The sequence below is a fragment of the Mustelus asterias genome, chromosome 16, assembly GCF_964213995.1.
Source record: "Mustelus asterias chromosome 16, sMusAst1.hap1.1, whole genome shotgun sequence".
NCBI classification, from domain to species: Eukaryota; Metazoa; Chordata; class Chondrichthyes; order Carcharhiniformes; family Triakidae; genus Mustelus; species Mustelus asterias.
Window position 1 is genome coordinate 16630177 of NC_135816.1, and position 72089 is coordinate 16702265.

Below are 72089 nucleotides of genomic sequence, written 5' to 3' on the forward strand. Positions count from 1 at the left end.
CTAGGCCTACCTATAACCCTCCATCCTATTAAGTCCCATGTACTCATCCAGGAGTCTCTTAAAAGGCTCTATTGAGTTTGCCTCCACCACCACTGACAGCAGCCGATTCCACTCGCCCACCACCCTCTGTGTGAAAAACTTCCCCCTAACATCTCCCCTGTACCTACCCCCCAGCACCTTAAACCTGTGTCCTCTCGTAGCAGCCATTTCCACCCTGGGAAAAAGCCTCTGAGAGTTCACCCGATCTATGCCTCTCAACATCTTATATACCTCTATTAGGTCTCCTCTCATCCTGCATTTCTCCAAGGAGAAAAGACCGAGCTCCCTCACCCTATCCTCATAAGGCATGCCACTCAATCCAGGCAACATCCTTGTAAATCTCCTCTGCACCCTTTCAATCTTTTCTACATCCTTCCTGTAATGAGGCGACCAGAACTGAGCACAGTGCTCCAAGTGGGGTCTGACGAGGGTCTTATATAGCTGCATCATTATCCCCAGACTCCTAAACTCAATCCCTCGATTGATAAAGGCCAGCACACCATACGCCTTCTTAACCACCACCTCCACCTGCGGGGCCGATTTTAGAGTCCTATGGACCCGGACCCCAAGGTCCTTCTGATCCTCTACAGTACTAAAAGTCTTTCCCTTTTATATTGTACTCCTTCATCCCATTTGACCTGCCAAAATGGACCACTACGCATTTATCTGGATTGAAGTCCATCTGCCACTTCTCCGCCCAGTCTTGCATCCTATCTATGTCCCTCTGTAACTTCTGACATCCCTCCAGACTATCCACAACCCCACCAACCTTCGTGTCGTCGGCAAACTTACCAACCCATCCACTTCCTCATCCAGGTCATTTATGAAAATGACAAACAGCAAGGGTCCCAGAACAGATCCCTGGGGCACACCACTGGTGACCGACCTCCAATTAGAAAAAGACCCATCTATTTGCTCTCATTTGGTATTCCAAATGAGAGCAAATTATGGAGAGGCGAGTTCAAACGCAGATATATTTTCAACCAAAATTGACTTGTTCACATGTCTAGGTGTTTTTTTTTAAAAAGGCCTTGGACTCTGTCTTGGTTGCTTCAGTCAGTGTGGTGTATTCAACCAGAGTTCACCTGTTAATCACCAAGTACCTAATACTTAGTGCAAGATATATATTGTAAATTGTTTTATTTATGAAAGAGTAGTTTTTGTTTCAGTTCAAAACCTGTGGAATTATTTCAAAAGTAGATATCTAGAATCTCAACCTTTATCTACTTTAATCAAAACATTATTGATCCCTGACTGTGTTACATAGCAGTAAGAAGTTTCACAACACCAGGTTAAAGTCCAACGGGTTTATTTGGAATCACAAGCTTTCAGAGCACTGCTCCTTCATCAGCTGTGTTACGTAGCAGCATTGCAGGTGTCATTTGATTTGTCACATGTATTAACATACAGTGAAAAGTATTGTTTCTTGCGCACTATACAGAGCATACATTTCATAGAGAAAGAAACGAGGGACTGCAGAATGTAGTGTTACAGTCATAGCTAGGGTGTAGAGAAAGAGCAACTTAATGTAAGGCAGGTCCATTCAAAAGTCTACAGCAGCAGGGAAGAAGCTGTTCTTGAGTCGGTTGGTACGTGACCTCAGACTTTTGTATCCTTTTCTCGACAGAAGGTGGAAGAGAGAATGTCCAGGGTGTGTGGGGTCCTTAATTATGCTAATTAATGCTGAATGATTATGTTTAATTATGCTAATTAATCATGAAGATAATTCAGACGATGTAGAGGGGTTTGCAGCCTAGGCTACCTTGGAACAGCCTACCCAGCTGCTCCAGTCTTTACACACTTATTACATGGCTTCCAGATGTATTCTGCCCAAGAGAAGACTCCACCCTCTGGAATGATCATTCACTCTCAGTCCCCATTGGTTTCTCAAACCAGGTGACCTTCTTCTGCTGTGCTGTCCTAAAGAGACAAACATGACAATCACTACAAACTGGATCTCTCTGCTTTTCCAGTGTTGCCAAGGATCATAACACCAGCATAAGAACAGATCATCTGCTTTTTAATCATATTACTGTTTGTGGGAGTTTGCGGTGTGCAAATTGCTGCCATGTTTTCTACATTACAAGTACGTTATTGGCTGCAAAGCACTTTGGAATGTCCTGGAATCATGTAAGGTGCTGTATAAATGCATGTTTGTCTTTCCAATCTAATGGCAACTAATTTCATCAATAAACATAGGATATTCAATTAAAATGGCAAAGCACGAGTTTACTGAAGCTACCAATGATAAAACATAAATGTATAGAGATTTCTTTATTTATGGACATTAACATGCTGCATATATACATATACATGGTCTCATATGTACATCACGATGCATAATTTATACATAACAGATTACAAAGAATAATAAAAACACATTTGTATGGTGTTTATTTCAACTGCTCTGAACATAGCATATAGCAAGAGAATTCAGGTCAAGTGAAACATAAAAGCAGCACAACCTGGGACCTCTGATCATACTATCCAACCCAGCATTAAAATAGGTTTTCAAATATTGTGCAGTTTTCTATTAATGATATTAAACATTTTACAATAGGCTTAACAGACACTGACACATCTGATGTATACTACATTAAAACACAATAATGAACCCCTTGGATTGTGTATATGTTGTTGCAACATCAATACATTCAAGACTCACTATTAAATTTAAATATGTAGAGGGCAAGAAGTGTTCTTTGTCCAGCAGTCCAGGGTAATTGTTGTTTATTCAGGAGAGGCTAAAAATATAGTTGACACCATCTTGCAAACCAAAGAATGAAGGTTAGTTAATTTCCTGTGTTTGATAAGTAAACAATTTTCAGCATATAATTTTCCCGGAAATAATATTCTGAGAAAATACTGCGTGTGTGTATTCAAGCTCACAAGAACAACAAAATAGAGACATTTATAAACTATTCAGAGAAAATACCGGAGGGCCAAATTTGATTTACAACATTGTTCAGTTAAACCTCTGTATTTCACACTTACGCAGACAATCAAATTAGCAGTGCTCACCATAGATGCATCTTATTAGGGTCTGAGTTCCACCAAGTATGCAGTTTCTATTGGAACCTGTGCAAAAATTTCCTGTAACAAAATATTTATACTAACAGCTTAACTGCAGTATCATATAGCTACAAATGAGGATAATGCGAACAAAGCTCCTGTACTACTAAGCACATACTAGCCCATATTACCCAACAGCCTTTTAGTTGTCCCTGAGTTATTACAATATAAACAATCTATCATGTTACAAAGGAAGTAACTAAAGTATTGGTTATGTTTCCGAATGCTGAGCTGCTGTGTCATCTTTTTACTATCAAACATTCACGAACTGCAAGATCCATAGCAAAAAGTAATAAAAATGATCAGGTATGGTTGCAAATCATGCAGAAATTATGATCAATGATAATATGGTCAATTAGTACTCTAGTAATAAATGTAAGCAGTCCTTAAAAACATCAATCATGAAACAGCTTAAGCTGTAAGTGGCATTACAATATATTGGGTTGAAGTTAGCAGCTTTCATAGTTAGCGTTTCTACAACGTGTGAATTTTCACTTATGCATTTGTATTAGTAATTTAGTTCCATTTGCATTAGTGATTTAGTTGACTTTGCACTTATCACTGAAAAATAAATGCATTTTGATTTTATTTTAACTTTGGAACCAGTAGTCTTCAAACATTTTGAAATTTATGATTCCATAAACTTCAATTTTCCAACTGAGTCTGAAAAAAACCAGCCTCCCACCCACTGACTCGATTTACACTTCCCACTGCCTTGGAAAAGCAGCCAGTATAATTAAGGACCCCACGCACTCCAGATATATTTTCTTCCATCAGGAAAAAGATACAAAAATCCAAGGTCATGTACCAGCCAACTCAAGAACAGCTTCTTCCCTGCTGCCATCAGACTTTTGAATGGACCTACCTCGCATTAAGTCGATCTTTTTCTACACCCTAGCTATGACTAACACTACATTCTGCATTCGCTCCTTTCCTTCTCGATGAACAGTATGCTTTGTCTATATAGTGCACAAGAAATAATACTTTTCACTGTATACCAATGCATGTGACAATAATAAATCAAATCTTACAATCAAATCTACATTTGTAGTCATAAATATGTGTTGAAGAACCAACAATGGTTCATAGGTGCTATCAATGAGCTGGTTACATATTTCCATGTCTGAGTGAAACCAAATTTTAAAAAAAATCCTTACTCTGGATCAGCTTTGTGTAACTACCTGTACACAGCCAACCTTTTGTCTTTCACAATTATAGCAGCAAGTACCACCTTAGTTCTCAGAGTGGGTGGTGAACACTGAGCTGAAGTTTGCATATATTTTTAACTATATAATGTTTAAAAAGCAGAGCACTCTCATAACTTAAGAGTATAGTTATAGTGTCAGTAATAACAGAAGCTCAAAGCTTGCAATTCCCATCAATTTCTTTTTGTTTGGAGAGTTTACTGTTTTTCCTGGTCATCTTCCATCCTGCAGTTTGAACAGATCCCTTCTATTTTGCTGCAGAATGAAAGTTCCAACCAGAAACTGTCACACGTTTCCAAACCAAAGAAGTTTTCCTTTTAACAAACATAACTAAGGAATGTTCAAGTGAAATCCCTGATTAACTCTGCCTGTTTGAAAAGTAAGAGTTACAAGCGCTTGTTTTTTTTAAAAAAAGCTATTAAGAACTAGTTATGGAGTCCTGAGCTTTTAGTGGAGACATGCTGAGAGCAGGTTGGAGAACTGAAATACAATATTATAAGTCTAACTACAACATGTGCGCAAATCAAATGTAGATTCCCTGTTGCACGCAGTGTCTGCTTAGCAGTTTGATTTTGTTTCCTCAATTTATGTTGCCAACAGTTGCCTGGACAAAGGGTGCGTCTAAATACTTCCTCAGACATGACAATGCATGGCACCTGCCAATTGACCATATTTATGTGATTCAATCAGTAAAGATTAGCACCGAAGAGGCCATTCACTCCATGAAACAGTTGTTGACTTAATTCTAACTCCACACCCTTTCTCCATATCCTTTTATATTTCTTAATTATTTACTTGCATCCTAGGTGTTTATAGATTCAGTTCCTATCACTTTGCTATGGTATTCCAAATCTTCAATACCTCCTGCATGAAAAAAAATCCCAATTACTTTGTTCTTTTAGTGAATTGCCTAACTTTGGTACGAAACCACCGGTGAACTATTTTTTCTGAATTTACAAAACCCTCTCCATATTGTTTTCCTTCTAATGTGAAGATGTGCCTTGTGGTTAAATATCCATTCTGAGATGACCAATGCAACATAATAATGTACTATCTTAATCAAAACTAGGGAACCACTTTCTCTAACAGAAAACTCAAAATTATCTTACTTTACAGCAGTCAATGAACACATTTTAAGAAATGCAAACCCTAACTAAGATCTGTACAAAGTGCACAAAAGCCTCTGGATAACAGGAGACAAGATAAACAAAGAACTCCTGATGAGGTGAAGCCAAGTTTGTGTTTTCAAAGGAGAAGAAAGGCAAGTTAGAGATTCAAGTTTCAGCTCCGTTAAATTGCTTAGGAGCTAGATATTTAAAACAATTTTAAAAGTCAGAGTTCTTTGAGCTTGAAGGAATGTTTGAAAATGTTAATTTAGAGTTAGCATTTCTTTCACAGACAGAAAATTCCTTTGAATAGTTTAGCTGCCAGTATTATATTCTCTACTCACCACAGAAACCAACTAAAATATAAACCAAGAACAATGTCAAGAAGAACAAAATGACAACTAAATACTGGAATCCCAAAATATTTAGTTGTAAACATTCACCACCAGCATTCTGGCAGCAACTGGAACATTGACTAAAACTTAAAAACTCACTGGCATTTAATTTTGTTATTAAATTTAAGCTTGTTTCTTATTCCATTCTTCTTACAGATTGTGTAAGGTTCAAGAAAGTCTCAGTGCGACAACTCATCGTTCTTTGCACAATAATTACTTTTGTTGTCCTGGAAACATTTTTCCATCTAAAATCTGGTCCATCCACCTTGGTCAATCTCATCTATTGATCACTGAAGGAGGGATTCAATTCCAGCTTCAGATTTTGTAGATCGTTTCCTGATAATGTAAAAAAAGGGATTACAATGGTCTTTGGTGACTTATTTAGTTTAACCTTTTCCTAAATCAGTGCTAAAATACTAACAGAACACATTTCCATTACTCATCCAGCCTGGCACTTGAAATAGATATAGGGCTGTATATTTCTACTCTGCTCTGCATAATCTTGCAAGGCAATGTCCTATCCTTGAGTATTCTTAGTTTCATTAAGAATCCTTATTCTTAGCTTGACATACAGCAGGATTTAACTCCAACAGTACCGCTACACACATTTAAGAATTTGCTTCGTCTTTCCTTTTACCAACCTCGACCCGATTTTGGGATGTCTCTCTCGGGGGATATCCTATAAATGCTTTGAAGACTCAGATATAGTGGTGGATTTGTTTATAGCATGTAAATAACCCTAAAGGTTGACAGCTTTCCTCCCTTGAAAGGAAAATGTTTCTGAAAAATGTGGGAATTCCTGCAGCTATAGCAACATTGAACCATTACTGTGCTTTGATCCATTTGATATTGAAAAACTTCCAACTTTTCAGAACATGTATTCCAAATTTAATTATGCATTACCATCTGAATCATCTATATTCTGAATATTCTTGAATCAAAAATAAGCATGCAATAAATTTCAAGATGTTCAAGCGTCACATTAACTTTGATGAAACAAATTTTTGTTGGTATGGTATATGATATGGTATACATATTTAAAACAAGAAAGCTTGCATTTATAGAATGCCTTTCACAATTTTAGGGTGTCCCAAAGTGCTTTACAAACATTAATGTACTCCCGAAATGAAAAACTGTTGTAAGGAAAATATCACAAAGAAAGGATTAAAACATCCGAAAAGATGATAAAGAACAAATACAGCACAGAACAGGCCCTTCGGCCCTCCAAGCCTGCACCGATCAGGTGTTCCTAACTAGACCATCCGTTTGTATCCCTCTATTCCTAGTCTGTTCATGTGGCTATCTAGATAAGTCTTAAATGATCCTAGCGTGTCTGCCTCAACCACCTTGCTTGGTAGTGCATTCCAGGCCCCCACCACCCTCTGTAAAATACGTACCCCGCATATCTGTATTGAACCTCGCCCCCCTTACCTTGAACTTGTAACCCCTTGTGTTTGTCATTTCCGATCTGGGAAAAAGCTTCCAACTGTTCACCCTATCTATGCCCTTCATAATTTTATAAACCTCTATTAGGTCGCCCCTCAACCTCCGTCTTTCCAGGGAGAACAACCCTAGTTTACTCAATCTCACCTCATAGCTAATACCCTCCATACCAGGCAACATCCTGGTAAACCTTTTCTGCACTCTCTCCAAAGCCTCCACATCCTTCTGGTAGTGTGGTGACCAGAACTGGACGCAGTATTCCAAATGTGGCCCAACCAACATTCTATATCACTGCAACATCATATGCCAACTTTTATATTCTATGCCCCGTCCAATAAAGGCAAGCATGCCATATGCCTTCTTCACCACGTTTTCCACCTGTGTTGCCACCTTTAAGGATCTGTGGACTTGCACACGCAGATCCCGCTGAGAGTCTATACTCCTGATGGTTTTGCCATTTATTGTATAGCTCCCCCCGCATTAGATCTACCAAAATGCATCGCTTCGCATTTATCTGGATTAAATTCCATCTGCCATTTCTCCGCCCAATTTTCCAGCCTATATCCTGCTGTATTCTCTGACAATGCTCATCACTATCCACAACTCCAGCAATCTTTGTGTCGTCCGCAAACTTACTAATCAGACCAGCTACATCTTCTTCCAAATCATTTATATATATCACAAACAGCAGAGGTCCCAGTACGGAGCCCTGCGGAAACCACTAGTCACAGACCTCCAATCAGAAAAAGACCCCTCCACTGCTACCCTCTGTCTTCTATGGCCAAAGTAGAACTTTACTCCTGTTCGTCTTTTTGGACGCCAAGAAATTCCCATGACAATTTATTTGCTGATAATCTATAACTGATAGCAGAAAATCAGTTGTTCAGCAAGAGCACAAATTTCCTTAGTTTCATCCAGACTATGCTTATTTATTGATCCTATGGTTTCAATGGAAGTGCCACAATTATCTGCAACATCCTTTAGATAGGAAGTAAAGCACATTTCCGAGCATTACCCAGTCAGTTACAGAAAAGAACGTGATATATTTCAGAGTCAGTATAGTGTGTGACTTGGAAGGGCACTGGCAGGTGGGGTGCAGATGGTGGTGTTCCCACTCATCTGCTGACATGCTTCTAGGTGGTGGTGGAGGTAGAGGGTTTCGACAATTCTGTTGAAGGAGCCTTGGTGAGTTGATGCAGTGCATCTTGGAGATGGTGATGGAGGTAGTGAATGTTGGAGTGGTCAATGGGGTGACAATTAAGCAGGCTGTTTTATCCTAGATAGAGTCAAGCTTCTTGAGTGTTGTTGATGCAGACCTCATCCGCGTAATGATTATCCGATCACAGGAGCATTCCTGACTTGTGTCTTGTAGATTGGTAGACAGGCTTTGGGGAGTAAGGAGGTCAAGTTATTCTGCAGAATTCACAGCTTTTGCAGCTCTTGTAGCCACAGTATTTATGTGGCTGACCCACCCAGTTCAGTTTCTTCTCAATGGTAACCCCAAAAGATTATGCTAATGGGGGATTCAGCAGGATTAATGCCACTGAATGTCAAAGGAACATGATTAGATTTCCTCTTGTTGCAATTGGTCACTGCCTAGAATTTGAGAGACATGAAATGTTACTTGCTACTGATCAGCTCGAGCCTAAATATTTTCCAGATTTGCTGCATATGGACATGGACTATTTCTTGAATGATGCTGAACATTGGTCAATCATCAGCGAACATTACCACTTCTGACCTCGAGATAGAGGGAAGATCATTGTGAGACAACTGAAGATGGTTGACCCCGAGGCACCATCCTCTGGAACTCCTGCACCAAAGTCTTAGGATGATTGACCCAAAACAACCATAACCAAGTTTCTCTGTGTTAGGGTAGGACTCCAAACCAGTGGAGAGTACTCCTGGTTTATTCCCATCGTCTCCAGTCTTGCTAGGGCTCCTTAATGCCACACAGAGTAAAATGCTGCCTTGATGTCAATGGCAGTCATTCTCACCTCACCGAGTTAAGCTCTTCTGTCCATGTTTTGGCCAAGGCTGTAATGAGGTGAGGGAGAGGCGATAGCCTAGTGGTATTATCGCTGAACTATTAATCCAGAAATCCACACAGTGTTCTGGGGACCTGGATTCAAATCCCGCCACGGCAGATGGTGGAATTTGACTTCAATGAAAAATATCTGGAGTCTACTGATGACCATGAAACCATTGTCAATTGTTGTAAAAACCATCTGGTTTACTAATGTCCCTTAGGGAAGGAAATCTGCCATCCTTACCTGGTCTGGCCTACATGTGACTCCAGAGTCACAGCAAAGTGGTTGACTCTCAACTGCCCTCTGAAATGGCCTAGCAAGCCACTCAGTTGCAACAATCGCTACAAAGTCTCAAAGAAATTAAACCAGATGGGCCACCTAGCATCGACCTAGGCATTAGAAAAGACAACGGCAAAACAAACAGCCCTGTCGACCCTGCAAAGTCCTCCTTACTAACATCTGGGGGGTTAGTACCAAAATTGGGACAGCTGTCTCATAGACTAGTCAAGCAACAGCCTGACATAGTCACTCTCATGGAATCATACCTTACAGATAACACTCCAGATACCACCATTACCATCCTGGATATGTCCTGTCCTACCGGCAGGGCAGATCCAGCAGAGATGGTGGCACAGTGGTATACAGTCAGGAGGGAGTTGCCCTGGGAGTCCTTAACATCGACTCCGGACCCCATAAAGTCTCTTGACTTTCAGGTTAAACATGGGCAAGGAGACCTCTTACTTGTTACCATGTACTGTCCTCCTTCGGCTGATGAATCAGTATTCCTCTATGTTGAGCAACACTTGGAGGAAGCATCGAGGGTGCAAGGATGCAAAATGTACTCTGGATGGGGATTTCAATGTTCACCACCAAGAGTGGCTTGGCAGCAGCACTCCCGATTGAGCTGGTCGGGTCCTAAAGGATATAACTGCTAGACTGGGTCTGCAGCAGGTGGTGAAGGAATCAACAAGAGGAAACAACATACTTGACCTCATCCTTACTAATTTTTTTTTTGTACTTTTCCAATTCAATCAAATCAAATCCAATTCAAAGTCTCAACAAGTTGAGACATTCCTGATCCAAGCTGACAAGACAGAGTCTGCATCCCCTGTGGCCAGACCAGGTTCTGCAGCGTCCGTCTCGGGCTTGATCTACATGAGACAAGCTGATTGGAGCAGGCGCAAGCCCACCTCCTCCAAGGCTGATCTCATTTGCATCTCAGCCAAAAAAGGCCGAGATGCCGGTTTTTAAAAATTGCTTCATTTTTAAATGAAGCTTATAATACAACCTAATGACCCCAACCAAGCACAGCACAGACGGGCAATCCATACTACACTTGATCTTAGCCAAAAGGCCGAGAACCTCATCCTTACTAATCTGCCAGCTGCAGATGCATCTGTCCATGACAGTGTCAGTAAAAGTGACCACCGCACAGTCCTTGTGGATTCAAAGTCCCGCCTTCACATTGAGAATAACCTCAATCGTGTTGTGTGGCACTATCACCATGCTAAATGGGACAGACTTCGAACAGATCTAGCAACTCAAGACTGGGCATCCATGAGGTACTGTGGGCCATCAGCAGCAGCGGAATTGTACTCCTGCACAACCTGCAACCTCATGGCCTGGCATATCCCCACTCAACCATTACCATCAAGCCAGGGGATCAACCCTGGTTCAATGGAGAGAAAGAGTTTTAACACCACCTGGTTAAAGTCCAACAGGTTTATTTGGTAGTAAATGCCATTAGCTTTGGGAGCGCTGCCCCTTTGTCAGATAGAGTGGAGAGCAGATACCCACTCCAACTGACAAAGGGGCAGCGCTCCCAAAGCTAATGGCATTTGCTACCAAATAAACCTGTTGGACTTTAACCTGGTGTTGTTAAAACTCTTACTGTGTTTACCCCAGTCCAACGCCGGCATCTCTACATCAAAGGAGAGTGCAGGAGGGCATGCCAGGAGCAGCACCAGGCATACCTAAAAATGAGGTGTCAACCTGGTGAAGTTACCAAACAGGACTACTTGCATGCCAAATGGCAAAAATAGCAAGAGAGAGAGAGAGAGAGAGAGCTAAGCAATCCCACAACCAATGGATCAGATTTAAGCTCTGCAGTCCTTCCACATCCAGCTGAGAATGGTGGTGGACAATTAAACAACTCACTAGAGGAAGCGGCTCCACAAATATCCCCATCCTTAATGATGGAGGAGCCCAGCTTATCAGTGCAAAAGATAAGGCTGAAGTATTCGCAGCAGTCTTCAGCCAGAAGTGTCGAGTGGATGATCCATCTCGGCCTCCTCCAGTGGTCACCAGCCAATTCGATTCACTCCATGTGACATCAAGAAACGATTGGAGGCGCTGGATACTGCAAAGGCAATGAGCCCTGATAACATTCTGACAATAGTACTGGAGACATGTGCTCCAGAACTTGCCACTCCTCCAGCCAAGCTCTTCCAGTACAGTTACAACATCTGCCCAACAATGTGGAAAATTGCCCAGGTATGTCCTGTATACAAAAAGCAGGACAAATCCAACCCGGCAAATTACCACCCAGTCCAAAGATGTGCGGGTTAGGTTGATTGGCCAGGTTAAAAATTGCCCCTTAGAATCCTAAGATGCGTAGGTTAGAGGGATTAGTGGGTAAATATGTGGGGGTGGGGCCTGGGTGGGATTGTGGTCGGTGCAGACTCAATGGGCCGGATGGCCTCCTTCTGCACTGTAGGGTTTCTATGATTTCTATGATACTCTCGATCATCAGTAAAGTGATGGAAGGGGTCATCAACAGTGCTATCAAGCAGCACCTGCTCAATGACACCCGGTTTGGGTTTCACCAGGGTCACTCAGCTCCTGACCTCATTACAGCCTTGGTTCAAACATGGACAAAAGAGCTGAATTTCAGAGATGAGGTGAGAGTGACAGCCCTTGACATCAAGGCCGCATTCGACCGAGTGTGGCATCAAGAAGCCCTAGTGAAACTGGAATCAATGGGTATCGGGGCAAACTCTCCATTGGCTGGAGTCATACCTGGTACATAGGAAGATGGTTGTGGTTGTAGAGGGTCAGTCATCTCAACTCCAGGGCATCTTTGCAGGAGTCCCTCAGGATAATGTCCTAGGCCCCAAAATCTTCAGCTGCTTCATCAATGACCTTCCCTCCATCATAAGGTCAGAAGAGGGGATGTTCACCGATGATTGCACAATGTTCAGCACCATTCGCGATTCCTCAGATACTGAAGCAGTCCATATTCAAATGCAACAAGATCTGGACAATATCCAAGCCTGGACAAGTGGCAAGTAACTTTCACGCCACACAAATGCCACGCAATGACTATCTCCAATAAGAGACACTCTAACCACTGCCCGTTGACATTCAATGATGTAACCGTCACTGAATTCCCCCACTGTCAACACCCTTGGAGTTACCATTGACCAGAAACTCAACTGGACTCACCAGATAAACACAGTGGCTACAAGAACAGGTCAGAGACTAGGAATACTGCAGCGAGTCACCTCCCGACTCCCCAAAGTCTATCCACCATCTACAAGGCACAAGTCAAGTGTGTGATAGAATACTCCCCACTTGCCTGGATGGGTGCAGCTCCAACAACACCCAAGAAGCTTGACACCATCCAGGACAAAGCAGCCCACTTGATTGGCACTACATCTACAAACATTTAATCCCTCCACCATCGACGCGCAGTAGCAACAATGTGTACTATCTACAAGATGCACTGCAGCAATTCACCAAAGATCCTCAGACAGCACCTTCAAATCCACAACCACTTCCAAGTAAAAAGACAAGGGCAGCAGATAAATGGGAACACCATCACCGGCAAGTTCCCCTCCAAGCCACTCACCATCCTGACTTGGAAATTTATTGACGTTCCTTTGCAGTCGCTGGGTCAAATTCCCTCCCTAACAGCATTGAGGGTCAACCCACAGAACATGGACTGCAGCGATTCAAGGCGGCAGCTCACCACTGCCTTCTCAAGGGCAACTAGGGATGGGCAATAAATGCTGGCCAGCCAGTGATACCCATAATGAATAAAAAAGGAACTGTGACCCTGAACATGCTCCTTTTCATTCTCAACTCAACGAAATGGATTCCAATCTCATCACCTCAATAATAGCCTCTATTTCCAACGCCCTGCAGGAATATATCTCAAAGATCACAATTTTTAGGTGGAGAAAAAATAAATTTAGATAGAGAAAATAAACATAAATTAAGGAATGTATTGCATATTTTTTAATGGAATTTAAATATTCCCATCATTGCCTTACTTTCTGCCGGTTTTGGGTCTGGATTTCCCTCCCTTTGAGGTTCTTGGCCTCTCCAGCTTCATTAATGACTGCCTCAGACTTTCTTCTGTGTATGCCAAGTAAACATGTGACAAATCCACTTCAAATGGCTAAAATAATAAAGAAAGCATTCACAGATTAGTTTAACATTAGGAATCAGACGGAAGAACTAAAGAGGTTCTGTGCAGTTATCAGAATTTCTGAAAGTGCAGTTTATACGATTGGATTGAATCTCTTGCACCCTGTACATTCAATCTTACGTTAACTTCACATTGGACAAGACTTGCTACACTTTGTTTTTATTGGATCTTGCAGGAATGATTTAACCTGCATTCCAGAAAATGCACCTGTGTACTTGGTAAAATTGAATTATAATTGCAGAAATCATAAGCCATGATATAATAAATAACATTGTGTACTGTATGATAGATGCTAGTAGGAAAATTGGACAACATTTATACTTCTGAATAGAACTTGAAGCTGTACTTGAAGTCTTCCACAGTACGGAAAAAAGAACTTGCAATTTAGTGTGTTTTTCACTCTTCAGAAAGTGTTTTAGTGTAGCCATTTGTTTTGGCAACAAATGCAGCTGTTAACATGAGGTCCCACAAACTGCAGTACAATAAATGACTGCAGGCAATGGTGCATAGAATCTGAAACGACACACTGTATAGGAATATAATTGGAGATGTACTTTGGATTTCTGCAAAGTTGCACACCCGTAAGATTTTCAATTTCATTTCACACCTCTGCCACTTCAAGGCATGATAGCTACTCATGAATTATAAAACCAAAAGGGATCAATCACCAAAATTATGTTATTTCAATCAATATCAGAGCAACGTTCTTCAGAACGCACAAACCAACTCTATCAACAAGTTCACTGTAGAAATTAGTCATTTTTAATTGAAAAAATCTAATTATTCTACTAGATTCACTAAAGCGAGCGAGGCTCAACACCAGCTCAAGGAACTGTACCAATTTTTTAAATTAGGCAAGTTACAGACTTCTGGACATAACATTGGCTGGGGTTCTCTGACCTCGTCTGTGGTTGGGATTCTATGACATCAGAGAATTCCGGCCATTGCGTTTGACAATTTCAGATCATAACCTCTGTCCCACTTTTCCCGATGACACCTGTTGACAATGATTCCATTATTTCTATTTTCACCCGTGCTAGATTCATCTCATACTTCTTTAATGGCTCCACTTTCATTTCCTTTTGCCTTGCACCATTATCTCTCTCAGCACTCAATCTCTCCTCCCTTCCATCCTGTCACACACCTTTTCTTTTGCTCTTTCCGTACCTCTGCGCTTGCTTAAAAGCCTCTAGTTCTGACAAAAATTATCAGCCTGAAAAAGGTTAACTGATTCTCTCATCTCAGATGCTACCTAAACAGCTGAGTAGTTCCAAGATGTTGTATTTGGGGGGGGGGGGGGGGGTACTTACATCTTTTTCTTTTTTGTCAGGTATTGGAGTTTGTTTCCTCATGTTGTTTCCTGTGTATGCCACACATTTCTACAATTAAAAGAAAAATAATCTTGTCAGTTTAAAAGTTATCATTCTTAAAAGGTCCTATTAACCAATCCTTCAGAATGCACTAAAACAAAAAAATAGAATCAAGTGTGGAAAAATTGCAGATCATTTCCTGCAGATTAGCCCTGGAATCGGACCTCAGCTAGTTATAATGAGGTGCGCTGGTGAGAGTTAGTGTAAAAACTAAAAGCAGGAAGTGTAAATGCTAAAAGCAGGAACTGTAAAATTGATCTTAAAAAGCAAAATGGTGCTAATCCTTTTATATAGATTTAACACTTGTAAGAAATATAGACAATTTGTTGTTGGAGTCAAAAACAATTTTGACTTTAGAATGAAATACCATTTCTAAATTTGTGGTTGATAGCAAATTGGCTGGGGTGATTTTGGGGGAGGGGGGGTACGGAGTGCAAGGGAGGAAGCAGCAAAAGGAAATAAATCAATACTGAAAAGAATGAGTTATAAGCCAAGGTGTATAAGTTTACCGAAGAGGCATATAATTGGCAAAATTTTCGGCCAAAATTTAAGAAAAATAAGAAAGTCAATATTACTTGGAAAATATGAATCTAAATGAAGCGGGAAAACAAAGGGATCTGAAAGCATGTTTAATGATTTGTGCATTTGTAATGATACAGGTCAATAATGCCATAAAAAACAAGCACTGAAGTTTATTTCTAGAAGGACAGAATTGACAAGTTATGCTAAATTTGTATTGAATCTTTATTAGATTACACTTGGGAGTATTGTGTGCAGTTCAGGCTACCATATTATCAAAAGACTATTGAATCACTGGAGAGGGTAGAAAAAAGATGTACAAAGACGATACCAGAAACGCAAAGTTATATCAGTAACTCCATTTAACGTGTGTTCCCAATAGCAGGTTCTCATTTTAGAATGGTTTGTGACACAGGAAAGAATCCCAAATAACACTACTTCCATTTTTGTTTTAGCATGGTTACTGCACACGCACTAAGAACTAAGTTGTAACAGCACATGTTCAGTCTTTTTCTTTTAAAAACATAGCGCCCTTCGCTTTCTCAGATTGTTCTCTCCCCATCCCCCCCGGCCCTTCTGTTCAATACTGCCTTCCCCCGACCCTCCCGCTCATCACTGTCCTCCCCCAACCCTCCACTTCCCCAATCCTCCTGCTCGCTGCTTCACTTCCCTGACTCTTCTGCTTGCTGTTTCCATCCCCAAGCTCTTGCTGCTTTTTGTTTACTACCCCTCTCCAGATTCCTTGCTGTGAGAAGGCACTCAAGGAAAGGATGGTGATAGCAAGGGAGGAAGCTCATGAAGACAGGCAGAAGCGGGGGAAGGGTTTAGTGACCAGGTGGTGGGAGGGAAGCATTAAGTAGGGAGTTCGGGGAGGGCGTCAGCGAGTGGGAGGAAGGGAGAGAGAGGGAGGGGAACAAGGAGCAGGATGAAATGAAGGAGAGAAGTGTCAGGGAGGAAAGCAGTAAGTAAGGGTGGAGCAGGAGAGGGATGGTGAGTGGGAGGTAAGAAGTAAGTTAGTACAAGTTAAGATGTTCGAAGATTTTTAGGCCAATAGATTTTTAATGTCAAAATTACAGGTCAGAGAAGTGATTTCGTTGAGCACACTTTTTCTTGACTTTTTTTTTAGGGTAAACTCTAGACGTTTCAAACGAGCAATAGTTACACCCACCAGGAAAGATGGCTGAGGGGAAAAATTAATAGAGGTTTTTAAAATGATGACATGTTTTGTCATGTTGCCATTTGTGAGGAAGAAAAAAAACAAGAGGCCACTGTAGGCCAGTCAAAGACCCCAAAAGGGAATTGAAGAGAAGTTTATTTAACTAGTAGAGAGGATGCAAAACTCATTGCCACATGGAATTGTTGAGCCATGGAAGTTAAGGGGAGGCTAGATATGCATTTGAGAAAGGATGGAATACAGAGTAATATTTAGATGAGAAAGTATGCATGTGGAGCATTAAAGTTTTTATGGACTGGTTGGGCCAAATGGCCTGCTGCTGTGCTGAATATTCTAGCTAATTCCACATAAAACAAAACTTTAGCTAATGCTTAAAAACACTGCAACCACATAATTGTTATGATTAACAGACAAATGTCTTTATTTCCATATTTATAGTCATAGAATCCCCACAGTGCGGAGGGAGGTCATTTGGCCCATGAAGAGTACACGGACTCTCCCTGAACCACCCCTTGCCCTATCCCCATAACCACACACATTTATCTCACTAAACCCCCCTAACCTTCACATTTTGGACAATAAGGGACAATTTAGCATGGGCAATCTGGCTAATCTGCACATCTTTGGACTGTGGGAGGAAACTGGAGCACCCGGAGGAAACCCACATAAGAAGAAAGTGCAAACTGAACACTGACTACCCAGGACAGTTGCCCTGGAATCGAACCCAGATCCCTGGCATCGAGGCAACAGTGCTAACCACTGTGCCACCATGCTTTAAAACACAAATAATGCACTATGGATTGTAAAGGATTTTATTAGTACACTTATCAACAAATAACACCTTATGGAAGCTACTATATATTTGATATGTTTCTTGATTTAACAGTACATTAAATCTGAGCTATATTAATGATATTTAGAGTTAAGTGTATAGTAAAAAAAATAGAAATACTGCAACTCTTGTTGACAGTTCTAAAAATGTGCATCATTCTTTGGCCAACGTAAATCTTGCATCAGTAGAGTACAAAATTTGATGTTTTAATTTACTGACTGCACAGACCTACCAGCTGCCACTCTCCAATGTCTTCATTCCAGTGCACATAGTTCTCAATCATCTCCTAGATGGAATAAACATTTATTTAAACAAACCTGCCATAATAAATACAAGATGAATAGTAATCCAGTTTAGTAATTGGTTTCTTCTGATAAATCATGATGGCAAAAAGTCATCAGGTTCCAAAGAACCTTATTATCTGCAATTCAGTTACCATTTTTCCAAATTATGCAACTCCTTACTAAACTAACCAATGTCAAAGCTTTGACAAAGGGTCTTCTGGACTCTAAACGTCAGCTCTTTTCTCTCCTTACAGATGCTGCCAGACCTGTTGAGGTCCAGCATTTTCTCTTTTAGTTTCAGATTCCAGCATCTGCAGTAATTTGCTTTTAACTAATGTCAATTTCTTCTTAACTGATATAATCACTGACTTCCCTAAAATATTAAATACAATTAACAACAATTAACATTGTTTTTATTGATAAATACCTGGAAGATTTCACAATGAGCTAAATACATAAGGATACATCAGAATAAACACCCAGAATTTAGATCAAAAAGATTGGTTTTAAAGAACAAGAGAGGTAGTTAAAGAGGTTGAGAAGCATAGGGAGGGAATTTCAGAGCTTAGGGTCAAGCCAGCTGAAAGTTCAGCCATCAGCAGTGGAGTGCAGTGATTACAATCAGAGAAGCGGAAGAGGCCAGAACAAGAAGAGCATAGAGACCTCAAAGATTTGTAGGGCTGCAGGAGGCTACAGACATAGGGAGAATTTAGATAATGTTATTTGTTCTAATGTAATGCCCGAAGTATTTTTATGTGGTATCTGAAACAGCAAAATTTCAAAATATCCAAATAAAAGTTATTTTAATTATGGATATATATTCAAGTTCCATGCACTAAATCTGCCTAATTGATACCTCACATGGTATACAAAGTTGAAATAGCATGAGTTGAATGAGTGGCATAAAAAAATTGTTTTAAACAACATTGCTCCTAATTAGGTTTCAAAGAAAATGCACAAAAAAAAGGATGGCCTTCAAAAATAAGAAAATCTTTATAATTTCAAACATCAACATCCACAGAACAAAAATGTCAATTTCCTTTTTGTCCCTGTGCTATATTTCAATTTAGACTATTTTCTATTAAAAATTCAAAGACCCACACATGGGCCAGTGTTGTCCATTGTTACGGAAAACATATTCTTTATTCATGGAAGCTGAAACAAACATTGTCCCAAGGCATGAGTGTCAAGTATTCCATTTTCCATCACCAAAAGCCCCAACATAAACAATTCATTAAGAATCTCTGTCTAACCTGGTACTCTTGTGGAATAAAGTTGTCAATAATGAGCATCTGGAGACGGAGTTCTCGGCTCAGTTGTCTTATATTCTCTAACAGTCCTTCAATTTCACGTTGATGTTCTTGCTGCAGGTCTGCCATCTTTGAATAAAAAGAACAGACTAGTGTAACAGAACTATCATTATGCCATGAAAAAAAACCTGAACAATTTAATGCAGAGAAACTGGGTAAAGGTATCATCTCCAGTAAGACTCAACCTCGACTAGTTATGAAACAAGGTCAAGTGAAGGAGCTTTACTTTCACGTGGAAGAGTTGATTCAATACAACGGAGAAGGAAAGTATTTTGGATCGTTTCATAATACAGTTTATTCACTTGTGGTGCTTCTTTCATTCTCATATGAAGCTCGAGTAATGTTTTGGTACAATAAACAATACTATAACATGGAAAATAACCCAAAAATCACAGCAGCTCCTCCATAACTGTGTCTTCTCACCTCAGATTTTGCTGCCATCAGCATCGTCCAAACTTTCTTCAGTTTCTTTGTCTTGCCCTGGGCCTCCTCCTGCAAACTGGTGTACTTCTCCTCAATGTCCAAACGTTCTTGCTATTTATTGACAAAAAAAACCAATAAACCACAAAGGGACAATAATTTATTATTTAGGGTAGCCAGTACCAATATGTGCAGATGCAACACTTTCTCAGAATTGTTTTCTCTTTACTAGTTACTTTTTACTAGTAGGAACTAGTAACAAGGACTTTACTAGTAGGAACATTGTTCGCAAGAATTACACCGAGAACAAAATTTATGGTTATCCTACAACACACAATTTACACAGCACGAGAATTTGTTGGTCAGCGCGGGAAAAAACAAGGAAAGATAGGACAAGATAGGCAAGCAGGATTTGGTGCAATTGAGGAGCAGGTGGCTTGAGTCAATGTGGAGATTTGCTAAAGAAGTGACTGTATGTATATGGAGTCAGTGGTTGCAATGTTATTTTCCATATCAAATAAATTGATTGTTTTACTATTCTGAAAGAATAGAATACTGATACCTAGATACTCCAAAAGTTGTTTATTCACCCAGATTGCACAGCAAAACTAATGTCCTACAACCTTGAAATTTGTCTTTTTAAATTAGGAGAACTGCATAAAATAGCCAAGGTCTAAAATATAGGACATCACCAAGACTGAAAACAGTAGACAGTAAATCAAGAAGTGGGATTTAAGTGACACTAAGCTGGAGCTTCAAAGGTTTGTAAACTGTAGGATAACAGCAAGACTAAGTGAGGTAGAGTTTCTATTTTGTGGCAAGAAGAAAAATGCATTAAGAATAGTAATTGCATCACCTCTTTTTCCTCTAGCTCTTTCCGAAGTTGCTCTGCACGATTCCGGCGCGCTTCCAGCTCACAATTTGATTCATCCAGTAGTCTTTCTTGCTCTTCAGCTTTGGCCAGAAGGTCCACTCCTCCCACAATCACCTTCTTCTCTAGAGCAGACAATTTTTCCAACAAAGTCTGATGCTCCAACCTTAAGAACGTCAGTGAATGGATCCCATTATACACTTTTATTAAAAAAATTAAGATGCAAATTCTCATCAATGAGAGCAGAACAATACAAATCACTATAGGTAAACTGTGGTATTCTTAAAGAAAATCAAAGTACTGTTGGACTATGAGGCATTGCGACTCAGATTGACCTGTGATTTTGTACTTGTTAACTTTGATCAATGAGTGAAAGCAACCTCCATAGAAGGATGGGTGCAGACTTAAGAATAGCAAATCATTACAAAGGAAAATGAAATTTGGTCAAAATACCTTAAAGGATTCTCATGATAACCATATTCAGAATTTCACATTAGGAAATGATATCTTGGCACAGCCTTCCAATCACTGGAGTAAACTTTTTTTCAATACAAGCAAAAACACTTTCTGTAACACCTTTTACACAATCTTTTGAACAGCTTCTTGGCACATCACACAATGCAGGGTTTTAAGGAGCTCAGATACCAGCTCATTTTTGTTCATCTGACTGTATGTTTTCAATCTAGTTAAATGTAAATTACCTATTAAAGGAGACACAAAATAACTTGTTGCAGGTAGTGTATCTATGCAAGGAGTCAGTCACATTCATTGACAGTAGAGTTTTAACTCTTATCACAAATGCTGTAATGGTCGAGCAACTAACCAATGTAGTAATTAGAAAATAACAAAGCTTTGATCGAAATGCACATAAGATAGATAACGGGCAGGATGTTACCAGCAAGGAGGCGTGGGGGGCCATAAAACATTCAGGAAAGGCAGGGACTGGAGTTCCCATTGTGTCCTCCATTAATGGCATTTTGCCAGCAGTGAGATAGGTGAAAGATGGCTGTCCAGTCCAGAGGCCAATTAATCCACTTAAATGGCCAAATAATGGCCTCTTCCTCCCACCACTGGTGGGCAGGACCTACGTTACAATGGGAGGCAACCTGCTGAACCTTGAAAGCTTCCCAACATGTTTGGGGTGGTGGAGGAGGAACTCCTAATCATGAAGGGCCTCACTGCCTCCATAAAGTAGCAATAACGCCTACACCTACGAGGACAACTCCCCCTTCCCTGCTCTCACCAACAACCACACCGGAACCTGCCCAACTCAGACCCCGCTTACCTGGTTGGGAGGGAGGCTTGCTCCCATGACATCCTCCATTAAGTGAGGTCACAGTAGTGGCCAACATTCTGGATGATGCTGCTGAAACTGCAAAGTTGCTAGCCCTCATCTGGCAACTCTTGGGAGGGAGGGCATCTTTCAAAGTGACAGAAGCCTCAACAGTAACTAATTAGTTGAGGCCTCAAACGGCTGAGGCAAGGTTTCTCCAACTTTTGGCTTTGTCAGGCTCTTCATTGCTCTGACAAAATTCTAGCCAGTGAATTGAGCAGAAAGAATACAGCAAAAGGGACACGAGAGAAAAGGGAATAGAACTGCAATGGAAGAGCTGGAAAGGATTTTGCTAGAAAGGTGGTGTGGGGCCCCATGAGGATAGGTGGGGAAGGGGGCGGGGGGGGGGGGGGGCGTTAGAGATCCCTTTGTGTCCTCCAACCATGGCATTATGTCAGCAGTGCAATTGCATGGAGAAGAAAATCCTAATCCTCCAATCATTGACATGCTAGCTACATCTGGTGGACACAATTAGGTATTGTAAATACTTCAAATACGATAGCAGCAACAAAACTGATAACACCAGACATAGTCATAGCTTTATGAAATGTTTAAGGAAATTCTATTCTGTACTGATAACGTCCCCAGATATGCAAGTGTAGTTAATCAACTGCAATACTAACAGTGCATTTTAAAGAAAAGCAGTTCTAGATTTCAACAATGTAACCATAAAACTGAGCACTAAAGAAAACTGCACATAAATCTTGCACTTGTGTACGTCACCCACATTTCTATGTCCTCATTTATGATCAACATGTAAACTAATTCATGTAATTACACCTCACTCATAGCGGTGCTGCTGCAGCACTTTTATTCTGCATACCTGTTTCCCATTCTATAATCCAGAGAAATACACATTTTCCAAATTAGAGTAGGTTTTGCTACTAATGCGTAATATGAAACATTGCATTCAGTCCTTTTATTTTATATACAAAATTAAAATAAGGATCGAATGAAACCTCCAACATTTAACCTCACTTCACCTGGAGACAATACCTAGTCTTGCAATGCAATGTCATGGAAAATTGACTAGTTACATCAGAAAACTGTTGGCAGGAAATGTAGTAAAACAAGAGACTCAGACTTCACTACTAATGGTCATAAACTTAAGTTAAAAAACTGTCCTTCACCATCACTGGCAAATTCTCCATGGCAACACCTCTATACATCAGAGTCCACTTGCCAACCAATCTCATATTGAGTATATCTGTATGGCTCATATTGAGTATGGCTATATTGGCAGAGTCCACTTGCCAACCAATCAGCATTCTCTTCTCATACAGCATAAATTTGTTGAATATCCTTGCATTTCATTCTAGCGATTGTCCTGGTAAGTGCAAGACAAAACTTTGTCATGCCTCTTTTTTTCAGCAATACACAAATTCTGTACTACCAAATGACAAATACACAAAGTGCTGGATGTAAGAGCAGAGTGATAATGTTACTGGACTCATTAGTAATCCAGAAACATGAGCTCAAAACCCATCAAGCCAAGTTTAAATTTAGTTGGCTAAATAAATCTGTGATGAAAAGCTAATGGTGATTGTGAAACTCCCAAACTGTAGTTAAAAACCCATTTGGTTCACTAAGGCCGTTTAAGGAAAGGATCCAGTCTGGCCTATTTCTGACACCAGATGCACTAATTTGGTTGACTTTCAACTGCCCTCTGAAATGGTTGAGCAAGCCACTCAGTTGGATTAAATCACTCAAACAAGAATAAAACTCAGCAATCCATTCAGTATCAACCCGCTGACCCAACGTAATAAAGACAAACCTAGCCCAGTCACTGCAAAGTGCACCTCACTACTATCTGGAGACTTGTAGCAATATTGGTAGAGCAGACCAGTGAAGAAACAGCATGACATTGTCATACTCTCAAAATTGTACCTTTCAACCAGACTTCTTCAACACCCTGAAGTATGCTTGTCCAACCTGCAAGACAGTCCCACCAGAAGTGGGCGGCACAATGGCATAGGAATGGAATGGCCAAGTGGGAGTCCTCAACATTAAATCCAGGCTCTAAGAAGTCTCAAGACATCAAGTCAAACCTCCTGCTGATTGAAAACCATCACCCTCCTTTAACTGATGAATCAGCTCCTCCATGGTGAACAACACTTGGGAGGAAACACAGAAACACGTCATGCATGCTGGGAGGGGGACCTCCATCTCCATTACCATGGGAGACTTGGAAGCACCACTGGTGATCAAGCTGGCAGAGTCCTGAAAGATACACAAGACCGTAAGATATAGGAACAGAATTAGGCCATTCGGCCCATTGAATGGCGGAGCAGACTCAATCATGGCTATAAGTTTCTCAACTCCAATCTCCTGCCTTTTCCCCATAACCTTTGATCCCCTTACCAATCAAGACCCTATCTAGGTCTGTCTTAAATATACTCAATGACCTGGCCTCTTCTGTGACAATGAATTCCATAAACTAATCACCCTCTGGCTGAAGAAATTCCTCCTCTTCTCAGTTCTAAAGAATTGTCCATTTATTGAGACTGTGCTCTCGGATCCTAGTCTCGCCAACTAATGGAAACATCTTTTCCACGTCCTCTATCCAAGCCTTTCAGTATTCTGCAAGTTTCAGTGAGATCCCCCCTCATCCTTCTAAACTCCATCAAGTACAGACCCAGAGTCCTCAAACTCTGTCCATATGTCAAGCTTTTCATTCCTGGACTCCATGGTGACGTAAGTATGGATGTCAGAAGTTTGTCAGTTTCATAGGGTTATGATGACAAATACTGACAGTTTTCCACTCATCAACGCAAAACCAGGTACTTATATACTGAGCCAGATTGGGTCATGAGTGAAGAATAAATGGCAGCAGCCTTCTAATAAGCTTTCACTTGCCCATTGACTTTCTGCAGCCTTTTGAACAGCAGATTGTAGTGAGCCAAACATTTAAACAATGCAGTGTTCTTTATAGAGAATCTGCAATCTGTACGAACAGGTAAGCTATTCATCCCTTTAACAGTTCTTCAATCTGGATTGATTAATAAGCAATACAGAGTCTAAACCAGAAAGTGGTCAAGTTCCAACAATGAATTCAATGTCTAATTAGGTAGGGGAAGCAAAATAGAAAAAAAAAGGGAAACATGGGTTTGAGAGAGAAAAAAAGAGCCTTAAAGAGTAAAAAAATGTATTTACATTTTTGGTAATCCCCAAAAGAATTAAAAAGATGAGACGTCCACTTGTAAAAGTTAATTTTCAGTGTCAAGGAGGTTGTTTATCACTAATTAGGACTTACCACAGTATTAAGAGTGGTTTCACTGGAATGGACAAGGACTAACTTTCTGTTGAGACTTTCACCTGTATCTACACAGCAACCCAGAAACCTAAAGTTCAATATATTTGAATGGAAAGTCAGATGGCAGGATGCCATTTTCACGCAGCTTGCAAAGGGGCAATGTATCCTGGACAGCAACGTTAGGGAAGTTAAGCAAGAAAACCCTGTGTGTGCTCACCAGAATTTGCTATTCAATTTGTGCCCATCTCACCCTTACTTGTATAATCAGCATTCAGTACATTAGAATCAAGTCGATGTGGACCATGTTCAGTTTTATTCTTTTAGCCAATGAAAATAAACCCATTTCTGTTAATGTTTTTATTTTAATGTAAGCCCATGCTTCTCTCAATGCATTTTACTAACTTTAGTGACTTCAATCTCAAAATCATTCATTCATTGAGCTTCAATATTGTCTACTTACTGTGCTTTCAGCAGGTCTTTCTCTCTCTTCTCTAGTTCTGCTCTGGCTTTGTTCCTTTCTTCTTCTTCCATGTCAAGCTTGGCTTCAAGGACTTTTCTTTCTTCATCAATCTTTGCCTGCATTTCTGCCATCTTTTCAGGAGATACTTTCTTTCTTCCTTTAATGCAAAAAAAACTTTCAGCTCGCTGAGCAAATCACATTCATATTATGTCAGTCGAATGACCTGGATTAGCACAACTGTAATGATGTGATTAAACACAAATTAAACCAATGCTTAAGTCTTTGTTTTGTTTCAAAATGAACACCTAATTTCAGTTATGCATTTTCCACATTAGGGAAGAGCTGTCAGCTGATTATTTTTGTACCTGGATATACTAGACTGTCAAGTAAAGGTTGGAGCAACTGGGCATGAGGCCAGCTGGGGTACTTCAAGTGAAGGCTGCGTCATGCCAAGACAGAGATGTTCAGCTGCCTGAGCAGCAGACATGGCTGGGTCAGGTAACACTAACAAGCAGTCTTGACTGAAGAAAAATATTTAATGTGAAGAAGTTGGAATAGCTCACTGCACGACACCAATATCACCAATGCAGATAATAGAAGAACATTAAGAAAATTCAAGTAAAAGAACAAGCTCCAGAAAGGAGCAACTCCAAAGACATGTTAAGGTCACTGGTTAAAAAAAAATATTTGATGGAATTCCAACAAGAACACTTTTTTAGGTACTTCCATATTTTAGAAATTATTTTAAGCTGCTCTGTGTAAATTATATGAATTCTATTTTTAAAAGGTGTAGATAGTTGGCAAGCTGAGGGAATAAAACAGCTGTTCAAAGACATCAGGAAAAAATTAGGAATTTAATTAGCTTGTTCGTGACAGTTTTCAGTTTCTGACTGGTGGCTTTCCTAACAGTTTGCACTGGAATAAATCAGCATTATTAACTTTACAGATAATGGTTATTTGAGCTAATCAAATATAAGCAAACTGACATACACTCTGGATATGAGAGATTTTGAACCTCATGGATGATTTCCCTATGCATTACAGATATGCTAAGTGCAACACTTTCAAACATTGCTACATTACAAGCAGCCCTGCACTAAAACCATAGAAAGAGGAGGCCAATCAGCCCCTTAATTTTGCTGCACCATTCAATTAGATCATAGGTGGTCGAACTACCAGTCTGTGGTGGCAAACTACATTCACTGATACCATGTTTTTCCCAAATTTTGATAAACATGTTCCTTCAGTAAACTAGAAATGTGATTCCTTTAGGATGACCAAGTCAAATTTTGATCTAGGTTGTACTTGTTCAGTTTAATTTAGAATAAAATTACCACAGCATCACAGTACATTAATTGCTCAGTCTTTTTAGAACTACATCATACCACACCATTTTGGATTGCTACTCCCCTTCATTTTATTATATGAAATTCCAGGCATCCCTAAAGGTTTTAGAAAAAACATTATTCATGAAAAAATGAATTTGCTTTTCAGATAATGCAAGTATATTTATATAACCACTGTAATCTATTTTCTTGATTAGGTCTTAAGGTTTTGCATCTAAACATAATTGTTTTAAAATAGGAAATTAGAAATTCCATCAACTGTTCATTAGATAAACAATATGAAATGTTTCCTTTTAAGATTTAAAATAACAAGCCCACGAGAAACTAGGGCCACTGACAATCTGACTTCTCCACGGTCCTGTGCTTCAGCTCTCCCTTGCTCTGCCTCCACACTACTCAACTTTATTTTCCCTTGATACTATTTTGACATTGCTTTTAGTTTGGTTTCTATCTCCATTCATTCATTTCTTCTTTTTATTGGTTATCAAAAAGGTTTATGATGCTCTACCAAAGCATGTACTAACATTGCTTTTAATGGCATCAAGTTCAGATCTTGCACAAGTTCCAAACCTTACAAAAAATATTTACAAAAAAAAATCCACTGAAAATAAGAACAAAAACATGAACCCACAAACCTGTTTGATCTTGAAGAAAGAAGTTAGGGAGCAGCAGGTATGCAACATGTGAACACAGCAGGAAAAAGACAAATTAAATCATTATTTTCCACATTTTAGATAGTCAAACAACAAAGACTTAAGTGAAGACTGTTACTAAAATGAAAAAAAGAGACAAAGGTTAATACAGTTATTGTATTTCACAATTCTTACCCAGAAACAACCCAAACCACCCATGAAAAACAGATCAGCAATTTTAAGTAGATAATATCATAAGCGGCACTCAATATAATTCAGTTAAACATAACTGTGGTTCTCACTGCTAGTGAGGAGCGGGGAAGATCAGAAATCATGCTCTCGCAAGTGAGAAGTGCAATTGGATCTTGAGATCCTGCTGGATCGCACGGACAGCAAACGTGGGCTCAAGATCACCCCAGTAATTGTGCACCACTAAAAAGAACAAGACTTTCAATTGCTCAAATTAGTAATTCAAGATGCAGCACTCAGGACAGCTAGGGATAGAAACTAAATGCATGCCTTCCCAATAACCCCTACAACCAGAAAAAAACAAAAACTTATCCCAGACAGAAAGATCTACCTGCATTACATAAAGACACCACATTACAACGGCAGCACAGTTTCAAAGGGTTAACACTTCTTGGCTTTATAATGATGTGACGTGCTTTTTTTAATAAATGCAGCACCATTACCCTTCCCAGTTCAAATTAGCTTAAATAGGGAAGGCAGAGACAAAATAAGACTTGAAAACTAATTATTGCTGACCACTGCAAATCTATTAAACATCGCTTACGATAACATTAAATTCGAATATTCCTATCCCCATTTGCATTATTCACTAAATATTCACTAAATATAAATACCTCTTCGTTTCTTTCTCTTCTCTCCACCTTCTCCACTTTCACCTTCTTCATCATCGTCTTCAGAGCCACTAATTTCTGAACCAGAGATTTCTTCCCCTGCAAATCATTAAAAATGCCAATTAATCACTGTCTTTATTTCATCAGTAGCCCAATATTCCTCTACATTATGGGTTTATACCTTCTTTCAGTTTATTCCTCAGATCCTCGATTTCTTTCTGGAATTGGCGCAATAATGCATCTTTAGGATCTTCATTAATTCTGGCTTTATTTTTGATATTCTTTGCTCTGTTTGCATATCGTAAAGTACTAATGGTTTCATCATAATTGTAATCTGCTGGTCCAATGTTTGCACACTGAAAAAAATGTGAATAGAAAAATTATGCAATTTCAAACCTGCATGTCAGACTGTCAGTCATAGTTAATTTGTTGGAAGGAGGTGTGTCCAAAGTGAAGTGAATAGAGCCTGGTACTAGGTTGACTACTCATCCATTTAGCTGCAGGTGGTTTCTAATCCAAGAAAGTCTTAGATCAAAAAGGAATTTAAGAGAAACCCACATCAGGGTAACTAAACTTCATCAAGAAAATAAATCTTCAACCTTTAAAAATAGTCAACTTCTCTTCAATTCTTTTGCAAAATGGAGAGAGGCAAAATAGCTCATCAGTTCCTATGAATCCTTCAGCTAATTACACTGGATTTTACTTTTACAATAAACCTTGCAGTTTAGATAAACTTATCACAACCCTTCTCCCTCACATTTACAGAAACAATTCGACATTATATGTGATAGATAAAAACTAAAGAATATTTTTAGCCCTTTGTAGATGTACTATCATATTCTTACAATTTTAAAGGATTAGGATAAAGGCATTACTATACATATTTAATTTGTGCAAAAAATGTGGGGTCCTAAATATCTATACACGAGAAGAATGATGGAACATGCCCAGGGAACTTTAGACAAGCCAACTTAAAATCTGTGGTAGGTAAGGTAATGGAATCCCTACTCAGACAATACAAGAACATCGAAAAGTGAAGAGACGTTATACTAAATTTGTATCAAAATTCTACCCGAGGGCTTAGAAGCTCAGTCATGCATAGATCAGACAGAGATCAATAGATTGAGATATTAAAGATATCACAAGATATGGTGATAATGTGGGAAATTGAGGTAGAGAATCAGCCATATCAGTTGAATAGTGGAGCAAGCTCAAGTGGCAAAATGGCCTACTCCTGCTCCTATTTCCTATGGTCCCTAACCTTGGTCAGACCATACATACTGTTCTGTTCACAAGATTATAAAAAGGATATGGAGGCACTGGAGAGGGTGCAAAGAAAATTTACAAGGATGACAGCAGGAATGTGTGGGTAGGTATATTTAATAATATATATATTATAGGAAATGATTAACATGTTAAATCTCTTCTCTTGAAAAAAAAGGGGGATGAGGATGTCATAATACAGGTCTTTAAATTATGAAAGTGATGATAGACTGGACAGAGAAAGAATGTTTCCATTTGTAGAGAAGAGCACAATCAGAAATCATCAATACTAGTCACTTAGTGACAATTAGAAATCCAATAGGGAGTTCAGAAGAAACTTCTTCAGCTACAAGTGGTGAGAACATGGAATCAGCTACCAAAAGGGAGCAGTTACCTTAAATAGCATAGATGCATTTAAGAAGAGGCTAGACAAGCATATGAGGGACAAGGGTACAGAGGATTACGCTGATAAATTTACGTGAGGAAAGATGGGAAAAGACTTGTGTGGAGCATAAATATCAGCCTGGAGCAGTTGGGATGCAAGTTTATTTCTGTGCCTCAACTCCACTTTTCCACAAAATCCCTTTTACCATTTAGTACCCAACAGTCTCTTAATATAAGAATCAAATAACTGCTTAGTCAGTCAGTTTTTAAAACAAGAAACCTACTGAATTACAGGAACAATTAGTTTATTTATCAGTGTCACAAGTAGGCTTACATTAACACTGCAATGAAGTTAGTGAAAATCCCCTAGTCGCCATACTCTGGCGCCTTTTCAGGTACACTGAGGGAGAATTTAGTATGGCCAATGCACCTAATCAGCACGCCTTTCGGAGATGCTGGGAGAATGTGCAGAGTTTGCACGGACAGTGACCCAAGTCGGGAATCAAACCCAAGTCCCTGGTGCTGTGAGGCAGCTGTGCTAACCACTATGCCACCAATAATTAGCTGCTGAAGTATATGCTGTTTGCTGTTTAAATGCAATCTAAATTCACAAAGTTGCATCAATTATTCTCAATGCGCTATAACATATGAATAGGAGGGGAAAAAGAATCACCATCATTGTTTTTGAATTGCCTCCCAATGAATCCTGGAGTAGACGTGTCAGTTTAGAGTTACGGTAGGGCACATGTGTACTTTTACCATCAACAAGAGCGGAGATAACGTTACCCAAGGTGGACAATGAAAGGTTGATCTTTGTTGCTTCTTTTAATCGCTGGCCTGTGGCTCCAGTTTTTCCTTGTCTTTCAGAACCCTGCAAGCAAATGAGATGGGGCAAATCTTTTGACAGTCAACATCTTTGTGTCATTATTGCTTCCCATATTTTGCAATTACAAAAGTTATTTCTGATATGCATTTCTAAAAATCATTTTATCTAAAATTAAAACAAAGTTTTGAAATGCACAAAACATTCATCTGCATTTGCAAAAAGACAGGTTTTGGATGTGCGCGTTTTGTTAGAATATTTTAATTTTGTACTTCATTATATCAACAGATATCACAAACATGAAAGACTTCATTTTTCTCCTAGATGAACTGCGTCTAAATACAAGATTGTTTTATCATTATTCAGCTTGCGAGAGAAATATTTGAAAAGACTGATCAATGCCTTGAATAGGCTACCAACAATAATAGTTCAAAGCATAGCTCTGGATTAATTCATTCATGGATAGATACAGCCGCTAAGGCCAGTAGTCTGAAAAGTTTAAATCAATTAGGCTAAAAAACATGTTTCTTATTTACAATACTTTTGTAGGCATATTAAAAATAATAGTTAATTTCTCATTGGATTTACAAGGGAGTAGAGATCATTTTTTTCTTCAGGTGAAGTGATTTTAAAAGGCAGTGGAATAGTCAAACAAGGATCATAGATGTAATTTATTCTCTTAGTTATACTTTTTATACTTCTATTATAAATTCCCATGTCAATGCTTATAATGGAAACCATAGACAAGCTTGCTATATGCAATTACTCCTTCCTGCAAGTGATATGGGAAGTGTTGATAAGGGACATATAGAGATGGAGCCAGTGGGAGGATGGAAACAGTGGGAGGGTAGATAAGGTAAGTATTCCACTGAATTCTAACTTAATGAGTGGAATTTCCCCATCCCGCCCATTGTAGTGGGCAGAGGCGAACCATGCAAAGGTCCATTGAGCTCAGGTGGGAACTTCTGGCCTTGGGGCGAGCGCAGCTGGAAAATCCCACCCAATGTCTTTCAGTTATTATTATTGATTATAAATATAAACGGAATATAAAATTTTGCAATAGAAGTTCATCCATTCATTACAAGTGTGTGTAATATCAAAAAAACAAGAGGAAAGAGACTTTCAGCTCACCCTGTGGACTCCCAATAACAATCCATCAAGCAATTATCTTTGGAATAATTTGACTTCATAATTTACTTGCCAACTAGTTCACTCATGCATTTAATGATGTTTATATTGCAAAAGCAGAAGACACAATTGTTCCAAGAGGAGAAAATCTACATTGCAATTAGGCAACAAAAAAATCCTTCGCATTAGGCACAGGTAGCAACTCGGGTTCGCAATTCAAATGGGCAGAAAGAAAACCTCCTGGCAACCTTGTAGGAAAAGTTCTCAGAAAAAAAAGATATTAAAAGAAAAATTGACATGCAGATATTGAAACATCAAACCATAGCTGAGGTAGCTAAATAAAAATAACAGAAGCAGAAATCCATCAAGAAATCAGGTCAGGACCAACACTGCTAGTTCTAGAATTTTGACCCAGCAACAATGAAAGAATGATAGCCCACATTCTTGCGCACAATGCCCTAATAGAAAGTACTCACGGTACACTGATGTTGAAAGGAATACATCCACACCTGTCCCAAGTCAAGCAAGTGGAGAGTATTCCATCACACACCTGGTTTGAGACTTGTGATGAGAGGTTTTGGGGAGTTGTCACTTTGCCTTTGCTGCCAAATATCCCACCTGCCGCCTGGCGTCAAGCCTCAGGTGGGTGTCCTACAGCAGCAGCCACGAGCTTCACAATGGTGCTGTCATTTAATAGAGTTGCTGACCTTCAACTTTTCATCCCTGGGGTTGTTAATATGCTGGCCTTCCCAAAATGAGGCAAAATGACACTGTCACTGGCTCTCCAGCCAGCCAGTGAGACTCCTACTGCCACCCACCACGAGAAAAACAATGCACAACTTGGAAAAGCATTCAAGTAATTTGTTGTGATTTTTAAACATTAGTTGAGAAATATAAACCATTATCCAAAGTGCAGAACCCGAGCAAAATTTCAAGAGATTAGATAAATCTGGAATTCATTAGGTGATGCTCAGCTTAAGGTTTTTTAAATCCTGAAAACTGCATAAGGAATGAACTTGAACAGAAGAAGACTGGAACGCAGAGGGTTAAATGTAAATGCAACTTGAGCTTCAGTAAGAAATAAATAGATTAGGTTATCAGAAATTGAAATGAAAATCAAGATATTAAGATACTGCAGATTCAGAAAAGCAAAGTTACAAGAGTAAGCCACAAATGCAGAAGAGCAAACAGGGTACTCTGCCACTTTATCAAGGATTCTGTAGATATTCTGCCAGTTCTTACTGCAAGATCAACGAGGTGTAGCTTCCCCATGCGAACATGAATATTTCCATCAATTCCTTTTTCACTGCACTCAATAGTAATTGTAAAAATAGCATGAGAACGGGAGCTGTGTTCATTCATATTTGTGGCACCCACAGAACCTAGAAAGAAACAGAAAGAACATCAATAGATCAGCATTTTTTTTAAAATGAGAAACGAAATAGGATTACTCAGTGTTATAATCCAGGTCTGAAACTCCAAGTTGTTTTATGAAGTCAGCTTAGACCACAAGTTTTGCACTTTGAATTTGGCGTGGGTAAGCATAAGAAGAGTGATTCTCCCAATAAAAATTTAAGTGTCGAATTTGTGTAAAAACTTGAGTAAATCATGCTTTTTACAGCGGGACTTTAAAAATGAATCTCCCACACACTGTGCACTAGTGTAAATCAGTGCAAAAATCGGGGGGGGGGGGGGGGGGGCTATCCCAGCTGGAGGGGCCAGCAGCATAGCACTGAGTGGGCCACTGCGCATGCACCGATCAAAGTAAAAGTTACAGCTTATTTATTAATCACAAGTAAGGCTTACATTAACACTGCAATAAAGTTACTGTGAAATTCCCCTAGTTGCCTGTTCAGGTCAATGCACCTAACTAGCACGTCTTTCAAATGTGCCGATCAGTGCCGAGGTCGACACATGCACAGTGGCCCCTGTCTGCTAATCTCCCGATTGCTGGGCAGCTCGCTTACTGGCCAGCCCCGCGACCCCTCCCCCATTGCCCAATTGCTGACCCCACGCCGTAGGGCAGTGCCAGGGGCCCAGGTTGGTACTGCCAATGTGGCAATACCCCTACCCCCCATGGCTTCGATTGCCACCCCCCCCCCCCCTTTACTCCAGCGGGCCAGGCTGCCAGCTCCCCATTAGTGGGGAGCTATGGTAACCCTCTGACCCCTCTGGAGTGAACCACTCTTAGTGGAGATGGGGTGGGGGAAAGAGAAATGAGGAGAGGCTAGCAAGCCCAGAGATTTTAGTCCCGGGCCAGCCTTGACACCCCCCCTCCCCAATCTCTCAACCCAACCCCCAGCCCTGATCTCCCCCTGCCAGCACCCCCGAACCTCCTCCGCCCCCCCCCCCACCACAAACCCCCCCCCCCCCCCCGCCACAAGCAGGCTGCCCCAATCGCTGGCCTCCCTTCCTCTGTGACTCAGCCCAGATGCAGAAGGATTCCCCCCCCCCCCCACCCACCAAAGAGGCCCTGTTCTCCATTAGGCCCTACCCCCTTGGCACTGCCCCATACCCAGCAGGAAGTGCCAAGGTGCCCCTAGGCATTGGCACTTTGCCCGTAGGGCAGTGCCAGGGGCCCAGGTTGGTACTGCCAATGTGGCAATACCCCTACCCCCCATGGCTTCGATTGCCACCCCCCCCCCCCCTTTACTCCAGCGGGCCAGGCTGCCAGCTCCCCATTAGTGGGGAGCTATGGTAACCCTCTGACCCCTCTGGAGTGAACCACTCTTAGTGGAGATGGGGTGGGGGAAAGAGAAATGAGGAGAGGCTAGCAAGCCCAGAGATTTTAGTCCCGGACCTGCTGATCAGATTTAAAACAGTATTTAAGAATAGAGGGGGGGATCTCATAGAAACATAGAAGATTATGAAGGGAATAGATAAGATAAAAGCAGGGAAGTTGTTTCCACTGGTGGGTGAAACTAGAACTAGGGGGCACAGCCTCAAAAAAAAAGGGGGAGCAGATTTAGAACCGAGTTGCTGAAGAACTTCTTCACCCAAAGGGTTGTGAATCTGGAAATCCCAGCCCAGTGAAGCAGTTGAGGCTACCCTTTTGAATGTTTTCAAGGCAAAGATAGATTTTTGAACAGTAAAGGAATTAAGGGTTATGGTGAGTGGGTGGGTAAAATGGAGCTGAGTCCACGAAAAGATCAGCCATGATTTTATTGAATGGCGGGGCAGGCTCGAGGGACCTGATCACCTACTCCTGCTCCTAGTTCTTATATAAATTAACATCCAAATAATTTATGCAGCTCCGTGCCGATTTCCAGATATCTGGCGCTGGGAGACTGACAGGGGCTGTGGCGCCCAGCGCAGAGCCTGCTAAATGGCCTCCACTAGAGTCTCCTGGCTTGCTGCGCTACTAAAGCAGCGCAGCGGAATGGGAGAATCTCCCCCAAGATGTTTCACTCCAGGTATGACCCACTAGGGAACTTTTATCAAACAAACTGTGTGCAGTATTGGTCCCCTTATTTGCGGAAGGATATATTGGCCTTGGAGGGAGTGCAGAGAAGGTTCACCAGGTTGATACCAGAGATGAGGGGTGTTGATTATGAGGAGAGACTGAGCAGATTGGGTTTGTATTCGTTGGAATTTGGAAGGCTGAGGGGGGATCTTATAGAGACCTATAAGATAATGAAGGGGCTGGATAGGGTAGAGATGGAGAGATTCTTTCCACTTAGAAAGGAAACTAGAACTAGAGGGCACAGCCTCAAAATAAAGGGGGGACAGTTTAGGACAGAGTTGAGGAGGAACTTCTCTCAGAGGGTGGTGAATCTCTGGAATTCTCTGCCCACTGAAGTGGTGGAGGCTACCTCGTTGAATATGTTTAAATCACGGATAGATGGATTCCTGATCGGTAAGGGAATTAGGGGTTATAGGGATCAGGCGGGTAAGTGGAACTGATCCACTTCAGATCAGCCATGATCTTATTGAATGGCGGGGCAGGCTTGAGGGGCTAGATGGCCTACTCCTGCTCCTATTTCTTATGTTATGTTCTTAAAGTTTAATCAAGTAGAGTTAACACATAGAAACAAACTTAGCAAGAATTTTTACCAATTACAAACGAGAGAAAAAACAACCATGGTATTGAATAAATCTTAACAGCTCAATGTGCTGTTCCAACCAAATAAACCTCCTTACAAACATGGGTATAGCACACAAAGTAAGAATGCTCACATGATGCTGGATCTTCTAACTCTGCAACACTTCTGAATTAGTCCTTTGGATAGGGAATTGAAACTCTGATTTTCCAGCCCTGGAGCTTCCAGCACCTCGAGATAGAAGTAGAGCCACTGCTTGCTTCTAGCTAGCAAATGACCAACAGCAAAATTTTCACTCCAAATAAAAACTAGCCAGCAGAATTTCTCATACCAGGGAGAGCCACAGAAATACTGCTTTTCAGGTTTAACTAAGCAGCAGCCAAAACTGAAAGTTAGGAACTCTTCCCCCTGACCTATCATTCCCTCCCCGCCCACCCCCCCACCACCCCAATTCAAAAGGGTCATAAAACTCAAAACTCCAACACATTGCATTAGACCCAGATTAAAAATAAACAAAAAGGTATATTATATGACTCTAACAACAATAAAAGATGTCTTTACAGACCTCACGATTAATTCTTAACAAAGCGTTGCTTACAAACTGCAGAGAACACGATTAAAAATACACTGCTTAAAAGGCACAGCAGCATCACACAAAGCCAATCCATAAAAGTGGGGTTGTAATTCTCCTTTTGCTTATGGGAAGACAGCATAACAGCTTGTTGCAATACTGTCTTCAGTTTGAAGTTGTACCCATAATTTGAGAGCTACTAAAGACACAATTTTGTTTTGTTTTCTAAAAAATAACTCATTTACAAATTTAGCAAAATTGCTCAGGGTGCCACAAAGGCACTCTTAAGGTCAGAGCTGAAGCACTCCATCCCACCAACAATTGACACCCATACATTATGGTCTTAAAAAAAATAATTTTTATTTGTTCATGGGATATACATGTCACTTGCTAAACCCACATTTGTTGCCCATTCCGAACTTCCCATGAGAAGATGGTTGTGAACTGCTTCAGTCTGTAGATACACGCACGGTGCTGTTTGGGAGGGAACTCCAGGATTTTGACCCAGTGATGCATTATGGTGTTGCTATGATTTTGTTTGCGATGGTGCTATTCCTAACATCTTGATAAATTACAAAACATAGCATCAAGAATAATAATAAAAGACTATTCTAAATTTTCACAAGTTTACAATATAATGATTCCACACAATAGTACAGCCACCGTTTCCACTATGAACATGTTTATGACTCAGGATTGCACACTTGTACTCTAATTCAACGTAATCCAGTTTTCTAGGCCGACAAAGAAACAGTGCAAGTCCATTGAATCCATCATTGTAGCGAACCTGGAGGCACTGCTCTGACAATTCCAAGCAGCGTCTAAGCTTGATTTCTATGTTAGCCTAGCCCCACCCAGTCACATGATTTTTTTGTCAACCTAATCAAGCCCTATTCTCCAAAACCTTGCTGAGAACACTAAAATAACATTAGCCCAGATTAAAACAAACATCCTAGCAATTAGTAACAGAGGGTGCCGGATGCAGACAAAATGGCACCGATAATAAAGCAAACTGCTAAAATAAATCCTGCACAAGAAACCTGACCCAAATACATCACTTGAAAGAAGTATACATATGAAAAATTATATGAGGCCATAAACATTCAAAAGATAATGATAAGATGCAGGAAGAGAATCCATTGCAAGTAATTCTCTAGCAATCACTGGATAGATAAGAAGGGAACCAAATGACAACAGACCCATCTCGCTGGATGACAAAGGAGAGATGGTGGAGGAGGGTGGTGGTCAACTGTATCAAAACTGCAAGCAACTTGAGAAGGGACAGATTATCATTGTCAATCATACAAGATGACATTTGTGACATTCATGCATTGCATATCAATTTTTTTTAAACTTACGGTTTTTATTTCCCAAAGTCATAATACGATCCATGTCATCTGCATTGTTTACCACATAACCAGAGAGATCTTTAATGTACACCCCAACATCAGGTCGTTCCTTGACCTGTTCAATGAAACAAAAATTAGAAATGAAAGGCATGGAGATGAGACAGATTCTTAAATGTGTACAACCATAAGCAGAACTGAAATAATAGCAGTAATTTTCAATTTTATTGTCCAGAGGATAGTCTGGCAAAATGGATAAAAATCAAGTGGCGGTCAGGTTATCTGAAAGTGATGTTGAAAAATTACTACAAATTAACTGTACAATCAAGTCAGAAAGAAATGTGCTAAAATGTAAATTAAGTTAAAATCGTGTTACGATCAAAAACTCTTCAGTTGAATTCTCCAGTATAAGCAACACACAAGGTTTGAAAATTACCGGCACTAGATACAAAGGGCTATCATCTCATCCTAAAGCCTGTTGTCTTTACTCTAGCGTTGGAAATGAATAAAATTTAGTGGCTTTTTCTTTTATTTCTCATTAGTTAATTATATAACAAGAACTGAATTTCTTACCTCCAGTCTCTGACTCTGATCCTTTCCAAGAAGATCACGAACCTCCTCATTATAAATTTCCAGATAGGATACACGCACAAGGAACCTTAAAAACGTTGGGGAGGTGGGGAGGGCGCAAAAAAAATAGGAAATCAGCATATTCATAATTTTGAGGTTAAATACAATAACTTTAAACGCCCATTAGGGTGCCATGTTCACAAAGAGTATGGTTTGTACATAAGATTATTAATTACATAATAATAAAAGGTAAGGTCGGCATAGTCCCAGATGACCATAGGCTGCTCTCCCCTATGAGGGGGGAGAGCTGACTGATGATAATTTTGACCTGAGGATCACCACACCTCAGGCAAGGGGCAAGATTGAGAATGCAGGCCCTTCATGAATAACCTCAGCTGGCACAGGAATTGAACCTACACTGTTGGTGTCAGTTTGCATCCTGAGCCAACCATCCAGCCAACTTAACTAACTGACTTTCCGCATAATAATAGCAAATAATTCTCTAACTAGTTAAAATCTTAAATATTTTTAACGAGTCTACTTTGTTTTTCTTTTGTCAGACCAGTTATGCAATAGAAGCATCACCTCACAACGATTGCAATTTGGAAAAATGCAATATTTCGTTCCTTCTCAATTTTGTTATATGAAACACACAGATATAAGTCATTGACAAGAGGTCATCAATCTAAAATTGTCATTGATTGAGAAGAGGAATTTCACAATTGTTAGTTGTTAAAGGATAGAATTATTCATCACATGCTGTAGTAGAGGTGAAAGCTATGGTCATTTTTAAAGGAAATAACATTTGAAACAGAGAATAACATGTGAGTATGAGGAGAGCTGAGCAGCAAGTTTCAAAATGCTTCAACAAAAGCCAGCATAGATACCAAGATGAATAACCTCTTTCTGCATTGTACATTTCGATGGTCATATGACTCAAATACAATATCTTCCACTAATAATGCTGGTTCCAAGGAGTTTGATTTCCACTTTCTTGCCAAATACGAGTTGCCCTAAACAACTCAAGTCTGCAAACCTCAAGTTATTATTTCAATACCATTCACAGATCTTCCCAAATTTGTTTTTAATCACTCCAATACAAGTTACAAAGGTTAATCATTAACAGGCACTCTTTTTTCACTCAATTGAAATTTGTGCTTTTCTTGATTTATCACCACTATTGTGATGAGTACTACTCTAAACTTCACTTCTGTTTCAAACTACAACTACAATATTCCATAAAGTTTTCCTTCACTTCAGAATCCACTAACTCATTTTCTCCAAGAAATTTCTTAGTTCCTCAATTTTTCTCTTCTCCCATAATCTGCAGATTATCAAAGGGGAAGTGAAAAATCAAAGAAGAAATGCGATGAGGGAATATGAAAAGAGATCAGCACCAAATATAAAACCAAATATTTTCTATGGACATATAAACAGTAAAAGGATGGTGAAAGGAAGAGAGGGGCTGATTAGGGAGCAAAAATGAGTTTTAGTTATGGAGACAGGGGCATAGAAGAGGTAGTAAATGAATACTTTGCATTTGTCTTTACCAAGAAAGATGCTGCTGCCCAGGTCACAGTAAAAGAAGGTGTTTCATACACTTGAAGGATTTAAAATTGATAAGGGGAGATATTGATTAGGCTGTCAGTACTTAAAAGTACTAAGGCACCAGAAACAGCTGCTTGTGGGAAAATCTAAAGCAGAGCAGTGAATGGCATTCAGGGAAGAGCATAGGCCCAAGATGTTCCCTTTAGAATGAAATGCAGGAGTAAGAAACCCAGAGAACCCTGGATGTCTAGGATTATTCATGAACAGATAAAAAAGAAGAGGGGCTTTTAGCAAGTACAAAGGGAGCAAATCAGCAGAGGCCTTAGTGGAGTACAGAAGGTGCAGAGGAAAACTCCAGGAGAGCAAAGTGGGGCATGAAAAAGCACTGGTGGATAAAATTAGGGAGAATCCCAAGATATACAAGTATATTAAGGCAAAATAGGATAACCAGAGAAAGAATAGGACCCAAAAGTTGGAAAACACTGGAAAATCTCAGCAGGTGTGACAGCATCTGTGGAGAGAGAATAGACCCAATGTTTTGAGTCAAGATGACTCTTCAGCATTGTGCTTTTTTCAAAGAGTAGGACCCTTTAGGGACTAAGAGGGCAATCTGTGCATGGAGCCAGAGGACATTGGTAGGGTGTTAAATGAGTACTTCACATCTGGCTTCACTCAGGAGGATGATATAGGTGCAGAATTTAGGGAGAGGACTGAGATTCTTGAATAATATGACATAGGGAGGGAGTGAGGAGGTATTGGAGGGCTTAAAACTGGACAAACCCGAAGGTTGTATCAAAGGTTGCTGTGGGAGGCAAGGGAGGAAATTACAGGAGCTCTGTCCCAAATTTTTATTCCTCCCTGGCCACATGGGTGGTGCCAGAGGATTGGAGGACAGCTAACGTGGTTCAAAAAGGATGGTAGAGATAAACCAGAGAATTACAAACCAGTGAGTCTCACATCAGTGGTATGGAAACTGTTATGAAGTAGAAAATTAAACCCCACTTGGAGAGGCAAGGTTTGATCATGGCTTTGTCAGAGGGAAGTCATGCCTAACAAATTTAATTGAATTTTTCACGACACGAAGATTGGCGGGGTGGTTGATAATGATCTTAGGTTGTAGGAAAATACAGATGATTGGTCAGATGGGCAGGTCAGTGGCTGGTGGAATATAATAATCCTGAAAAATGAAAGGTGATGCACTTTAGAAGGATTAACAAGATACGGAAGTACTTAATGAATGGCTTTTCCTGATATGATTTTATTGCTGGAACTTTGAGGTATTGGAGATAGTTAATAAGAGTAATGCTGTAGATGAGGTGCACACGAACGTTCAAGACGTATTCGATAAAGTGTAGGACAATAGACTTATGAGCAAAGTTATAACTCATGAAACAAATGACATGAGTACAAAATTGGAGTAACAGGAAACAAACCGTAGCAGTTAATGCACATTTTTCGAATTAGAAGGTGGTCACAGTAAAGGAAGGGAATTTCATAGTAACTTCATTGCAGTGTTAATGTAAGCCTTACTTGTGACTAATAAACTTTTACTTTAAAAATCAGTAAAATTCCCAAGAGTTGGTATTAGGATCCTTGTTTTTCCTGAGAATATGACCTATACCTTGGTATATAGGGCACGATTTCAAAATTTGGAAGCATTGTGAACAGTGAGGAGATTAGTTTAGAACTCCGAAAGATCATAAACATATTGGTGGATAAGTGTTGATAAAATTTAATGCAGAGAAGTGTAAATTGATTCATTTTAGTAGAAAGGACATGGAAAGGTAATATAAAATAAAGGATAAAGTGGATACAGGCTCAGAGATACCTGGATGTATAAGTCAATGAAGGTGACAACAGGTTGAGAGCACGGTAGGGGTAGAAGTAAATGGTTTTTGGTGACACGAAGAGAGTAGACAGATTTGTGCTATCTATTCAAATGACCAATGTCATAGGTGCATCCTAAAATAGCAATTGGATTTTGCCATTCAGGTTATACCTTTTGCTACAGTAATTACTGTAACTATAAGAGGCATGTTTTAGTTACATTGACAAGATCTTGAAGAAAAACCCTTTCATTACATTTCATTTGCTGTGCAAAAGACAGTTAGATTACAAAATAAATACCACAGTTGGTGTAATACCTAGAAAGTGGCAAAATATTTTAAAAGCACGTATATGAACATAAAATCCCAATTTAATCATGAATGTTTCATATAATTTGAACCCAGGCTTCATAAATTACTTTTACAACATTCTCAGTCAAAAATTGCTCGCTGAATGCCAAGTCTTGGTCATTAATGAAAAATTTGCAATATTTTAAGTCTGAACCAATACTTTATCAGTAAAAATGGCAAATAAGAAGCCTTTGTAATGAATTCCATCCTCATCAACCTCACCATATACAATCTGAAATAAAAATAGGACCAATGGTTTTACTTGGCTTCATAAAACAGAAAACATGGAGAGATGGGGCTCACTAAACTAAGAAGAAACCAGACTCAATAGCCAAGACCATCAATGGTTGTATGCATGTTCTCAAAGGAGATTACTCTGCCAAGGATTCAACACATACTTCAACCCTTCCAAGAACAGTACTGTTTTACACTCCGAATGCAAAAACTTCTTAAATTGTGTAATATGAATTACAAAAATATTTAGAATTATTTTGTGAACAAATGAAACATTTTTTACTATATTGCTTTTGCAGCCCAAAGACACATTTAACGTTGGAACTTTACCTGGTGTCACCCTCAGACTTTGCAATGTGGCCAAATATATGAGCAAAAGAATTGGGAATAATGCCCCTAAGTTCAGGCACAGCTCGCACACCTTCCATGGTAAATGTTTTGCCAGTGCCCGTTTGTCCATAAGCAAAAACAGTACCTGAAGAAATGAAAATAGGCATTTTGTAAGTTGCAGCTGAAATATAACAAAATGAGACTTAACAGCATTGTAAAAGTTTTATAAAATGAAAAAGTTGTGAATGTCAGTGTGAAGGATAAGTAATAGGAATTCACTTCCAGGAATTTTCTCTATTGCTTCAGCAATTTTATATTTAGATGGCTAATCCATTAAAATAATTGGAGGCTCCTTTTTCTAGAAAGGAGAGGACTGACAAATGACCTGATAGAGGTCTTCAAAAGTATGAAGGGGTTTGACAGGGTACACAGAAAGAAGATATTTCCACTAGTGGAAAGTTCAATACTAGAGGCCATAAAAAAACCATTAATTAAACCAGTAAGGAACTAGGACGAAACATTTTCACTTAGTGTATTGGGAATGTAGAGCTCACTATCACATGAAATGGTTGACACAAACAACATAGGTGCACTTAAAAGGGAAACTAGAAAAGTATATGCAAAATTAAGGATTTGATGGGGTGAGATAAACAACCGAGTCAGAAGAGGCTCGTGTGGAACATAGACAGTAGCGTGGCTGGTTTCTGTGCTGTAAATTCTATGTAACAATAACTCACTGTTATAACACCTTAGAGCAGGCACCACAGTTTTGGCTGAAGTTTACAGAGAGTGGTGGCTGGGACTGGTTAGTGCACAAGAACAAAGTAGCTACCTTTCACTTTTGACCCCTTGGCCCTTGTCCATTTTATATACATATTTATCATGCATCAGCAATACAGGTCTGTTGTATGTTGTGGTTCTAGGGGATCTCACTCCAATTCAGTTTTGAGGAACTGCTCCGCTGCCAGAGATTCTGCCTGTCAAATGAAATGTTAAACTGAGGGCCTATCTGCTCTCACGTGAACACAAAAAACCCACGGCACTATTTCAAAGAAGAACAGGGGATGAATTCTCACTGTCCTAGCCAATACTTATCTCTCAATCCACATCACTAAAAATAATTAATTCTGGTTATAAGCACATTGCTGCTTGTGGGAGCTAGCTGCGTGCAAATTGGCTGCTGAATTTTCTAACTTACAAGTAACTGCATTTTCAAAAATATTTAATTGGCTGTAGAATGCTTCGAGACATCCTGTCCCAAAGACATGAAATGTGCTATAGAAATGCAAATCTTTCTTTACTCCTTCGATATGAACTTAAATTCATAATAACAGGGTGAATTGTTTCTTTCCCTGCTGATTATGGAGAAAAAGTCTTCAATTTCTGGTGTACTGTAACCCCAGGAGGAAACTGTCCTCACAGTCAGTAACCCTGGCAATAATTTCCAAGCATGTCAAGGAAACGTATTCAGCTTCCCTTGTAAATATAAATAGTGAAGATTTGAACAATGCTCCCGAGAACATTTAACAAAAGCCACAGTGTTTAGAAAGGATTTAAACTAGGGTCACACAAAATGTAGGGACAATGGAATTAGAATCTGTTAAGGCATTTTTCTGAGGTTTGAAACAGCATAAACAACACTATAAAAGCTATTCTGTTATCAGTGAAGCTAATATCAGGTTTAGCCCAGTAATCAGACTAGATCCATAAGCATCGACCAAATCTAGTATTGGAAGCTTTGGCACAGAGCTATACCTGGGCAACTATCAAAAACTTTGTCATCAAACGAAACCAACAGTAATGAAAACTGATATCAAAAAGCACCTCAACTGAGGTTTAGCAACATTGATATAGACTTCGAACAGCCATAATTCTTGCACAGGTAAAATTGCATACAGCAGGCAGGCTGCAGATATAATGGAAAAAGCAACCCTTCAGTACAATAAATACTGAAGGGTGGTGTATATTACTGTAAAGACAAAAATTGTTTGGAGAATTTTAGGGAGGATAACAGTTGAACATTTCTTTACGGGTGAATCCATTTAAAAATCATGTTTGCTGAACTAAAGTAGTAAATGTTGCAGATAATTACTGATAAAAGCAGTAGGCCTGCTGTTAATCATGTGTGAAAGCAGCCACTGAATTGACACAAGACAGAAATATAACTGATTTAAGCTTAATTGACTTAATTCTCAAGAGTGAAAATAATCAGCATGAATAACACCTAATGTCCTTCTGATTGTAGCATGCAAAAAGGATCGTAGCTTCAGTCAAGGTCACTCACAAAAGAAAAAAAATTAAAATGCTTAAAATAGAAAATAAACATCAAAAAATGCTGAAATGAGGAAGATAATTAATTACCTTGGTCAAATGGCTGATTTCCATCCACCCACTTTCTATTTTGCGTAGGGCAATGGTCCATAACTACGGAGTTCTAAGGCAGCGTATCTGGACGGCACAGCAATTGCCCAGGAAGTTCAATTTTCTGATGGGCAACTGTTACACTGGGAACCATTGGGAAATGTGATTTAAATCACAAACTTTGGATGGTTTCAAATAGTTATCCAGAGAAAGATGAATTAAAACTACTTCTTGCTCCAGGGTAACTACTGATCTTGCACAACAACTCCCCCATGGGATACCCCTACCGTCACCCCGACTACAACCGCCACCCCACCTCCATCCTCACTCCCCTCCCCATTGGCCTTCCAACATCCCACTAATTCTCCCACTTACTTTACAAGTCTACCTTCTTAGATTGACCACGGACCTTTACATTTACCTGCTTTACTGCAGCCGTGCCGTAAAAATGGGACATTGCTCCTTACATCTGATGGTGCGGCACTCAAAGCCTTGGCCTGAGTTGGAAGGTTAGGCGAGAAAGAATCACCTGGATTTCCAAGTAGGCAACTAGGGTGAGTGGCAATCCAACTCTGATCGCCTCTCCACGGAAATTCAGGCCCACTGTTTCTGGTTGATTCAGAAGTTTCAATTTGAAAAATTGCACATTTGTAGCAATACAGCTAAGATATATTTATTAAAATAAATTATGAAAATAATACACCCAAGCCTTTTTTTCAGAAAGTATATTTTTCCAGACAACTAGTCCTCCTTGGATTCAATTAAGGGAATTCATTCCTCCACCAACTTAATTTTTCTAGCAGCTCAGCTCCCTCAACACACCCATTAACCATCCCTCAAATAAAATCCATGATCTACCCTGCTCAATCCCACACTGCTAGCAATAAACTGAGAGATGCACTTATTGCATGCTTATTTGGAATACTCTGGATCCAAGTTGCCAGGTCTCCAATGGAGGGAATGAATAAAGACAAGTGATGTTCGTATAATTTCCTTTGAACAGATTGATGAGGAAAATAAATATATACTGAGCAAGATTAATTAGTGCAATAATTTTCCTTGTATGCATTACTGGCTTCCCACAAACTGGGGAGGGGGATCTGCATAACCTGGTTTTGAAATCCTAACTCAAAACAATGATAGGAACTTTACATTATAATAACTTAAAAATTAAATAACTAAAAGCAGTTATAACTTTAAGAGTTACCATTGTATCCTTCCAGAACCGAATCTACAATAGGTCTTGCAGTAAGGTTGTACACATCTACTTGTTTGCTCTCCGGACTGAAGACTGTATCGAAAGTGAATGTTTTGGGTGGCTCATTGGCAGCATCTGTCTTGTAGACAGTAATTGTTCCTCGTATCTCATCCACATTCACCACTTGTCTGTGTCCCATATTTCTTTCCTTTTCATTCATTGGCCGGCAGCGTACCACAACCTTGACATTATCACTGGCCTCGATCCGGTCAATTTTCTCCAATTTATTACTCTGTAGATATAGCAACAAGAATGGCTGATCATAAATAAAGAAAGAAATTATGGCAACATTTTCACTTTCTACTAAAGTCAACTTCAAGTGAAATACTTTGAATGAAATCTTTTCTGCTCCACCCCTAAATTCTCTCTCCTGTTCCGAAGGCACTCACTCACGCAGGTTAAAGTTGCATGAATAATTGCAGTCCAACCCAAGTGACCATTTACCAGCATTAGAGTGTTACTCATTGTTGGAGGCATCACAACTGAATCATATCTTTTCCTCAACTAACTTGACATTTATCAGAGACAGTAATCATGAGTGAAACAGCTCTTCAATTATCCAGGAGTATAGAAGCCAATTGTAATTTTTCTGTTAAAATCAATTACATATGGTTTAGTGCTGCACCAGACTACAATCAAATCTTTTCATATAAAATACATCATGTGGCATTCTGGTCAGGCAAATGAATGGAAGGTCGAATATCAGTTCATTACGGATACTTTCTAGTTAATGTTGCACACTTAATTCTGAAATGTATAAAATGCTTGCACTTTTTCCACACTGGTCTCTGGACAGACCTGACTACAAAGCTAAACATAGAAATATAAAATTATGTTTAAACTTTCCACAATCATCACCGCCCAAAACATCTGCACCACACTGAAGTGGTAAATATAAGGTTTCATTTATACCCAAAGGGATTTTGACACAATTCTTGTTACTGCCTGGAGACAAAAGCAGATCAAAGGCAGCCTCATAAGAAGCACTTGGGATTAGGCTTACATTCTCATGCCCAGAGGGCCATGCTTTGCATAAATAAATCTATACTGATCTATATTAATCTAAATTGAGGTGCTGTCTCTTTGATGAGAACACACACAGCCAAATTTATCTATTTCAATTCGATCTGGCAACCAATGGCTCAGATCTAAATAGTGCAGTCCTGCCACATCTAGTCGTGAATGGTGGTGGACAATTAAACAACAAACTGCAGGAGGTTGTTCCACAAATATCCCCATTGTCAATGATAGGGGAGCCCAGCATATCAGTGCAAAAGACAAGGCTGAAACATTTGCAACAATCTTCAGCCAAAAGTGCCAGGAAGTCTTCTCCTAAGATCCCTAGCATCACAGATGCCAGTCTTCAGCCAATTTGATTTATTCCACGTGACAAAGAAATGGCTGAAGACACTAGATACTGCAGAGGATGTGTGTCCTGGCAATATTCTAGCAATTTTACTGAAGATTTCAGCTCCAAATCTAACTGCACCCCTAGCCAAGCTGCTCCAGTACAGCTATAACACTGGTATCTACACAGCAATGTGGAAAACTTCCAAGTTCAATGCACAAAAGTAGGACAAATTCAATTGGCCAATTACTGCATCGTCAGTCTTCTCTCGATCATCAACAAATGATGGAAGAACTCATCGACAGTGCTATCCAACAGCACTTGCTCAACCTGTGCACGGATGCTCAGTTTGGATTCCAGCAGGGCCACTCAGTTCCTGGTCTCACTACAGCCTTAGTCCAAAAATGGGCAAAAGAGCTGAGGTGAAAGTGACTGCCATTAAGGCTGCATTTAATCAGGTGTGGTGTCAAGGAACCCAAGCAAAATTGAAAGTCAATGGAAATGGTGGGGGGGGGCCTCTCTCCATCCACATTGTCTGTACCTTTAAGACTCGATTACCTGTAAAGACTCACATTCCAACCATTATCTTGCAAATTGAGTTTGTGTCTGTAGATGCCCTGTTTGTGAACACAAGTCCTCACTCACCCGATGAAGGAATAGTGCTCCGAAAGCTTGTGCTGCCAAATAAACTTGTTGGACTTTAACCTGGTGTTTTGAGACTTCTTACTATTTTGAAGATCAGCAGTTTCCCGGCCAACATGTATCCCTCATACATTAAATGATTACAATGAAGACGACCATTCAGCACACTGTTCTCCACAAGCGCAACATACCTTACCCCAGTCCCCCACCTTTTCCCCATAGCCCTGCAAATTTTCTCTCTTCAGATAATCATCCAATACCCTTTCAAAAGCTGTGATTGAATCTGTCTCTATCGCACTGTCAGGCAATGCATTCCAGGTCCGAACCACTTGGATGTGCAAAAAAGCTTTTCCTCACATCATTTGTGTTTTTTTTAAACATGTACCTAACAACATCACAAAAATCCTATCATTGTCACACTGTGGCTTAGGAGACTAACTGCACATGCATATTATCTGTTCTATTTCCTACATCCCAAAAGTACTTCACTGGCTGTAAAGTGCTTTATGGCATTCTGTGATCACAGTTAGCACAATATAAATGCAAGCCTAGTTATTTGTACATGAAACAAAACAAGAACAACGCCTCAAAAATCAACTAAGCAGCTACAAAGCACTTTGGGACATTCAGTGGGTTTCAAAGACACTATGTAAGTTTGTTGTTTCTACTGTTGCAGTGGAGCACAATACCAACAGGAAAGATCTTACAGCAGATATATCTCAAGCTTACAAAAGAGAGGTTGTTTGAAATCATCAAGTATGGGACAAATACTCAAATTTATACATACTTTCTATTTTAGCAGGCCCTCGGGTTCGAGGATGACTTGCTTCCACTCCAGGGGATGGGTTCTGCGGTGGCATAAGAGTCTAATCCTGGAGCTGCAGGCTCTGCCACAGGTTTAGCAGGTGATGCTTAATGAGGTGGGACACTTTGGATCCTGTGCTCTCTTTCTGCTGTTTGTGTATCGTAAGACAAGCGGTTCCCATGTGCCGAGGTTTTCAGTGTCGTTTCCACCGCGCTCCTAGAGATCATTTGCCACTGCGGAGCTCGGAGTAAAGCACTTGTTTCAGGAGTCTTGTGTTTTGCATGTGGACAATGTGGCCCATCCATCACAGCTGGTCAATGACGACCAGTGCCACGAAACTGGGGATATTGGCATGGGAGAGGACGCTTGCGTTGGTACGCCCATCCCGCCAGTGGATTTGCAGTATTTTGCAGGAACAATGTTGGGAATATCTCTCCAATGATTTGAGGTGACTGCTGTACATTGTCCATGTTTCTGATACATACAAGAGGGCGAGAACCATAGCTGCTCTGTGGACCATGAGCTTGCTGCTGGATTTGAAGTCTCAGTCTTCAAACATTGTTACTCAGATGTCTCAAGACTGCACTGGTGCATTGAAGAAGATGTTGGATTTCATATTTGATGTCTGCCCGTGCCAGGAGGAGGCTCCCGAGGTATGATCCACGTTTTCCAGGGGCTCACCGTGGATCTTGCCGGAGCAGGCTGGAACAGAACCTTTGTTTTCCGGATGCTTATTCCGAGACCCATTCTCCCATATGCCTCAATGAATGTATCGTCGATGGTTTATAGCTCGGCCTTAGCGTGTGCGCACACAGACGTCATCTGCGTACTGCAGCCCGGTGCCAGAAGTTGGAATGGTCTTGGTTCTGACCTGGAGGCTTTGGAGGTTGACCAGTTTCCCAGTTGTCCGGTAGGTTAGCTCCACTCCTACGGGGAGCTTCAAGGTGATGGGCTGGAGTGTTGCTGCGAGGAAGACGGAGAAGAGCATTGGTGCAATAATGCAGCCCTTTTTGACTCCAAGTTTGCACTTGTATTGGGTTTGTGGTGGTTCCATTAGTGAGGATCACGGCTTGCATGTCATCTTGAAACAGGCAAGAATGGTGATGAATTTCTGCAGGCAGCCAAAGAAGAAGAGGATGTTCCACAATCCCCCATGGTTGACAGAGTTGAAGGCTTTCGCAAGATCGAAAAAGGCCATGTACAGAGGTTGATGCTGCTCCCTGCACTTTTCCTGGATTTGTCACAGTGAAGTTCATGTCCATTGTGCCTCTTAATGGGCAGCTGCACCGAGTCTCAGGGGAGGAGCTCTTCAGCCACTGGGAGGTGGTGGTTGAGGAGTATTGTTGTGATGACCTTTCATGTGATGGAGAGTAGGGAAATCGCTCTGTAATTTCCACAGTTGGACCAGTCTCCTTTCTTGAAGGTCACAATTAAGACGTCTCTTGAGATCTCCTGATATGCTCTCTTCCTTCCAGACAAGGGTGATGAGGTTGTGGATTCTTGTCAAGAGTGCCTCTCTGCCATATTTTAATACTTCAGCAAGAATTTCATCTGCACCAGAGGTTTTGCTGTTTTTCAGATGTTGAATGGCTTTTTTTTTAAACCCCGTAGTGAGCTGGGGTTGCATTGAGATGGTGGTAGGGACCAAATTGGGGGATGGTGTCGAGGGCACTTGTGTTGAAGGTTACATCTCTGGTTGAGGAGGTCCACAAAGTGCTCTCTCCAGTGGGCATTGATCGTCTTTCTGTCTTTGATAAGCACATCTCCATTTTGTGGCTCTCAGTGGGATGGTTTCCTGAGTGCTTGGACTATAGCTGGTTTTAATTGTACTGAAGAAGCTCCGCATGTCATGGTTGTCGGCAAGTTGCTGACTCCCCTGTGCTCTTTCCACCCACCATCTAGGTCGCTGGTTCTTTGTTGCACCTCAGCCTTCAGTTAACTGTAGGCTTGCTTCAGCCTATAGGTAACTGAAATGCAGGAACACCTTGCCTCCTGATCGTCGAACCAGTCTTGGTGTTTCCTGGTTGAGAGCCCGAGTGTCTCCTCGCAGGTGCTGACTATGGTGGCTTTCAAGGCGGACCAGGTGCTGTAAGCACTCTGCAGTTCTGGCTCATTGGTCGTCACCAGGTTAGTTGTGAGGTGCTGGCTGAGTAGGTCTTCCTTCTCAGGGTCTTTGAGTCCAGAGACATTGAGTTTCCTGCAACAGAGTTTTTTCTGCCTCTGCTGGTTTGGGGCCAGGGTGAAGAAGATGGTAGAGCAGATTGACAGAGTTGAAGGCTTTCGCAAGATCGAAAAAGGCCATGTACAGTCTAGCAATTGTCAGCTCTGGTCATGTTAAGGGTGATGTGGACATCCTTGCAGTCCCTCACTCGAACAATGATAGAGTCCGAGAGTCATAGAGGTTTACAGCATGCAAACAGGTCCTTCGGCCCAACTTGTCCATGACGCCAAGTTTTTGCTACTAAACTAGTCCCAATTGCCCGCATTTGGCCCATATCCCTCGATACCCATCTTACCCATGTAACTGTCTCTAAATGCTTTTTAAAAGACTAAATTGTACCTGCCTCTACTACCACCTCTGGCAGCTCGTTCTAGGCACTCACCAGCCTCTGAATGAAAAAATTGCCCCTCTGGACCCTTTATCATCTCTCCACTCTCACCTCAAACCTATGCCCTCTAGTTTTAGACTCCCCTACCTTTGGGAAAAGATGCTGACTATCTACCTCATCTATGCCCCTCAATATTTTATAGACCTCAGTAAGTTCACCCCAAAGCCTCCTATGCTCCAGAGAAAAACGTCCCAGCCTATCCAGCCTCTCCTTATAACTCAAACTATCAAGTCCTGGTAACATCCGAGTAAATCTTTTCTGCACTCTTTCTAGTTTAATAATATCCTTTCTATAACAGGGTGACCAGAACTGTACACAGCATTCCACCTGTGGCCTTAATGTCTTGAACAGCTTCAACAAAATATCCCAACTCCTGTATTCAATGTTCTGACCAATGAAACCAAGCATGCCGAATGCCTTTTGCACCACCCTGTCCACCTGTGACTCCACTTTCAAGGAGTTATGAACCTGTACCCCAAGACGCTTTGTTCTATAACTCTCCCCAACGTCCTACCATTAACTGAGTAGGTCCTCACCCAATTTGATCTACAAAAATGCATCACCTCATGTTTACAGATCCCGTTGCAATGCTAGATAACCTTCTTCACTGTCCACTATGCCAATTTTGGTGTCATCTGCAAACTCATTAACCATGCCTCCTAAATTCTCATCCAAATCATTAATATAAATAACAAATAACAGTGGACCCCACACTGAGCCCTGAGGCACACCGCTAGTCACAGGTCTCCAGTTTGAAAAACAACCTCTACAAACACCCTCTGTCTTCTGACATCAAGCCAATTTTGTATCCAATTGGCTACCTCACCCTGGATCCCGTGAGATTTAACCTTATGCAACAACCTACCATGCGGTACCTTGTCAAAGGCCTTGCTAAAGTCCATGTCGACAACGTTGACTGCACTGCTCTCATCTACCTTCTTGATTATCCTTTCAAAAAACTCAATCAAATTCGAGACATGATTTTCGACTCACAAAACCATGCTGACTGTAGTATATTAGGTGCCAGTGCTTGGAGCAGGGGTGTTGCCATGAGGTCTTCTGCTCGTCGCTCTGGCAGAACAGGGTGTTTGTAATGACCAGGTCACATTCTAGACATTGTCAGGAGGTTGACTCCGTTGGCTTTTGTTTTCCCCACACCTTTCCTGCCAGACACGCCTTTCCAAAGGTTTGCATCCCTCCCGATTCTAGCGTTAAAGTCATCGAGGAGAATGAGCAACTCAAAGTCCTGAACAGCATTCTCCAAATCTACAATCTCTACTTTCTTGGAGGGAAAGGGCAGAAGATGCATGGGAACACCACCATCTGCAACTATATAGTTGGTCCTTCACTGTCACTGGGTCAAAAACTTGAACTTCTTTCCTAACAGCACAGTGGATATACTTACACCACGTGGGGCTACAGCAGTTCAAATAGCTCACTAGCACTTCCTCAAGAGCTATTGGGAATGGACAATAAGCGGCCTGAGAGTATAGCAGAGGCAGGTTCAACTGAAACATTCAAAGGGGAACTGGACTGTTATTTCAAAAGAAAGAATGTGCAGGGTTAGAAGGGGGTTGGGGGCACTAGGTGAGTTAAACAGTTAGACACAATGACCAACTGGCCTCCTGTGAAAAAAGCTGGCTTAGCCAGTGACACCCCCATTACATGAAAGAATACATATTTTTTTAAAAGTCAGTGAAAGCTAGGGATGCTTTACCAAGAGCACAGAGGAGCAAGCAGTAGAGGCCTGGGCTCACATCCAAGTACTTTAAGGACCAGCTGACAGAGCTTAGTTTACTTTCTATGATGCAGATAAAGGTTAAGAAGCAATATGATACAGGTTTTAAAAATAAATAAACTGGAAAATGCTATTTTGGTACTGGGATAAAGAACACAAGAGGACTTGTTCTAATGATTGTATACTTACAGTCAGTGTAAAAGTTGAATAAAACTTGCTTGCATAATGAATTGTTGAAACCTACACTGAATGAGCAACCGTTTAGTATTCAACAGGTTCAAGCATAAACCAGTTTTCAGTGCATGACGATGTGGGGAAATTGGGATACAATGTAAAAGACATGCCAGAAAGGTGATCAAGGTTTCATTGATCTGATTGAATTGTCATCAATAGAGTTGTATTGGAAGTGGGAGAGAAAATATGAAGGCATTATAGTGGAGATATACATTTTTAATCGAGATGAAATGGAATAAGCTAAATAGTGCTGCTTACATTCATGGCATCCTAACAAACCAAATATGCTGAAGTACTTGGATCATTCAAAGGAGTAGGACCCCTTTTAAATTGAAAACGTAATCAAGTATTTCATAAAACGATAATGACAGGCACTCAGCAAAATGAATTTATTATGATAGTACTTCTGAAGCATTTCTCTGGGGGAAGACTCCATTCTGTGGAAATGGTAGCCATATTAGAGCACAGTCCAGTTACTGCCATTTCCAATTCAGTAACCTTTAACACAACATATGGAGAATACGGAAAAAAAACACCCTTATGATGTACTGCTACCTACTTACTGTCCAACATTTCTAGGGTTACACCAAGTCGGGTAACGAATGCACCAATATTGGGAATCAAGTCATTTTCCAGATCTAATTAATGAGTAAGGCAAAGCTGTCCTACACATTCTGGTACCCAGCAAATTTCTTAGTTTTACACTAAGCTTTGAATATACTTCACTAGTACTGAAGCTGTACTCATTTTTTTTGTACTTTCATTAGATGTGGTCATCACTGGCATTAATTGCCCATCCCTAATTGCCTTCGAGGGGGCACCATATTTCTGTGGATTTGGAGTCAGATGCAGGTCAGACCAGGTAAAGATGGCAGATTTCCTTCCCTAAAGGATATGAGTAAACCAGATGGATTTTTACAACAATCGGTGATAGTTTTGTGGTCACCGTTACTGAGGATAGCTTTATATTCCAGACTTTAATTGGCACAGTGGTTAGCACTGCTGCCGCATAGCGCCAGGGACCCAGGTTCAATTCCAGCCTCGGGTGACTGTCTGTATGGAGTTTGCACATTCTCCCTGTGTCTGCATGGGTTTCCTCCAGGTGCTCCAGTTTCCTTCCACAGTTCAAGGATGTGCATGTTAGGTGGATTGGCCATGCTAAATTAACCCTTAGTGTCAGGGGGACTAGTACGGTTATGTAGGGTTACGGGGATAGGGCCTGGGTAGGATTGTTGGCAGTGCAGGCTCGATGAGCCGAATAGCCTCTTTCTGCACTGTAGGGATTCTCTGAATTCAAATTCCACTAGTCACTGTCGTGGGATTTGAACTCGTGTCCCCACGTTATCCTGGGCCAATATTATCAGTGCGCCATTCTTCCCCTATTTATTTAGATAGGGCAGCTCAGGAGGTTAGTATGCAAGGCATTGGAGGAACTGAATACTTAACAAAAAAAAGTTTAGATAAGGATTTTAGTAAGAACGGAGACAAGATGGGTGGAACAATGCAATTGTAGAATTAAGTGGTTCTGGAAATTCATCTTGGGTCAAATAGGCTGCTTACCATAAAAGGTTAGAGGAAGGGTACAGTGGATTTTGGTGACAGTCAAATAGTTGGCTTCAGTTTTGCCAATGGAAGATTAAAAATGGTTAAAGAACTCTCTGTAAAGTGGTAGGAGTAAGCCAAGCAACAATATCCCACAGAGGTTGAGATAAATGGGATGCTGATCTGTGTTGAACATCATCAAAAGACCAAGGAAACGAGGCTATGTCAGTGGTGGCTATGGCAAGGGTGGCCATCCAACTGTCTTTTAGCCAGCCTTGCCAATGAGCAATACCGAATGGCTTCATGCTCTTACAGCCAACCAGCCAGAATGGACATGTTGGGCTGAATGGCCTCATTCTGTGCTGTAACCATTCCACTCTTCTAGAAATGGGAAAATGGTTGAAGAGGAATAAAAGAAAATGAAAAGTATGGGCTTATTGGTGACAAGGCTCATTGTATTATGTAACTACCAGGATATTAAATGGCAAACCACTCATCTATCAAGTTTGTACCAAGGCAGCCAATATTTAACAATGGTACAAGGAATGTGGTTACCTGGGTAGAGGTGGACTGGGAAGGACTTGAAACATAAGGCTGCATAAATGGATGGGGAGAGAAGCTACATAATATGATGTCTGGGTTGGGGATGTGAATGACGGAAGAGATTGAGGCAACTGAATCGATATTTTCAATCTTGGAAACAAAAAGAAGTCCCGTATGCCTTACACTTGGTGTTGAGGGTGCAAATGGTGGGGAATGTAGTAGGTCAGATGATGGTTCTTTGTTGAGAAAAGACATTTGAAATTTTCTTTACTTTACCTTCCAGGATTGATGTACAAGAAAAATAGAGTAATCTCAGATTTATAAAGAAGAAAATTTGAACAAGGCAAGAGGGTGAAAACAACGCTCCTGAAATCTAGGATTAATGCTTTTCTTGTCAATTTTAAATGAATTGAAATTTATTTACAGTTGCAAATGTGCAAGGACTCCAACTACTAAATGAACAGTATGCATTAATTAACAAGCCTAACAATTAGAAGAACATCTGATCCTTCCTGTAAATCTGCAAATTAAAAAGCCACTATTCGAAGATTCCTTGCAAAACTACACTAAATAATGACGCAATACGACAACCAAGCTAACAGGCTCCAGATCATTTTAATTGCTCTTTTCTGCACCCTTTCTACTGCATGTGCAATTACCAAAGCACGTAGACAAACTGTAGACAACAGTCCAAGTGTAGTCTTAGACCAGTATATTACAAAGCTTCAGAACTTGTGTACATGTGGAATTTTTTATGTTTAAATACCAAAGTACTTCTGAGCAACATAAGAAAATATTAGGACATACTTGGGTTAGGTTTAATTGAACCGTACTTCAGAGCTGAGGGCCTTAGTCGCTGAAGGCATGACCACAAACGGCGAAGAGATTTGAAAACAAAAATGAGAATTTTAAATGGATCAGTGAGTGCAGGAGTGACAAGTGAAAGGGCTTGATTTTTGGATGATTTCAAGTTTACAGAAGGCAGTTAGCCAGAAGTGCATTAGAATCCCACGATCCTATTTCTTTTCTTCGTTTCTCTGTTGTCAACAAATTTTAGCATTGCAAGCTTAATCTTTCTCTTAGGATCTCAGTAAATCTTCTTTCAACAATTCCAATCCATTGCCACTCACACGTTATAATTTCCATTCATTAGTAGTAATATACCATTTGTCAACTCAATTGCAAAACCAATCCAAATCTCTTGCAGATCCTCCATCCTAACAGGTCCTACTGACTTGGCAAAAAAATGAACAGAAATTTAAAAATATAGATGCTGGTGACTGAACCAGCCCCTTTAATTGCACCCAGGGATTGGAGGGCATATGCAGCGAGACTGGAGAGCATCTTTTCCCCTTTATGTCAATATTTGCAAAGATATCCATCGAGGTGCGCTGCATTCATTAATCTTACAATTGTAAGTCTTCACATGGGCAAGCACACAGGCCTCTATGCTCCTACAATCTGATGAATTCGTTTCCTCATCCATCAAACTGCAGATGCAATCCCCGGGCACGTCACAGGCTTTTCAGGTCGATGCCTACATTGTTGACAGCACAACCCAGCCTGCAGCTTGGCTCACAGCCTCTCCCTTTGTGTCTGTGAGCGATGGTGGGTTGTAACAGGCCTAGCTGCACATCCCGAATTCTTAAACCCCCCCCCCTTCCTGGACAGCCATCGCAGCATTATCCTCAAGATAGCTGGCAGGATTATTCCAATGGGTTGCCCGGCCCTATCCCAACAGACTAATGAAGGGGCGGAGGGGGGAAAAAAGAGGCTGGAGAAATACATGGGTCTCATTCATTCCCCCACAAGGGAGGGGATGTGGTTTAATGCAGGATGACGAGGACGGGATGGGAAGGCTGCCATGATTTCTGCCGGACCCTCCCATTTCCCCAACACCGCAGTCTGACTGCTACCCACCCGGGTTGTTGCCCCCACTTTCGCTCCAGACCGAGGCCTAACTCCGCATTGAGAACGCGGACGGATCCGCAGCCCTTCGCCACCCTCTCCCTCTCCCCCTCCTTCCTTCCCTCCCTCCCTGGATAATGGATTTCCAGACCGCGAACTCGGGCCATTTAATAAAAAGCCCGTGAAGCCGTGTCCAGAAGCCGCTTCCCCGCGCCTTTTATAATCAGCGGACGGACTCCGTTCGCTCACCGGCATCTTGAAGAGGTGCCCGAAGCCGTTGGGTCTCGAGCGCATTCAGATTCGAATCCAGCCTCGAGCTCCCCGGACCAAACCGCTCGAGCCCAACCGACTGAGCTTCCAACCCTGCGCCGCGCAAGCTCAGTCCGGCCCGACAACCCCGACCCGCCCCCGGGGCCTGACGGACAGCCCCGCTGACCAATCGACCTGCAGAGAAGGGGCGGGACTTCGTTATCCGCATTCAATCAGAAGGAAAGAAGGCGACCCTCAGGGCAGGGACTGGGCGCGTCGGGTTACCATGGCCACCGCTGACAGACAGTAAGGAGAGACTCAGAGCAATAACAATGACCCAGAAGAGGAAAGGGGCCGCAAGCTGGGGAGTATGTGGCAGCGGATGGGGTAAATAAAAATTGCACGCCAATATTGTCTTTTTAGTATGAAGGGGAATGAAACGCTGCCCATTTCGGGCACCGGCTTCCAGCCGCATTTTCCACGACCTGCGGCATGGGAAACTGAATGAGATTTGCAAACATGGCTTTGTGCCAGCAAAAGTGAAACTGCTAAAACTCACTTCACATTAAACCAAACACAGCCAGTGGGCAGAAGAGATTCCCTTTCCTCCACACTGAGATAGATTTGAGTCATGATGTGGACATGCCGGCGTTGGACTGGGGTAAACACAGTAAGGAGTCTAAGACACAACACCAGGTTAAAGTCCAACAGGTTTATTTGGTAGCAAACGCCAATAGATTTGAGTCCACAGATAAAAGACAAGTGCCTAATCCATTGCACCTCTTTAAATAGTCATGACGTGGAGTTGCCAGCGTCTGGGGTAAGAACAATAAGTAGTCTCACAACATCAGGTTAAAGTCCAACAGGTTTATTTGGTAGCACGACCTGTCGGAACGTTGCCCTCTAAGACCCAAAGTCTGCGCTCTGACCCGGGTTATTGCTGAGAGTCCGAGGTTGGACCCCGTGAACAACAACAGTCCCCCATCCCCTCCACCTTCTACCTTTACCACTCTTTATTTGCCGATAAGAAGACTTTAGGATTGTTGTATGTTAGTTGACAGTCTCTTTTCATATTTTCTCTCTGCTTCTCTTATTTGTTTTTTCACTTCCCCTCTGTACCTTCCATAGTCAGCCTGGTTCTTGATTTATTATCCACCTGAAATCTGTCATGCGCACACTTTTTCTTCTTCATCTTAATCTCTATTTAGTTTGTCACCCAGGGAGCTCTGGGTTTGTTTGCCCTACCTTTCCCTTTCATGTGAATATACCTGGACTGTTACGAAGTGTCATCTAGACTCAAAATGTTGGCTCTATTCTCTCCCCACAGATGCTGTCAGGCCTGCTGAGATTTTCCAGCATTTTGTGTTTTTGTTATACCAGGACAGTGCCCGAGTTATTTTTTCTTTGAGGTTAGCCCAGTGTTTAGCTACTGTTTATCCTGCCAACCTTTGATTCCAATTTATCTGGCACAGATCCATTCCCAATTGAAATATGCATTCCCCCAGTTACTTATTTTCACTTTGGATAGTTCTCTATCCTTTTTAATGGAGAGTGTAACCTTATGATACAGTGATCATTGACTCTAAATGTTCTCCCCATTCCCAAGAACCAGTTCTAACAGTGCCTCCTTTCTTGTTGAACTGGAGACAGAATGTTGTAGAAATCTTTCCAGAACACGAGGAGATCTTGACCCTCTCTGCCCTTCGCACTTCTAAAGGGTGGCATGGTGGCACAGTGGTTAGCACTGCTGTCTCACAGCGCCAGGGACCCGGCTTCAATTCCTGGCTTGGGTCACTGTCTGTGCAGAGTCTGCACGTTCTCCCTGTGTCTGCATGGGTTTCCTCCAGGTGCTCCAATTTCCTCCCACAGGTCAAAAAAGACGTGCTGGTTAGATGCATTGGCACCAGTATACCTGAACAAGCGCCAGATAGTGGCAACTAAGGGATTTTCACAGTGACTACATTGCAGTGTTAATGTAAGCCGACTTGTAACACTAATAAACTTTAAAACTACTACTATTCCAGGCCATATTCAGATAATTAACCCCAGTTATATAAAAAATGGAACATCCAAAACTAAATTATGTTTAAAAAGAATGCAATCAGTAATTAAAATGGTGTGAAATTTGATAATTCCGACAGCAAACATGCCACTATTTAAAGACACAGTAAGTTGTCTCACAACACCAGGTTAAAGGTTTATTTGGTAGCATGAGCTTTCAGAGCGTTGCCCCTTCATCAGGACTTGTCAAGCAGCACTGTCTGTGGCCACTACGCATGGACTCTGGGTGTGTGCTTGTGAGTGGGGATGTAATGGGGGGGGCGCTGTGTTGCCATTCTGGGATTTATGGGGGGGGCAGAGTATGGGGAGTGTGTGTTGCTGGGGGTCTGTGGAGGGGGGGGTATGGGAGTGTGTGTTGCTGGACTGGGGGTGAGCAGAGTTCTTTAACCTATCCATCTGTCTCTCTCTTTCCCCAAATCCCCCCCCCCCCCGCCGACTTTTCAGATTGACGAGATGGCTTTTGCATTGCAACCCATTGGTCTTGCTGTTCTTTTAGTTGCTGCTGGAGCTGAGGAGGAGGAGCAGGAGGGGCAAAGGAGGCCCAGGCCTTACCACTCACAGGAGTAAAGGGAGACGGCCACCGGAGGCAGGACATGGCTGCCATTCACCCTGAGGGTGAGGCAGGAGAAGAAGGGAACAGAGACCCTGGCAGTTCCGCATGCGAGTGTCCTTCGAGCAACTGTCGGACATCGTTGTGTTGCCGATGGCTCCGGCTCTGAAAGGAGACACTGCAACACCTGTGCCCTTTTGTTGCAGAACCTGGTACCTCAGGGCACGGAGTGTGGGGGGGGGGGGGGGGGGGGCACCCACTCCCGGTGGCTGTGAAAGTGACAGCCAGCTTAAACGTTTATGCCACTGGGTCCTTCCCGACCACTAGTGGAGACCTTTGTGGCATTTCCCAACCATCCATCCACAAGTGTGTCAAGGAGGTCATAGATTCCCTGTATGCAACACCCTGTATGCCCAGGCTGGCCAGTACATTAAATTTGACCTCGACTACGCCCAACAGGAAGCCCAGGCTGCAGGATTCCCAGCCAATATGGGGATGCCAAATGTGAAGGGGTGTATAGACCGCACCCATGTCACCCTCAAGGCCATGGTGAAGAATCCAGAAAGATTCATGAACAGAAAGGGCTTCCCACTCAATAAATGTGCAATTCGTGTGTGACCATCAGCTGAACATCATGTACATCTGCGCCAGACACCCCAGCAGCGTGCATGACAGTTTTATATTGAGGAGTTCTGATGTCCCGGAGGTCTTTGAGGAGGAGCCCAGGGTGCAGGGATGGCTTGTAGGGGACATAGGGTACCGGCTTTGGACTTGGTTGATGATGCCAGTGCGGAAGCCTGAGACTGATGCGGAAATCTGATATAATGAGGCCCACGTTGCCACCCGTAGTGGAGCATTGCATAGGGCTGCTTAAAATACAGTTCAGGTGCCTGGACCGCTCTGGCGGGGTTCTCCAATATAGCTCCCTGATATCGTCCTGCATTGTAGTGGTGTGCTGTGCCCTACACAACCTGGTGCAGCAGAAGGGAGATCTTTTGAAGGAGGAGGACGTGGAGGCTGACCAGCCGGGCTTACTGGGGAGGAGGCCACGCAGCAGGAGGAAGAAGAAGAGGAGGAGGACGACGACGATGAGCAACACCACCCAGCGCTGGAGGCCTGGCAGCAGCAAAGATCAGGCATGCGAGGGAGGCCCTGACCACCACGCGCTTTGGTATTAGGGGCGTGTTGCCACACATGGGTTCCATTCCCCCCCCCTCCCCCCACCAACCTTGGAGTCCTTCAATCACCTGCAACATTGTAACACCAGAATGGGTGGGCTTTGGTACGCTGTGTTAGTGAGTTTCTGTGGCAGGCAGGAGGGTGATGACGATTCGTTATGTGCCATTGTGACGATGCCCTGGTGCAAACTAATCTGACTCGTACCTGACCTCCACATGCATGCTGGCACCCACGCCCACGTCTGTGTGGTAGGTAAGGGAGCACTAAACCCCCATGCAGGGCTCCGGGGCGGATGGGTGGGGGAATGGGGAATCTCTCATGGGTTCTGGGGATGCCATGGCAGATGCTGTAAGTTGCTGCCAATGCATGCCACCCGCTGTAGCCAGTGAATTATTTGAGCGCCTTGATTTTCTCAGCAGCAGTGCATTGAGAGGCCTCCCCCGCTGATATCAACGTGCAGAGTCCCTGTGGCGACCGTGGGCTAAGTCCATTTCCGTTAGAGGCTAAGTAGAGACAATGTATTCACAGGTGTGGGGTGAAATAACATTTATTGTTGCCAGTAAGAATGCTTTCAAAGTAAGTGATAATATAAAAACATGTGAATGTGAGATGTGTCTGAATATTCTATCTACCTAGTGATGCCCTTCACCCATGCCATCTTAGTGCCGCTACAACTTCTTAACTTTACGTGGCTTACCACTACATCTCGGTGTCTCCCCAGGATGTACCTCGGAGGTGAAGGTGGCCAGTTGCCTACCGTACCCCATGGCCTGTGTTACCGTTGGTGATCATCCTCTGGAGGGCCTGGAACTTGAGGACTCTGGCTAGCTGGCTTCCAGGTGTCAGGGATGTATCCATGACACCCTCTTTATCCCCCTACCCCAGAGATGCCCCAGTGTCAGGAAGCGAGGAGTCAGAAGGTGTAGCCACAGCTGCAGTCTCCTGGGTGGGAGGCTCCAGCATGGGCTTGAGCCCTCCCTCCTCCCTTGAGGTCCCTATGGGCCCCTGGGTCACTCCATGGGATGGCGATGCTTCTGCAGTGAGCTCCAGAAGCTCCGGGTCACCTGGCCCTGCCAGTCCTGGAGGACCACCTGTGTTCTTGCCATGATGGTCGAGCCCTCTGCGATGGCCCTCTGAGCCGGGGGCCACCTGTCAATGGCAGCAGCAAGTGCCCTCTGAGATTGGGCCATGCTCTGCAGCCCTCGGCTATGACTCTCTGTGACTGGGCCATGTTCTCAGGACTGTTGCCATTGCCTGCTGTGTCTTGGTGCTGTCCCGCTGTGTCTCCTGCAAGCTCTCGAGCCTCTCAGCCATGGGCCGCAGAATCTCGAGAAGACTGTTGAGGCCTGCTGTGACTGGGCCAGGATTCCATCCTGGCATGCTATGACTCGGCCATCGCTTGGACCCTGCCACTCATGGTGAGGATTTCCTGCCCCAGGCTTTCCACCACAGACACCACCCTTGCAGTGTTGGGCCTGGGAACCATGCAAGATAGGCAATAGCTAGTCCACCTGAAAGCTTTGGGACTCCTCCCAACAGGCTTGCTGTCGGTCCAGTGTTGCTGTCAGCCCCTCCTGCATTCCATGGCTCTGTTGATTGGAGAGTGGCAAATGTTGTGCCTTTGTTTAAAAAGGGCTTCAGGGAAAAGCCTGGGAACTACAGGCCAGTGAACCTCACATCTGTGGTGGGTAAATTGTTGGAAGGTATTTTGAGAGACAGGATCTACAGGCATTTAGAGATGCAAGGACTGATTAGGGACAGTCAGCATGGCTTTGTGAGTGGAAAATCATGTCTCACAAATTTAATTGAGTTTTTTGAAGGGGTAACCAAGAAGGTAGATGAGGGCAGTGCAGTTGATGTTGTCTACATGGACTTTAGCAGGGCATTTGACAAGGTACCGCATGGTAGGTTGTTGCATCAAGTTAAATCTCACGGGATCCAGGGTGAGGTATCTGAATGAATACAAAATTGGCTTCTTGACAGAAACCAAAAGGTGGTTGTAGAGAGTTGTTTTCAAACTGGAGGCCTGCGAACAGCGGTGTGCCTCAGGGATCAGTGCTGGGCCCACTGTTATTTGTCATTTATATTAATGATTTGGATGAGAATATAGGGGGCATGGTTAGTAAGTTTGCAGATGACACCAAGATTGGTGGCATAGTGGACAGTGAAGAAAGTTATTTTCAATTGCAACGGGATCTTGATCAATTGGGCCAGTGGGCTGACGAATGGCAGATGGAGTTTAATTTAGACAAATGCAAGGTGATGCATTTTGGTAGATTTAACCAGGGCAGGACTTACTCAGTTAATGGTAGGGCGTTGGGGAGAGTTACAGAACAAAGAGATCTAAGGGTACATGTTCATAGCTCCTTGAAAGTGGAGTCACAGGTGACCTTTTAGAGGTCTATAAAATAGTGAGGGGCATAGACAAGGTAGATAGTCAATATCTTTTCCCAAAGGTAGGGGAGTCTAAAACTAGAGGGCATAGGTTTAGGGTGAGAGGGGAGAGATACAAAAGTGTCCAGAGGGGCAATTTTTTCACACAGAGGGTGATGAGTGTCTGGAACAAGCTGGCAGAAGTGGTAGTAGAGGCGGGTACAAATTTATTTTTTAAAAAGCATTTAGATAGTTACATGGGTACGATGGGTATCGAGGGTTATGGGCCAAATGTGGGCAATTGGGATTAGCTTAGGGGTTTTTGAAAAAAGGGTGGCATGGACAAGTTGGGCCGAAGGGCCTGCTTCCATGCTGTAAACCTCTATGACTCTATGACTCTCTGTTGCTGCATCTCCTGCAGCTGAGGGAGAAGTGATCACAGAGGCCCGGCATGTAGCCTGAGGCCAGCTGAGACCCGCCTCTGGCAGGCCCCCGCTTGCCAGAGGCCTCAGACATTCCCTCCTCCACCTGATGTATATCAGCAGATGTGTGTTGCGCACCAGAGTGACCCAGATGCCTCGCCGATGTGAGAGTCTCTGGGATGCTGAGCTGAAAGGTGGAAGCTGGCGCAAAACTGGTGCTGGCCTCGGATATCCCTTGATCCATTTCCTCCAAGGAGTCTTCCGAGCTGTCAGGGGCAGGATGGGTGGGAGCAGCAGTGGGGGCCGCGATGCCAGATGGCTCAGGCTCATTGGGGTCCCTTCCTGCAACACAGGACACAAGGTTAAGTGCAAGGGAGGCAGAGGAATCTGGGCTCCATGCAACATACTTCAGATTTCTTCAACAAGTGGAGGATTGGCAGGTGCTCACTTCTATGCTCCAGCCCGACCATGCTGTCGCTAATTGTCCGCATCCCCTCCTCTCCCGCAAGTTCCTGTGCCCACTTCTCAAAGGGGATGAGGACCCGGATCTCAGGCACACCCACCCCTGTTTTTGCGATTATGGGTATTCTTCTCTTGTGGGGACAGAAGGAGCCAAGTAAAATCTGATGGTGCAAGTCCTGCAGGGTTTCAGGGGATAGCCCTCAGAGGGCAAAGATTGTGATACTCTTGTGGGGGGGGACAAGGGACGTGCTTGGGGGTCAGGGGCTGAAAGCATGCAGGGTGCTGGGGTTGGGGGGATCTGGGGTTCATTTAGGGGGAAGATGCTGGATGAGGTTAAACACTCACCCTTGCTGCTTCTCGGTTCTTCTGGCCAGTTCCTTGGCACTAACACATGCTGCTACCACCTCCCAGGCTGCATTTCCAAACCTTCCTCTGGGACGGTGTCCTGCTGGAGGGAGGAGAGTGTCCTGCCTTGCCTCTACCGCCTCCAATAACCTGGCCAGATCAGCATCTGAAAAACGGAGTGTTTTCCTGGAGGTCATTTCTTCCTGCACTACCTGCCTGCCTGCCCATCCTTGGGGTTTTTATGGAGCTTTCCCTTGCTGGGGCAGATCAGCTGCAGGCAGTTTGGGCAAGTCGCGCACCCATTAGAGCATTCCAGTGAGTTTAATGAGTTTGCCTTGTTACCATGGAGCGAAAGCCAAGTCAGCATCAGCAGGTGTGCTGATCAAGGGGTGAGGGGGGGGGGGGGGGGGTGGGATTTGTGCGTCTGTGATCATCGGGGGCAGGGGAGAGAGAGGGTCATGTCAGTGAGCCGTCGGGCTGGGGGGGGTTAATGAGGGGGGCCTTGCGCAAGGGGGTCGGGGGATGGGTTTGGGAGGTGGGATGGGAGTAAGGGGGTCAGTAATGTCCATGGCGGGGGGAGGGGGAGGGCTGTATCTGGCCCGGCGGGATAGGGGCATAGGTTCTCTCAACAGACCTGGGGGGTTTTTCTGCTTTTCCGGCGTATGCGTAGTTTGTGGCTTCAATCTGAACTGCTGACCGTCTGGCGAATTAAGCCCCGCCCACTGCCTCTAGCGGCTCGAAATGGTCTAGCCCATATTTTCAAAGACTGAGTGTATATGATTGGGTGTGAAAACTTGGCTGAAAAATGGATCAGGAACTCTCCCATTTTCACGCTAGCTGGACGCTTAGAAAAATTCTCGTAAAATTCCACCCAATATTTGAGTCGAATATGACTCTTCTTCAAATCTGATGAAGAAGAGTCATTGTTAATGATATTGACCCAGATTTTCTGGTCTCTGGATCATTGGCAAACGAATGTACCCCCAAGATGCACGTTGGGACCTCATAGTACGTTGGTCAGGATTTTCCAGTTCTGCCCACCTGCAAGAATCTTCTGGTTCTGCCTAAGTCGATAGACTTTTAGCTGGCTTGCTACACCTGCCATGGTACTGCCTACCACAGCCAAGCCAGAGAATTCCTGCCACTGACTCTGTGGGAATTTCCTGGGAAGTCTGAACTTCTGGCGAGGCAATTCCTCTGCTCCCTGGGACTCTCCGTAAAAGTCTCTGACTCTGATTACTTACCTGGATAGTTACCCAAGAAATATAATACAGAAAAATCCTAGTCCCCTGGGCCATCCTTCCCCCCACCCTTCGACCTCTCCCTCAGTTACCCTTGTGACACCCTAGAATCCCACCCCCCACCACCGATATCCCAACTAATCTCCGACTCCCCAACTCCCTACCTGATCATCTGATTATCCCCCCAACCCACTGACTACCCCAACCTGACCGGCTCCCACCATCCAAAAATGCCCCCAATTCCCCCCCACCGCTATCTTTCCCCTGACCCAACCCAACTACTCCCAATCCACCTGCCACTCTTCTCAGTTGTCACCCAATCCATCCACCGCTTGGCCACCTGTCACCCTACCCACTTGCCACCCTGCCACCTTACTCAACTGCCACCCTACTCAGCTACCAGCCTACCACCTACCAACAGAAACATTCTGCAATATTGGTGTAATGACAGAGGAAGCCCGACTGGAAAGGAATATTGTTGATTACAGAATGCAAAGTAAAACCACTACTGTGATGTACACAGACTAGTCCCTGCCTGGGACTAGAGTTCAGCAGGCCCAGACCTGGCATTTGCTGTTCGGCCAAAGAAAAGAGGAAATTGGAGAAATGATATTGACTGGGGTGGCACGGTGGCACAGTGGTTAGCACTGCTGCCTCACAGCGCCAGGGACCCAGGTTCGATTCCTGGCTTGGGTCACTGTCTGTCTGGAGTTTGCACATCTGCACATTCTTTGCTGCGTCGGTTTCCTCCAGGTGCTCCGGTTTCCTCCCACAGTCCAAAGATGTGCGGGTTAGATTGATGAGCTATGCTAAATTGCTACTTAGTGTCAGGGGACTAACAGGGTAAATACATGGGGCTACGGAGATAGGGGCTGGGTGGGATTGTGGTTGTTGTAGACCCAATGGGCCGAATGGCCTCCTTCTGCACTGTAGGGATTCTATGATGTACAAATAAAACTGATTCAACTATTTGCTTAACTTGATTCTGTTGGTTTCTTTAGCAGGTTCTGAACAGTCATGTGAGTACAAGATCAGGTAGTTTTTAAAATATTTTTATTCCTATACATCTTTCTGAATCAAATCTATCCCAATGAGAATTCTCAAATGTGTAGACCATTCAACTATAACTCTACACTCACCCTTGCTGCTTCCCGGTTCTTCTGGCCAGTTCCTTGGCACTAACACATGCTGCTACCACCTCCCAGGCTGCATTTCCAAACCTTCCTCTGGGACGGTGTCCTGCTGGAGGGAGGAGAGTGTCCTGCCTTGCCTCTACCGCCTCCAATAACCTGGTCAGATCAGCATCTGAAAAACAGGGAGTGTTTTCCTGGAGGTCATTTCTTCCTGCACTGCCTGCCTGCCTGCCCATCCTTGGGGTTTTTATGGAGCTTTCCCTTGCTGGGGCAGATCAGCTGCAGGCAGTTTGGGCAAGTCGTGCACCCATTAGAGCATTCCAGTGAGTTTAATGAGTTTGCCTTGTTACCATGGAGCGAAAGCCAAGTCAGCATCAGCAGGTGTGCTGATCAAGGGGTGAGGGGGGGGGGTGGTGGAATTTGTGCGTCTGTGATCATCGGGGGCAGGGGAGAGAGAGGGTCATGTCAGTCAGCCGTCGGGCTGGGGGGGGGTTAATGAGGGGGGCCTTGCGCAAGGGGGTCGGGGGATGGGTTTGGGAGGTGGGATGGGAGTAAGGGGGTCAGTAATGTCCATGGCGGGGGGAGGTGGAGGGCTGTATCTGGCCCAGGGGGGAGAGTGGGCGGCACGGTAGCACAGTGGTTAGCACTGCTGCTTCACAGCTCCAGGGTCCCGGGTTCGATTCCCGGCTCGGGTCACTGTCTGTGTGGAGTTTGCACGTTCTCCTCGTGTCTGCGTGGGTTTCCTCCGGGTGCTCCGGTTTCCTCCCACAGTCCAAAGATGTGCGGGTTAGGTTGATTGGCCAGGTTAAAAATTGCCCCTTAGAGCCCTGGGATGCATAGGTTAGAGGGATTAGCGGGTAAATATGTGGGGGTAGGGCCTGGGTGGGATTGTGGTCGGTGTAGACTCGATGGGCCGAATGGCCTCCTTCTGCACTGTAGGGTTTCTATGATATGATTACCACATGACTAAGATTTGTCTACAAGTCAATTGGGAAAACACACATTTAGCTTCACTATTGCACCAGGAATCCGACGGAGGCTCACTTCCAGACCATAAGGGGACAGAATAATCTCATTCAGTGATACATTATAGAATGTAAACATGTACACAAATTTAACCCCGATAGCTGCTGAGAAAACTAGGGCTGTGGAACTGGCAGGCAATTTGCAAATTTCCTCTAAACTTATGCAGTCCAGCATTATCATGCTCTTTTTTAGTAACAAAATGGATATGCCACCATCTGCATTTCACTGCAAAGTACATTATAATTTATTTAGCTTCTGCAACACTGAAGGTTTATATGATCCTGACCTGGAATGATCTATTATCAACCACCCTAAACCATTGATCTCTACTGTAACATTGTTATAAATAGATGTTGTGCAGCAGGTAGTTATTGAATACATATACTATTTCATGCATTGCCTGAACATCTGATGAAAAGGCTGGGATTTCATAGGTGGGATAGAAAATTTGGCAAATTGTATTTTTCCAGATCATACTTAGATTGACTATGTACTCTTCATGTTCCATTTATACCAGTACAAAACAATCTTTTTCACCATTTATTGAGAGGCTTGAATGCTACAAACATATGGCAGCAAAACAAGATTTTAACTGTAACAATATTTGGAATCTTACCTTTGATATTTTCCAATGCCATTATCTTTTTTAAGATAACAAACATTCATCAGCTGACTCATGTGACTCTGGGATCTGATTTGTCCAGCAGTAACTTCAGCTGGGATCATAACATGATTCTGAATCAGAAAGATTTGGCCCACGTGGACTGGGAGCAGCTACTTGCAGATAAAACTGTGCCAAAGCAGTGGGAAATATTCAAGGAGGAGACAGTGAGAGTACAAGGAAAATATGTTCCTGTAATGATGAAGGGTGGCACTCTTCCTGAACCTGCTCATGGGCCTGGATAAACTTGGCATTAACAGATCCAAGCAGCGGGCAATCTACTGTCTGCCCCTCTACCATGGCTATATTTGTGGTTGGGTGTCTCTGGAAAGGAAACACTGGTGTCTCTCAGCACCATTGAGGCCTTCCATGCTCAGTGGGCACAGCGGGTACTGGGTGTTTATAAACATGGTTAATCACATTTTTGTTTAATGCTTTAAGTTTCCTTTGTGATTTATTTTTGTTTGATGCAGTATCCCTTTAAGAAGCAGCTCTATTAAGAACATAGAACATAGAACAGTACAGCACAGAACAGGCTCTTTGGCCCACCATGTTGTGCCGAGCTTTATCTGAAACCAAGATCAAGCTATCCCACTCCCCATCATCCTGGTGTGCTCCATGTGCCTATCCATTAACCGCTTAAATGTTCCTAAAGTTCCGACTCCACTATCACTGCAGGCAGTCCATTCCACAACCCAACCACTCTCTGCGTAAAGAACCTACCTCTGATATCTTTCCTATATCTCGCACCATGAACCCTATAGTTATGCCCCCTTGTAATAGCTCCATCCACCCGAGGAAATAGTCTTTGAACGTTCACTCCATCTATCCCCTTCATCATTTTATAAACCTCTATTAAGTCTCCCCTCAGCCTCCTCCGCTCCAGAGAGAACAGCCCTAGCTCCCTCAACCTTTCCTCATAAGACCTACCCTCCAAAGAAGGCAGCATCCTGGTAAATTTCCTCTGCACTCTTTCCAGCGCTTCCACATCCTTCTTATAGTGAGGTGACCAGAACTGCACACAATATTCCAAATGTGGTCTCACCAAGGTCCTGTACAGTTGCAGCATAACCCCACGGCTCTTAAGCTCCAACCCCCTGTTAATAAAAGCTAACACACTATAGGCCTTCTTCACAGCTCTATCCACTTGCGTGGCAACCTTTAGAGATCTGTGGATATGGACCCCAAGATCTCTCTGTTCCTCCACAGTCTTCAGAACCCTACCTTTGACCCTGTAATCCACATTTAAATTAGTCCTACCAAAATGAATCACCTCACATTTATCAGGGTTAAACTCCATTTGCCATTTTGCAGCCCAGCTTTGCACCCTATCTATGTCTCTTTGCAGCCTACAACAGCCCTCCACCTCATCCACTACTCCACCAATCTTGGTGTCATCAGCAAATTTACTGATCCACCCTTCAGCCCTCTCCTCTAAGTCATTAATAAAAATCACAAACAGCAGAGGACAAAGCACTGATCCCTGTGGCACTCTGCTAGCAACCTACCTCCAATCCGAAAATTTTCCATCCACCACCATCCTCTGTCTTCGATCAGACAGCCAGTTACCTATCCAATCAGCCAACTTTCCCTCTATCCCACACCTCCTTACTTTCATCATAAGCCGACCATGGGGGACCTTATCAAACGCCTTACTAAAATCCATGTATATGACATCAACTGCCCTACCTTCATCAACACACTTAGTTACCTCCTCAAAAAATTCAATCACATTTGTGAGGCACGACTTGCCCTTCACGAACCCGTGCTGACTATCCCGGATTAATCCGCATCTTTCTAAATGGTCGTAAATCCCATCCCTAAGGACCTTTTCCATCAATTTACCAACCACCGAAGTAAGACTAACCGGCCTATAATTACCAGAGTCATTTCTATTCCCTTTCTTAAACAGAGGAACAACATTTGCCACTCTCCAGTCCTCTGGCACCATCCCCGTGGACAGTGAGGACCCAAAGATCAAAGCCAAAGGCTCTGCAATCTCATCCCTTGCCTCCCAAAGAATCCCAGGATATATATATATATATATATATTATTGACCTTCAGTTTATCCAAAACTGCCAGTACATCCTCCCTCCGAACATCTATTTCCTCCAGCCTATTAGCCTGTAACACCTCCTCTTCCTCAAAAACATGGCCCCTCTCCTTGGTGAACACTGAAGAAAAGTATTCATTCATCACCTTGCCTATCTCTACTGACTCCATACACAAGTTCCCACTACTGTCCTTGACCGGCCCTAACCTGGAGAGGGAGCACACGGTGTCTGCTGCTACGCTCGGGGCCTTCCTCGACTGATGAATGCTATAATGGCTGCGGTGCATCATCACCTCGGAGACACTATTTTGATTTGATTTTATAGATTTCCTTCGAATTTCTGTTGTAGTTGCAGTGCCCCACCAGGGGCTCTCATTCCTTCTATGATTATTTTGTTTTACTGCTCACTTCTTTTAATTTATTGTTCTTCAAAAAGAGCATAAGGAATGACTTCTGCAGCGATGTTCGCTGCCAGGTGGCCCTGGAGAGGAAGTATGCAGTGTCGACTGGTACACTTGAGGCTTTTCATGACAAGTGAAGGCTAGA

At 42.4% G+C, this 72089-nt stretch overlaps 1 protein-coding gene across 1 annotated transcript; it reads right to left on the bottom strand.

Annotated features, from left to right (window-relative positions):
- Positions 1-5111: 5111 nt before the first annotated feature.
- On the bottom strand, positions 5112-58178 carry kif3a (kinesin family member 3A). Its single transcript, XM_078230692.1, has 18 exons — positions 58038-58178; positions 46369-46651; positions 42801-42945; positions 38515-38599; positions 37954-38059; positions 33227-33366; positions 30707-30904; positions 28568-28742; positions 28390-28485; positions 27530-27538; positions 25549-25705; positions 20488-20668; positions 19635-19745; positions 19155-19280; positions 17850-17903; positions 15033-15101; positions 13565-13692; positions 5112-6153 (listed from the first exon to the last, which is right to left on the bottom strand). Exons 1-18 carry the CDS (start codon positions 58080-58082, stop codon positions 6105-6107), a joined length of 2157 nt encoding a protein of 718 aa, XP_078086818.1. The 5' UTR covers positions 58083-58178; the 3' UTR covers positions 5112-6104.
- Positions 58179-72089: the final 13911 nt, after the last annotated feature.

Bases quoted from the DNA above. Each gene is read 5' to 3' on its own strand.
- kif3a (XM_078230692.1), bottom strand. From the start codon at position 58,082: ATGCGCTCGAGACCCAACGGCTTCGGGCACCTCTTCAAGATGCCG. The intron at 30,905-33,226 runs GTAAGAACTGGC...ATTTGCTTGCAG, and splicing joins TACACCTCGTTGATCTTGCA to GGTTCTGAAAGACAAGGAAA. The intron at 13,693-15,032 runs GTAAGTACCCCC...TTATTATTTTAG, and splicing joins CTGACAAAAAAGAAAAAGAT to CCATTTGAAGTGGATTTGTC.